This window comes from Siphateles boraxobius, unplaced genomic scaffold (assembly GCF_051911475.1).
Source record: "Siphateles boraxobius isolate OS27281-9 unplaced genomic scaffold, OSU_SipBor_1 22, whole genome shotgun sequence".
Taxonomy (NCBI): domain Eukaryota; kingdom Metazoa; phylum Chordata; class Actinopteri; order Cypriniformes; family Leuciscidae; genus Siphateles; species Siphateles boraxobius.
The window spans coordinates 12,876,227-12,948,315 of NW_027508833.1; the positions used below are offsets into that span (position 1 = coordinate 12,876,227).

Below are 72,089 nucleotides of genomic sequence, written 5' to 3' on the forward strand. Positions count from 1 at the left end.
CACGCCCATCTTGGCGGGTTCTGACGCGCGCGCGCGCGAAGCCGCTCATTGGTCGCGCATTCAGAGTCGCCCCGTCATTTGTTCGAGCAAGTTGCCGCAGCACAGCCAATGACCGAGCTTCCTTCGTTCATTGCTGTCAGCTGTGCAGCTGCAATGCGTTTTACATAAAGACTTCAATATTCTCGAGAAAAGGAGTTTTCCCATAGCGTAAGCTACTTACGCAATAGGAGAGACCTCTCGAAAGGGAACAAGGGTTACGTGACGAAACAACACAAGCACATGGCCCAAGCAAAAGGCCATGTGCTTGTACACAAAACATGGGTCTGTCATGATTCTGCACTAGAGCAGAGAAATCAAAAGACATGATGGCAGAATCATGACAAAAACAGTGGAATTTAGTTTTTTTCATTTAGCCTACCAATAATTTTTTGGGTTCAGGATTTTTTTTAAACAAACTTTGTATAAAGATGATTTTCAACTATGTTACCATATATATATAACGGAATGAAATGATATACCATTTACTTTATGCAATATGTGGGTAAAACGGCCATTAATGGGTAGTCACATTCAATACAGTGTATCTAAACACTGTATCTAATTTGCATATTAATGTTTTCTTACAGGGTACATGAAATGAAAACAGAATGGTAATAATGGAAATAATAATTGGCAACATTTTCATAATAATATCTAATATTTCTAAGGAATATTGATACATAATTTATTTCCCTATTCACTTGTGTCTCCCAAAATTTCTGTGGTTGGATAAACATGTTTTAAATCCTGGTGTCCTATAGACATACAGTATTGGGTATGAAATCAATGCCCTGTTTTGTAACAGAAGGTCATATTTCGATTAGAAACCCCATAAAATTTTCATGAGACAAACAATTTGAAGTTTAGTCAGATTTAAATGATGATTACATTTTATCATATTTCCATGAGAGTGCTAAATTTGATCACTAAATTAATGTCAGTCATTTTTAAAGACCAAGTTTGTCTTTTGCTTTTGTTGTCATGGTGAAACCTCCAAACATTTGTTATCTCTGAATGTGCTCTTTACAGGACATCCAGACTTAAAACTGTGACATGTATGGTGGTAGAGAAATGCACTAAAATATAATATCCACTACAATGATCTACTGTAGCCTAGTTATATTCACCGTAGGTTTTCATATATACATAACTGTATTTAATTTTCAGTTAATACAGGTGGAGCACGCTGTAACTACAGCAAATGCTAACAAAGTATTTGAAGGTTGAGCTCATTGGCTACTGATACAGCAAGAACCAATCAGCTGTGCCCTAAAGAGAATGATGTGATTGCCAACAGGTTGAGTAAAAGACCAAGGCCTGCGCCATCTAGAGTTTTATGACATAACCTTTTATTTTGTTTTTGGGTAACTATTCCTATAAGCTTCAAGATTGACCTAATCTTTCTAATAATACAAGAATAGCTTCTTTAACCTAAATAACCAATGGGGGTGTCATGCACCAAATTATTATTATTACTGTCCACAGGCTGTAGTCTCATTTATTGTATTGTTATGTTTTAGACAGACGCTACAATGCACTGACGTTTGCAACCATGTAGATTTTTATTTACAGTTTAATTTATAGTTTTTATTTCGGCAAGCACAAAAATAGGTCTTTGCCTTTTCATTTCACGGGTTTCTCATAGGCTGCGACTGTTTAAAAGCTTTTCTTCTTTTGTATTTGAAAGCATTTATTCAAAGGGGTCATATATATACAGATTGGTCATATATAAGATGCTATATAAATAATAGGGGTTGTAACGGTACACAAAACTGACGGTTCGGTAAGTACCTCAGTTTTGACGTGATGATGGGTGGGGGGTGGTTGTGGTGGACTAAACATTAAGTTGCTTTTTTTTTTATTAAACAGTGGTTTACTGAACAAATTGTGTCTCTGTCTTTAAAGCTGCAGTCGGCAAGATTTTTTTTATCATATTCACTGAAACCGACACTATGCTCCGACCTGGCGCGGATTAATGCACAGGCTTAAATAGGCTGCAGCCTAGGGGCCCCACGTGTTCAGGGGGCCTCGGATTGGCCAAACATTTTTTTTTTTTTTTTTTTTTACTAAAGCGCGAAACAGGCACGGCACGGCGCCGGGATTCCAGTTTGGATGGGCCAGACGCCCAGACCAGTTGTGAACGTTAAATTTAAATGTTATCTAATCACTGTTTAACCTAATAAAAATTAGACTAATATACTGTTAGATTATCTGTGACTATACATAATATAGATTTTAATAGCTTCATGCTCTTTAAATATTTTGTTGCATTGTAAAAAGGTTTCGGACAGACCTACCCGTGATCGCTCTCCGTGGACAGGAATTGGTTATCCAATCAGCTGCTGCTGGTCAAATCATGTCAATCATTTTCATTTACGTCACTGCTATTGCTGGACGGCATAGTGGCAGAATGGCTGAAAGAAAGCATGAAAGTGGAGCACAAAAACGTAAATTACTAAAGTTAAGAGAACAACGGGACCAAGATATATTGAAAAAAATTCCTAAATTGACTGGATATTTCAAAGCTGCTGAATCTTCATCCAGTCGAAGACAAGATCCACCGCAGACTGCCGGAACGAAACTAGCTAAAACGCCTGCAGCTAGCTCATCATGTATCGGTAATATTTCAGGGAATTTGGGGAGTTATTCCACAATGCAGTGTTTCCTCTATGTTTATTTTATTGTGGCGGTGCGCAATGGGAACATTTCTTCCGCCTCGCTTTTTATTTTTGTCAAAATGTTCGCTTTCTTCCGAGTCGACGGAAGAAAACGAACAACTCGCAGGTCGATTCGGGTGCTAGGCGTCTTCAGGGCTATCATCCACTCGCGAGGCAGAGGCGCTGAGTCGAGGCAGAGGCGCTGGCGCCCTCCTAGCAACAGCGATTCGGGTCCGCGCTTAAAAACGTCACTGCGTCCGGGGGAGATGGCTTTAAAAAACGCAGACACCAAAATCAAGAAATAAATAATATGGCTAACATTACAAGAAACATCAAGGCTCGAAATTAACATCAATGCTCGAAATCAAAGCCATTTTGGTCGCATATGCTCCTGAAATATAATCTGTGCGACCTAAAAATATATTTGGGTGCTGCCTACTACGCGAAATTTAAAAGGCTGATTTGACGCTTACTTGACTGACAGGACAGCTGTTTCGGTGGTTGCCTAGGAACATAAAAAACGCAGCGCACTGCTCGTTCTGTCTAATCGAACCTGAACAACGCGTTTTATCGTCTCCATATGAAGATGAAACGAACGCTGACAGATTTCTTTTGTAAGCCGTCAGCCGGTGAGATTTTTTTTTTTTTTAATACATAGCTTATTTAGTTTTATATAGCAATGATTAATATCTTCAACTGCTGGCTAAACTATCCATCATCTGCTGGAACATTTATGGATGTACAAGACCAAAACAAACCAATTATGTGGCTATTCTTTCCACTTACACCTCTGTTTTGATCATAATTAAATGGTTGATTCTAAGCAATGGGCCTTGTTTGTATTTGTGGTTTGTTTGTAATGTTCAATTTTTCATTTCAATTTTTCCAACGTGGTGTGGCGGTAGTTGTCTTACTGTTGTGGTCCACCACTTGAAGGAATGTAAAGAAAACACTGTAGTGTTAGCTGTCTCAATGTCTCAATTTTATTATGGCACTAAATAAATTTTTTTTGGGGGGGGTGGGGAGGTAGCCTAGGGGTTGAAAATACACGGTCAAGCCAGCCGCACATTTTTTTAGTATGCGCGTCTAATCGTGTACTTACGGTATGGGTGCTGAAAGAGGTCAAACTTGATTTTTAGACTCTATTTTCTGCTATTTTCCATCTTATTAGGGCACAAATAATATTCTTTTTTTACTATTTTAATGTTTGTATGCCTAAATATGATTAAAATTAATTATTACATAATTTATTCATGTTCATATTCATTTTAATTATCATACATCCTTAATATTTTTACATTTTTTATGTTTATATATATTTATATATATATATATATATATATATATACATTAATTATTATAATATATTTATTAATGCTAATGAAATGGAATATTAATGTTATTTATCATACATTTATTTTCAATTTTTATTGTTGATTTAATTATTATATATCATGTATTAATGTTTATTTACTTATTTTTCATTTGAATGTTTATATATATAGTATACATTAATTATTGTAATATATGTATTAAGGCTAATGAAATCTGTAATATTGATGTTAATTATCATACATTTATATTGTTGATTTTAATGTTTGTGTATATATAAAGTATACATTTAATTATTTTACATCATGTATAAATGTTTATTTACTTACATTTTTCATGTTAATGTAAATGACAAATATGATACAACAGGCTTTTGGTGGCTTTAATCTGTCAATTATCCATGAATTGCATATATGAACAATAAAAACCTGATCTATGAAATATGCTTGCATACCTGATGAATGAAACACAAATGATATTTAAAACACACGCACACACACACACACATACACACAATTTATATATACAAGTATGTTATATTACTGTATAGTTTTGGAGAAAAGGCAAACTCATCCCACACATCAAAGTGCATTCTATCACTTACACCATGTCCCATTTTCAAACACTCATAAAAAGTGTTCCTTCATAGTTTTGCCCATTCTAACATTTGATTAATGTTCAGAGTGACTCTGACTATTACTGTAATTATTGTCAAGTAATTTTACTGTATAGTTTTAGAGAGAAGTAAAGGCAAACTCACCCCAATCATCAAAATTGCATTCTATCACTTACACCATGTCACGTTCAAATACTCAAAAAAACTGTTCCTTCATAGGTTTGCTCATTTGTTCATTGGATTCCTGTTCAGAGTGACCCTGACTATTACTGTAATTATTTTCAAGTCATTTTACTTTATAGTTTTGGAGAAAAGTAAAGGCAAACACCCAAATCATCAAACTGCATTCTAGCACTTACACCATGTCCCATGTTTAAATACTCATAAAAAGTGTTCCTTCATAGGTTTGCTCATTTGTTCATTGGATTCCTGTTCAGAGTGACTCTGACTATTACTGTAATTATTTTCAGGTAATTTTACTGTACAGTTTTGGAGAAAAGTAAAGGCAAACACCCCAATCATCAAACTTCATTCTAGCACTTACACCATGTCCCATGTTTAAACACTCATAAAAAGAGTTCCTTCATAGTTTTGCTCATTTGTTCATTGGATTCCTGTTCAGCGTGACTCTGACTATTACTGTAATTATTTTCAGATAATTTTACAGTATAGTTTTGGAGAAAAGTAAAGGCAAACTCACCCCAATCATCAAACTGCATTCTAGCACTTACACCATTGTCCCATGTTCAAACACTCATAAAAAGTGTTCCTTCATAGGTTTGCTCATTCTTTAAATATATTCCTGTTCAGAGCGACTCTGAATATTACTGTAATTATTTTCTAGTCATTTTACTGTATAAATTGCCTTTACTTTTCTCCATTGTGTCAATCACAATGAACAAGGACAAGGACAAAGGACAGCAAACACAAGGGGCATATAAGGGAGACACTAATTACAGGAACAGGTGAAACCGACTAGACAATAATGACAGGACGAGGGTAACAAGGAGGCGGGGCGGGGTTACGTAACGAGACAACACAAGCACATGGCCAAAACAAAAGGCCATGTGATTGTACAAAAAACATGGGTCTGCCATAATCCAGCCTCAAGACTAGGGAAAATCAAGGACAAGAAGGCCGGATCATGACAGAACCCCCCACTTAAGGAGTGGCTTCCAGACGCGCCTCAAGCGGACATCAGACGCAAGACAAGACTGACTGTGACATTGACACAAACCAACAAAACATGACAAAAAACAGCAAAGGCATACATGAAAAAACAATGACAGGGTTGGGATGACACAATAAAAATAACAAATACGGGGGGGGGGGGGGGGGCGGAGGGACATGAGAGATCACGGGGGATTGTCCAGTGTGCATAGGTGGAGGAACATGAGAGTTAATGTGGGATTGTCCTGTGGGATTGTCTTGGAAACAGCGCTCTCCGCGGGAGACTTGGAAACAGCGCTCTCCGTGGGAGACTTGGAAACAGCGCTCTCCTCAGCTGTGGGTACAGGACTTGAGGACATGACAGGAATCTCAAGGATTTTGACTAGACAAGACAGATAGTCAGACAAAGTTTTGGCAGCAACGATGACAGGCATCTCTTGACGAGCAGAAACTGCTTGCAGAACCTTCCTAGCGGCTAGATCGGCTGCAAATCTCTCAGCAGGTACTGGGACAGCGCTTGCAGTAGAGGGCTCTGGGACAGCACTTGCAGTAGAGGGCTCGGGGACAGCGCCTGCAGCAGCGGGCTCGCGGACAGCGCCTGCAGCAGCGGGCTCGGGCACAGCGGGGTTCTTAGGTCCGAGCTTGGGGACAGCGCCTGCAGCAGCGGGCTCGGGGACAGCGGGTTTCTTAGGTCCGGGCTCGGGGACAGCGCTTGCAGCAGCAGGTTCTGGACCAAGCAGAAACAAAGGACGGGAGGCTCCCTTCCTCTTCTTCCTAGGTCGCGGTGCAGACGCCGTTGGCGGACTGGTGAGTGGTTGGGGAACCATGGCGGGATCTGTGTCTGGGGTTGAAAGATCAGTCTCTAGGAGGGCTGATTCCGTCACGGAGGACTCTGATGCTGACTCCCAAGAGGTCCGTCTCCCTCGCTTGCCGAGTAGACCTTCGGGTCCGGATGATGTCTCGGGAGTGGAAGTGGGACCAGCTTGATTCCCCTGGGAAACAACACCTAGGACACGACCCTCCGGAATCAGTGGCAGCTTGACTGGTGGTGATGACAAGATGGACCCCCGGGACTCTCTCCTCAATAAACAACCCACCATATCAGCAAACGAATTGCAAACCAGCCTCTCCCGTTCAGCCAGGGGTGGAGGAGAGTTGAGACCCGCAATGAGGTAGCGGTTTAGGAGGACATCAGGCAGGAAAAACCTCCTCTCGTTGGCGACCTGGGCATACTACCTCAATGATAGCTCTCCCTGGGAGGGAATCGGGAGTTTGCCCCTCTTAGAGTCAGTGATGGACCTGTGCCTCCATCCTTAGATCATCAGGGTTATGCTTGACATAAGAGGACGTAATGTCTGCTGGGTTCGGTCTTGGTCGGTTCATTCTGTTATGACGGTGGAAGGTGAACCCAGGCGCAGACAGGACGCAGTGACACAAAGTTTATTATAGACAGAAAACAAAACAAAATCCACGAGGGGCAAAACATGAACAGCAAAAGAAATGACAAGACTAGACCAGACCAGACTAAACTAGACTAGGATAGTGATGTTACGTCTGACACCGACGCTCCGAAGCTTGCTTCAAACTCGAACGGTCCTTTCAATGAACCACTGCTTCGGAGCTTGTATCACTACGTTACTAGTCACATAAAAATGATGTCTGAAGCAAACACACTGGTTCACTGCTGTAGTGAACCTCCTGACTGCTTTGACAGCCCAATCCAGTGTTGACAGGTTTGAAACCTGGTGGGTGTATTTCTTATAAAAGTGAAGCCCATCCATGGCAACACCGAGAAAATAATATTTCTGAATAAAAACCATACCATTTAATGAACACTTTGTCTAAGCCTTCTGCATGATGTAACCAAAGCACATCCTCTGCCAAATGTTTTTTTTTTGTATTATTATTAATTAGAGAACATATGAACATTGTTACATAAAGACATGCATCAAAGAGAGAAACTTCAAATACCCTCTGCTACATTATACAAGTACAACCAGTTACACAAGCACATCCTTTTCAACATACAAAAAATACCAGTCCCACCAGTTAACAAGTTATAGAGTTCGGCTTCCCACAGCTAAACAAGATAAAGCGTTCACACATGATACTGCCCTTCTAAAAAAAAACTATAGAAACCATTACAGAAATTCTATTGGATTTAATGGTTTTCATGGGAACTGTATTGGTTGTAATGGGAATTATAGTGGTCTCTGTGGGTCTCTACTGATATGTGTTGGGTTCTATTGTTATTTCCATTAAATCCTAATGGAATATGTCCCAAACACACAACAAAAAATAATTCTGTAGTGGTTTAAATGGTAAAAGCCACTGGTTCCTATTGGTATTTTAATAGAAACCATTAGAATTTCTGTGATGGTTTCCAACTTTTTTTAAGCTGGTCTGATCTCTGTCCTTGTCTAAAGAAATAATTACACACACACACACACACACACACATCGTGCTTAATGTTTTATTATCAAGGTGAACACATGAAATTTATCAGTATCTGTAAAATTCACCAACATAAATGAGTTTCACAGCACTAACACTGTTTCAGCTTTGATCGCCTCGGTAAACATGTAATAAACGGGGCATTAACATATAAGTTTATTTGCATTTTATGGTTGTCAGCTTTGTTGGATTACATTTACTTCACCAGGAGATGGTGCTGCAATTTCTATCTGAATGAAGCTTCGGGTAATGAACCATTTTCGACACAATTGTATCAGAAATCAATAATGCTTCGAAACGCTTCATTTGGCCATCACTAGACTAGGACTGACAAACTAGACCATAAACTAACTACAGAAACAGGATCAGTAATTCACCAGACAAAAACTCTCACAATAAAATCACAATGAACCGACACAGGACAGCAAACACAAGGGGCATATAAGGGAGAAACTAATTACAGGAACAGGTGAAACTGACTAGACAATAATGACAAGACAAGGGTAACAAGGGGGCGGGGTTACGTAACGAGACAACACAAGCACATGGCCAAAACAAAAGGCCATGTGCTTGTACAAAAAACATGGGTCTGTCATGATCCAGCCTCAAGACAAGGGAAAATGAAGGACAAGAAGGCCGGATCATGACATTTTGTTGTTGTTTTTTTTCTTTGTTTATGATGATTATGTCTGCCAAACTGTTTTTTTTATGTTTACCTTAATCTGCAGTCTATTGAATCTGCTCAACTGGAATTTGTCATTTCCCCTCATCCTTGACAGAATCATTACATATGGTATTGAGATGAACTTTAAAATGATCTTTCTAAATGAAAATCCATATACAGCAAGTGTCACATCATAGAGATAAGGAGAAAGAGTTGATAACACAAAGAAAAATGTAACTTATGCAGTGTCATGTCATTGTCCTTGAATATGATCACATTTGTATTAATTATTTGCTTTTCTTATTTCAGAAAACAACTATGTCCATCTTGCAACACTACTTTCGGCATGCTGTTGTACTCATGTACAACCCATCAGACTGCAAGTGTCTACTGTGGCTTTGGCACCTGCAGACATTGACTGGCTGCTGTACACTAATCCACACACCTAAAATAATATTCTCATATTAGGTTTTTGTTTTATTACTTAAAATTAAATTTGCATTTGTATCTATTGTGAAATCTCATAACACAGGATACATAATACCTATCACACCATATTTCTGTAATTCTGTTTATAAAACTCTTGTTTACATTTCATTAGGTTGTAGCTTCTGATAACCATTCAATACTGTGCTTGTTCGGTGTCATTGAGTATTAAAGGTGCCTATAAATAAAATGTATGATTATTATCATTAATATATTACAGGATAAGCTGCAGGAGAGGCTGTGGCAGACTGACACCAGAGTTCTGCCGAAGCATGAGGACCATCACTGCTTACAAGCTTTCTGGCCTAAAAGTCTAAGGTAACTTTGAACAGGAATCAAATGAAAGAATGAGCAAACCTATGAGGGAACACTGTTTTTGAAAATGGGACATGGTGTAAATGCTAGAAAGCACTTTGATGTTTGGGCTGTTTGCCATTACTTTTCTCCAAAACTATACGGTAAAATGACTTGAAAATAATTACAGTAATAGTCAGGGTCACTCTGAACAGTAATCAAATGAGAGAATGAGCAAACCTATGAGGGAACACTTTTTATGAGTGTTTGAAAATGGGACATGGTGTAAATGCTAGAAAGTGTTTGGGATGTTTGCCTTTACTTTTCTCCAAAACTATACAGTAAAATGACTTGAAAATAATTACAGTAATAGTCAGGGTCAGTCTGAACAGTAATCAATTGAACGAATGAGCAAACCTATGAAGGAACACTTTTTATGAGTGTTTGAAAATGGGACATGGTGTAAATGCTAGAAAGTGTTTGGGGTGTTTGCCTTTACTTTTCTCGAAAACTATACAGTAAAATTACTTGAAAATAATTACAGTAATAGTCAGGGTCACTCTGAACAGGAACCCAATGAACAAATGAGCAAACCTATGAAGGAACAATTTTTATGAGTGTTTGAACATGTGACATGGTGTAAAAGCTAGAATGCACTTTGATGATTGAGGTGAGTTTGCCTTTACTTTTCTCCAAAACTATACAGTAAAATGACTTGAAAATAATTACAGTAATAGTCAGGGTCACTCTGAACAGTAATCATATGAGTGTTTGAAAATGGGATTCGGTGTTAAGTGACAGAAAGCACTCTGATGTTTGGGGTGTTTGCCTTTACTTTTCTCGAAAACTATACAATAAATTTACTTGATAATAAACACAGTAATAGCCAGGGTGAGTCTGAACAGTAATCAAATGTAAGAATAAGCAAACATATGAAGGAAGAGTTTTTATGAGTGTTTGAATATAGGACATGGTGTAAATGCTAGAAAGTGTTTGGGGTGTTTGCCTTTACTTTTCTCAAAAACTGTACAGTAAAATGACTTGAAAATAATTACAGTTATAGCCAGGGTCACTCCAAACAGTAATCAAATGAGAGAATGAGCAAACCTATGGAGGAACACTTTTTATGAGTGTTTGAAAATGGGATATGGTGTTAAGTGATAGAAAGCACTTTGATGATTGGGGTGTTTGCCTTTAGTTTTCTCCAAAACTATACAGTAAAATGACTTGATAATAAATACAGTAATAGCCAGGGTCACTCTGAACGGTAATCAAATGAGAGAATGAGCAAACCTATGAAGGAACACTTTTTATGAGTGTTTGAAAATGGGACATGGTGTAAGTGATAGAAAGCACTTTGATGTTTGGGGTGTTTGCCTTTACCTTTCTCCAAAACTGTAAAGTAAAATGACGTGATAATAAATACAGTAATAGTCAGGGTCACTCTGAACAGGAATATATTGAAAGAATGAGCAAACCTATAAAGAAACACTTTTTATGAGTCTTTGAAAATTGGACATGGTGTAAAAGCTAGAATGCAGTTTGATGATTGAGGTGAGTTTGCCTTTGCTTTTCTCCAAAACTATAAAGTAAAATTACCTGAAAATAATTACAGTAATAGTCAGAGTAAATCTGAACAGGAATCAAATGAATGAATGAGCAAACGTACGAAGGAACACTTTTTATGAGTGTTTGAACATGGGACATGGTGTAAAAGCTAGAATGCAGTTTGATGATTGAGGTGAGTTTGCCTTTACTTTTCTCCAAAACTATAAAGTAAAATTACCTGAAAATAATTACAGTAATAGTCAGAGTAAATCTGAAAAGGAATCAAATGAAAGAATGAGCAAACCTATGTAGGAACACTTTTTATGAGCGTTTGAAAATGGGACATGGTGTAAATGCTAGAAAGTGTTTGGGGTGTTTGCCTTTACTTTTCTCCAAAACTATACAGTTAAATTACCTGAAAATAATTTCAGTTATAGCCAGGGTCACTCCAAACAGTAATCAAATGAGAGAATGAGCAAACCTATGGAGGAACACTTTTTATGAGTGTTTGAAAATGGGATATGGTGTTAAGTGATAGAAAACACTTTGATGTTTGGGGTGTTTGCCTTTGCTTTTCTCCAAAACTATACCGTAAAATGACTTGAAAATAAATACAGTAATAGTCAGGGTCACTATGAACAGGAATCAAATGAAAGAATGTGCAAACCTCTGAAGGAACACTTTTTATGAGTGTTGCAATATAGGACATGGTGTAAGTGCTATAATGCACTTTGATGGATGGGGTTGAGTTTGCCTTTACTTTTTACCAAAACTATACAGTAACATGACTTGATAATAATTACTGTTATAGCCAGGGTCACTCTGAACAGGAATCAAATGAAAGAATGAGCAAACCTATGAAGGAACACTTTTTATGAGTGTTTGAAAATGGGACATGATGTAAGTGCTAGAAGTTGAAGTAAAATGGCAAAACTCCCATTATATCTAAAATGTAAATGTGTGTGTTTGTGTGTGCGTGTGCGTGTGTGTATGTGTGTGTGTGTTTTGAGTATATTATTTCATACTTCAGGTTTGAATGTATATTTCATAGATTGTATAAAGGTGTTTAAAGCTTATATATATGCAATTCAATTATAATTGACAGATTAAAAGCCACCAAAAGCCTGTTGTATTTATTTGCCATTTATTTGCCATTTAAATTAACATAAAAAATGTAAGAAAATAAATAAATAAACATTAATACATTATGTATGATAATTAATGTATACTTTATGTATAAAAACATTAAAATCAACAATAAAAATGCAATATAATAACATTAATATTACATTTCATTAAAGTTAATAAATAAAGTACAATAATGTATAATACATTATGTATATATATATATAAACATTCAAATTAACAATAAAAATGTAAAATAATTATGATGTATGATAATTAACATTAATATGAACATGAATAAATTGTGTAATAATTAATGAATCACATTTAGGCCACCAAACATTAAAATAATAATAAAAAAGTAATGGTTTTTTTTATCATAAAACTGTATTCTTTGTGTCCTAATGAGATGGAAAATAGCAGAAAATAGTGTCTAAAAAACATTAAAATTAACAATAAATATGTAAAAAGTATTAATGTTAATTGACATTACTATGAACATGAATATATTATGTAATAATTAATGTAACTCATAGGCCTACACACTTTAAAATAATAATAAAACAGTCATTCTTATTTTAAAAATCATGAAAATGTATTATTTGTGTCCTAATAAAATGTAAAATAGCGGAAAATAGTCTCAAAAACAATTTTGACCGTTCCAGCACCCATACCGTAAGTACACGATTAGACGCGCATAATAAAAAAAAGTGCGGCTGTCTTGACCGTGTATTTTCAACGCACGGCCCACTTGACCGCAGTCAGGGACTAACGATGGACGTCCGTCCACTCCATCTAAACGCTCTCGCAGAAGTCAGAATAGGCTTTAATAAAGACGTTATGGCTCAGTCTCCATCTTTGACTAATTTGCCATTGAAAATAGCGAGTTGAAAAAAAATTAAGTAACAATTTGATGTGACCACTGGCATTAATTATTAATATTATTTAAAAAAATATTAGAATATTAGATATAGTTTAATTGGACATTCGTCTAACATTTTCAGAATATTCAGAGAAGATTCGAAATGAACGTTCCCATAATGCAATATTATTTTCTATTTCTTTTTCTAATAGTTGTGTTTTCAGTTGTTTTTCTTCATTTCAGAAAAACCTACAGAACGTAGGAAGAGGAAAGGAATTGTTTCTTTCCTCAACAGGGTATGGAAGGCTACGAAGAGTAATTTCCACTACTGTTGCCACAGTTGTGCAGTAGATGTTGTGGAACCTTTTCTCCCTCCACCAGATCTGGAGCCAAAGCCTGATCCTGAGCCATCATCCCCTGCACCAGATCAATCCGGCGTCAAGCCGAATAATGGTAAATGTCATCATTATTTCTCCAACATTATAACAATGTAAATAATGTTAAGAAAATTTGATTTCTGAAATTTTCCAAACTCAGGCCGCTACAGATCCTTGAGAACTGCTTCCACAGATTCTTCACCGGGCATCACGTCGTCATCATCATCTTTGTCCCTCTCTGAGGACAATGTAGAGAGGAGGTTCTGTGGAGAGTGGTTAAGCCTTAGCAGCAGAGGCTCGTACATCGTTGAATGGAGGTGGAGTGGTGATATTTCGGATAGCCGAAACGAACAGAGCAGTCGCAGCAACTGCTGTTTGTCCAGGTCCGACAGCCTCGAAGGGTTTCTGTGCCCTCCACTGCCAGGTCAAGTTCCTGTCGAGCCAACAGAGACAAATGGCCGAACTGCTCAGGGTGCCATGGAGGATTCTCCAGTGAACAAGAGCTCAACAGGTGAGATTGAAATAAGGCTGGTCAGTGTAAAGTGTACAGATAGGAGATTTAGCTATTTCATGCGTAATTGCTTCAAGTTTTTAACATGTTAATGTCCGGTCACATTTACTGTTTTAAATTTCGCTGAAATTTTCTTTCAGATTTTTGATTTTATTTATTTTTTAGAAATATTTTAATTGGACGTTCGCCTAAAATTTTCAAAACATACGGAGAGCATTCAAAGTAACATTCTCCAATTCAAAATTATGAAATAGAATGTTGCTTTAAAGAAAAAAAAATTTGTGAGACTTTGAAAAAACTGGATGTTTTGAATGTTTAGGGAACATTTAGAACGTTTTCTTAATTTGATGGGAACATTAGCTAAACGTTCTTAACAGAGGTGTCAAAAGTATTCACATTCGTTACTCAAGTAGAAGTATAGATACTAGGGTTTAAAAAGACTTCTGTAGAAGTTGAAGTATCAACTCAAGCTTTTTACTGAAGTAAAAGTGTAAAAGTAACTGATTTCAAAACTACTTAAAGTATAAAAGTAAAAGGAATGCAAAGAAAAAAAATGCCATTAAGGACAAAAGCTTAGGCCGCTCCACAGGGGCACTACCACCTCCTCAAAACAACATGTTTCTAAAGGCCATGACTATAACGTTATATTAAAATGTTAATGTTGAAAAATTTGGGATGCACTACCTGTTTCAGCCGCATATATGCCCATAGAAAATGAATTTCAGTCCAATTTCCATTTTAGTAAAATGCAAATTCATTAAAGAACCATATGTGTGTACTACTGAGCATTAACATTTGTTTCATGGAGAGGAAGATATGATGACTAGTTGCCTATAAGTATTGTAATGGTGCAAAAAGTAAAACTTCAGAGGCATGTTATCATCGAAATGGTATATGTTTATACTTCCCTTTAAGGGCGTAGGTTTGATATTGAGATTGGTGGGGAGTGGGGACATCCACAGAAGTGGAGGAATCAGGAAATGAATAGGATAATGTATTAAGGTTTTTAGTCTATATTGACCTTAACAAAATTGTTAATTCATTAATTCTGTAATGTTACAGGTAACTAATAAGACAAGGAGGCAGTTTAACAGAGACTTAACTTTACTCCGTTCATAGTGCAATGCAATAGTGCAATACTGTCTTGTTCCTTGCTTTTTAAAGAAGCCAAACACATCTGCATCTTTCATTAAAAGGATATAGTTCACCCAAAAATGAAAATCATTTAGGCTACTCACTCTCAAGTTGTTTCAAACCAGTTTCTTTCTTCTGCTGAACACAAAAGAAGATATTTTGAAGAATGTCGATAACCAAACAGTTGATTGTAGCCATTGACTTCCATTGTAGGGAAAAAAAAATACTATGGAAGTCAATGGCTATCATCAACTGTTTGGTTATCGACATTCTTCAAAATATCTTCTTTTGTGTTCAGCAGAAGAAAGAATCTGGTTTGAAACAACTTGAGAGTGAGTAAATGATGGCAGAATTTTCATTTTTAAATAAGTGAACTTATCCCTTTAACAGAAATTTACTGTTGGACTTTATGTGTTGCATCAATACTGTCAAGTTTGTCCTGTTGGACACCACACACAGCAATACTATCAAGTGTCATTGTGACCATTGCTCTGAGACATGTTTTCAGCGTCCTAAGTGCACTGAAACTTCTTTCAGTCCAGCTGATGAGACTGGGATGAAAGGGTTTCAACTTGATCAAACAGGCCTCTCATTTCAACAGACCAAGCAATGTTATTTTTTCATGTTTATAGGGACTTTCCATAGACAATGATTTTTATACGGTACAAACTGTGTATTCTACCCCCCTACACTAACCCTGTCACAGATAACTTTCTGCATTTTCAAAAAACATCACTTAGTCTGATTTAAAAGCCGTTTTCAAATAAAAATTTTAAAAAATCCCGACAAGGATTTCGGATATTGCTATCTTTATGGGGATATTTTGATCCTATAATGTAGGGTTACACACAAACACACACACACTCTCTCTCTCTCTCTCTCTCTCTCTCTCTCTCTCTCTCTCTCTCTCTCTCACACACACACACACACACACACTCTCTCTCTCTCTTTCTCTCTCACACACAAACACTCGATTATGTTTGCCACTAATCCCGCGATTGTCTTACAGTACTATTGTAAAAACGGCTGTCCCCAAATCAATATTTGACGCGATTTGCCCCGTATTCTTGAGCAGAGAACTGTTGATTTCTCCGTCACTTACGGATGTTTCCTAATTCCTTCGGATGAGTTTTGCCGCTTCACACAACCAAATGTAACAGCCTCTCACAAGTTAGAAAGAAAACACAAAGCCAATCAGGTTAGCGATGTGTGTTCAGGAGGCGGGACTCAGATCTATTAAACGTTTGTGTAATTGGCCATTTTTTGAACGATGACAACCCGGAATGAAAACAAGCCGAAATTAAATAAGAGTAACGAGGCTATTTATAAAATGTAAGGAGTAGAAAGTACAGATAATTGCGTGAAAATGTAAGGAGTAGAAGTAAAAAGTCGGCTGAAAAATAATTACTCAAGTAAAGTATAGATACCCAAAATTTCTACTTAAGTAATGTAACGAAGTATTTGTTACTTGACACCTCTGGTTCTTAATAAGGCATGAACTGGATGGTACTTGCGCTGTCTGACACACACCCGAAATACGTGCACAGAAAGCCGCTTCTCAGAAAATGTATGATCCAAATAAGAATTCTGTTTCGTAACGTATGAATGACTCTTGAATTGTCGCAAATTTGATGGCAAAAAGGTAAATCTTACCGAATTGTACAAACATTTTTCTCTGGCATGCATCAAAACATATTTGAACAATTTACAGATGGTTTAATACTTAGGGCAATGTCAGGTGCTTGAAAACTGTTACTGTTATTGAGACAGTTTTTTATTTTATTTTTTTGTAGGTTGCCATCAAGCAGATGCGCAAGATTGACAATGATCGTTATCTTGATATTGTGAGTTGGCCAAAACCTGAATATGTATTTAGTTGTTCAAGTGCAGATTACTGTAGTTAACAACCGTAGAAAGCATTAGGTGTAAATGTGATTGACAAATAAGCCTAGAGGCACCACATTACTTTGAGCTAAAAAGGCTCATTTGAACGCATCTAAAAAGATCAGAGAAAAGTACTTTTAAAAATGATATGTTTTCTTCAGATTTTTACCCAGCTTACCTTCTGTCTACTACTTTTCTCTAGCCTGGACATCCCGAACCTCTCTTTACAGAAGTGGCGCTGCTGCTAGTGATGAGGCGAGAACCCAAAAGCCCCTTCGTCATGCAACTGTAGGAGTGGTTTGGACATCCTAACACATTCATTCTCGTTATGGAATACCCGGAACCCTGCGAGAGCTTGCTGGACTTCATCACTCGTCATCCTCAACTGTATGAACCAACAGCACGGGTCATCATGCAACAGGCTGTGCTGGCAGTACAACACTGCATCGAGGATGGTGTTTTCCATAATGACATTCACGCGGAGAATTTCCTGTTGAAGAAACACACGTTACAGCTCAAGCTGATAGACTTTGGATGTGGTCAGCTATTTAGTAGTGATGGATACGAGAGCAACATATACATTGGTGAGCATTTTGGGAGTGTGGAAACCTGAATATAGTGACTTACTAATTATTTGATGCTTTAAAAAAAAGCTTAACAATGTGCAAATGTCTTGCTTACAGGATTACAGGAGCACTGCCCATTTGAAGTCTTCACAGCACCTCGATTCCACGCCGTCCCAGCAAATGTCTGGGCTTTAGGAGTGTTGCTGTACAAGATGTCGAACGCATGTCGTCCTTTTCGTAATAGAACGGAAATCACACAAGCCAAAGTTACATTTCAGAACTCCAACTCATCCAAAGGAGTGAATAATATTGACAACATTGATAAACACACACATGGAAAAGGCTTTGTACAGAAACAGTTATAGGTGAAGTATGTAAGATTTTTATATTTAGCTCAACATATAGCGAGAGTTTTGGGCGTTGATACTGTAGCAGGCGGAGCCATGGGAAAAGAAATGCAGCTTTAAAGTTACAGAAGTAAAAGGCAAAATTCGCTCCATTTATACCTTCAAAGATTAAACAACAGGTCAATAACACGTCAAAGTGAACAGAGCATTGTGATGAGACGCGCTACAAAACATGCTTCAATACTATACAGCATCATCATGTACCTGTTCAGAAAGGCACATTTTCATAAAGACAAATGCAACACAGCTAAAGGTGTTCCTAATATGTTGGACCTGAAACATGCTTTACAAGGACCAGTCAGAGCTGTGTTTGTGATGTTTAAGTTGGGGAAGACGCGATGCAAGGAAGGAGCCTTTGCAAGGTTTTTTGAAAATATGCTTTATTTTGTAATTTATTCCGCTCAGTGCCACTAGTGTTGCAGAAACTACATACTTCACTTTTAAAGTATTAAAGATAAGGAACATTTTACAGTGCTTTAATCATGTTTTAGAAGCTGTTTTCATAGTTGCCAACTAACCAATTCTCTCCTTTTTAAAATGTGTACAGAGTGCAGGGATCTGATTAGCCAGTGTCTAGCCCAGGATCCAACTTAACGCCCGACGTTAGAGCAGATGTTTCAACATAAATGGATTAATAATGATCTACTGTAGATTGAAGAAGTTCAGGAGATTCACTCGATCAGTTTCAGGTGTGAGGAAGTGTAACAGATAGAGTAGGATTATTATCTTTTGTCTTCAATTCTGGATTATTTGTAGTGAGATTTTCAAATTTTTGTTCATTGTAATGTTCTTGTTATAGTCAAATCAAGTCACCTTCATTTATATAGCACTTTATACAAAGCAGATTGTTTCAAAGTGGCTTCATAATAAACAGGAAAATAACAGAATCAGTGATGCAAACAGAATTCAATTCTGTTGTAAAAAATCATTCATGAGTTGAGTTGTTCATATCATTTTTGTATTGGATAGGAAATAACATACTTGCTTGTCCTTGGTGGAAGGCTTGAGCTCGAGACTTGACCGAAACCTGAAGTCCAACCCCAACCTGACAGGGAACTCAGAGCCAGTCCACATCTGAGCAAGAACACGAGACACTGCAAGACTGGAAAGAAGTCATCAAGTCATCACAGCCACATTTGCTTTGTTTTAAAAAGTCAATTTTGTTTCGTTTTTAAAAGTCAAGGCTAGACATGTCATCTTTATTTATTAGGGGTGTAATGAATGATATTCAAACCGAACCCAAAAACCGCGATACACCACCCACGGTACGTATCGCGATACTCTCATACTCTCATAAAATGTTGATTATTATATCTAAAAATAAATAGCAACTGAATTTAATAGTTTGGGCAATGTTGTTAACCATTAATATAATAGTAATGTCAAGTCAAGTCACCTTTATTTATATAGCGCTTTTTACAATACAGATTGTTTCAAAGCAGCTTTACAGAGATAACAAGAAAATAATGTTGTAACAATATTGTTAAATATAAAATTAAATGTTCCCAACTAAGCAAGCCAAAAGCCAATGGCAACAAAGGCGATTGTGCAAGTAAAGATTCCCTATAGTTTACAGCATTAGTAGAGATACTTTAAAAAAAAAAACTTTTTAAAGCTGCAGTTGGCAAGTCTAGCAGATTGAGTATGGAGCTAATAATATGACAAAATGATTTGAATTTGAATTGTGTAAATTTGAATTATTTTCAAGTGTAATCTAACAAAATTGAATTTTAGGTGGTAGTTTAAATAGTTCTGAATTTGATTTTTTTTTAAACGAATATTGAAGATTTGAAATTTAACAAATTTAAACGTTTTTATGGCTGAATTTTATAGACATGTATTTTCAAACAGCTAGTTTTTTTGTTCTGAATTCTTATACTGCAAATATTCAGTTTAAAAAAATTCAGATTCAAGTTTTCAAGATGAAGAAATTCGGAACTTCAAATTCAGTTTTCTAAAATTCAATCTCAAAAATTCAAACTCAAAAATTCAGATCTTACAGAAAGTAGGTCACAGGTCATCCACAGGGAAGAGTAGATGATCTCAGAAAAATCGAACAGAGCATTTTGGCCAATATATTCGCCTGCCTCTCGTCCTTACACAAGGTGTTTGTGAACAAAATCGTATCCCTAGTCAGTGGAAGCCAGAACGCAACGCCCTATATGTCAATATTCACCATTTAATGAACGCGTTTCAACTGGCTTACTGGCCAACTGGATACTAGATACTCCGACTGATGCATGATCAAATAGACATGCATTCCGCGTCATCTTGTCTTATTCGCTCTTTTTGCCCATGATGGAGCGCGTCTGGTGGCTCTTACTAAGCGTCACCAGCCACAAGATCTCTCACTGTTTTCATCTATACCAGACACTCGGATTGATACACGAAAACACATCTTATCTAATATTTTATTTGCTCTTTTTGCCCGTGACGGAACGCGTCTCATGGCTCGTCGCACCTGCCACAAGATCTCTCACTGTTTTCATTTACCAGACACTCGTATTGATACACGAAAACACACAAACAGTGCAATCCTGCCCTTATTTACCTTTATGTCATCTTATCTAATATTTTATTTGTTCTTTTTGCCCGTGATGGAGCGCGTCTCGTGGCTCTTACTAAGCGTCACCAGCCACAAGATCTCTCACTGTTTTCATCTACCAGACACTCGGATTGATACATAAAAACAAACAAACAGTGCAATCCTGCTCTTTTACCCTTTTGTCATCGTATCTTATTATTTTATTCGCTCTTTTTGCCCTTGATAGAGCGTGTCTCGTGACTCTTACTAAGCGTCACACCAGCCACAATCTCTCAATGTTTGCATCTACCAGACACTCGGATTGATACATGAGAGCACACAAACAGTGCAATCCTGCTCTTATTTACCTATTTGACATCTTATCTTATTTTTTATTAGCTCCTTTGTCCCGTAATATGGAGCGCGTCTCGTGGCGTGCCAGCCACAAGATCTCTCACGTTAGAGCGCCTGATACTCTGATTGACATATTCTGAAGGAGATAACCAATTTCCTGGATTTAATAAATATAGCAGACTGTAGCGACTGACCGAATCCTGTTTTCCTTTCACTACTGAACAAATATGAACACATATATGTTTAATTCACAAAACCTTGAATTATGTGAAATGGTGGCCCCAATGTCTGCCAGCAGGTCATTGATTAACTCCATTTATGACGCATTGCGCAATCAAGAAACAGGTCCCCGTTGTTCTCGAAACCCTCACGTGGTGCACACCACGGATGGACAATATGCCCTAAGGATACACACACACACACCACACATACCCGCACACAAACGTCCTTTGTGTGCAACTTAGGATAGGAATGTCCTTAATGTATATAACACAGAATTGTATCTAACCTTCCTGTATGCATGCATATCTAATTAGTTTTGTCTTATTCTATAGATGTAATTGGAGACTGGTCTGTAACTTCAAATCTTAAGTGTATTTCTAAAGAAAGATTACCTAACAGTATCATCTTCTGTAACTCTCCCTCTTGCTAGGTCATAAAACTTTATGACCCCCAAAAGGAATTCCAAGGGAATCACAGCTCCCACTTGAATTCTGATAAAGAAAGAGGAATAGACTCTGCAATTATATATTTTCTATAAGTATAACCACTTAAGAAATGTATAAACATGAATTTGATCTTTCCTAGGTCATGGTAGCCGGTATTATGGCTTTATAGTCGTGTGAGTGAACATTAAATGTGTGTAATTCTGCATATAAATGTAACTTTATGTTTCTTCTACTCTTTCCGGCCATTCTTGGTACCTGTTTGACCGTCTTGTTTTGACTAAACCAGTCATACATAGGATATTACAGTAAAATTTATTGTTCTGTGTGTACAATCTTTCTGGCTAGAAATGACAAAATTTTATAGCATCATCAATTATCCTGACAAGACAAAGAAGAACTTTTCCCGCTCGCGATGCTCTAAGATGATTGGTTCACATACGCGAAGCAGGCGTGAACCCCTCCTCTCTATAAGAAACTGACACAGGAGTTTCTCAAAGAAAGCACTTTCCCTGTGAGAGGTTTCCGGTCCCATGGCTCCTTAGGGAGCTTTACACCGCGTTTCTTTTCTTTTCCTTTCTTTACTAAGTTTTATTTTCATTTTCGCCTCTCCCTCCCGAGGGAGATGAACTCTGAACGATTTCCTTGGTAACTTCACGTTCGGTGAACCTTTAAAGCTTCCCGCGAGTCTGCTCGCCCCGGAAGACACGAGAGAACAAGCCTATAGCGCCGAAGGACAAACACGCATACGACTCTGCGTTCTTCAGCTCACACAAAGAGAACCATATACGCAAGTATAGGTTATTGATTTGATTTGATTGATGTGATTTCTTGTTGCCTCTCTAAGGGTTATTGTCTGTGATTTTTGCCATGCTGCGATCACCCCGGAGATCTCTCTCATCCTGACCGTTAGTTTCACTTTCTCATCTCTCTCTCTCTCTCTCTCTCTCTATATATATATATATATATATATATATATTTCACTCTCTCTCTCTCTCACTCAATCTCTCTCTCTCTCACTCCCGTTGTTATTCGTTTGTCTCGTTAGTTTTACTGTTTATTGTACATACATGTATCTCGGGTTTAAATGTAGAATTCTGTATCCGTAGTTTCTTTTTATTAAAACCATTATATTCTTGATTGCTAATTGTCTAAAGTGCTCATTTTTACAAAGTCAATGAAGTGTTCGACCCTTTAGCTACAAAGCTTTACAATTCGTTACTATTTCAGTAACCTAAATTTTATAATAACAAGAAGGTGATTTTTCATGGCCAGAAAATAGCTTTTTTGGAATTATAAGAAAGAGATAATTTTTGTTGAAAATTGATAAGTTAATCTTACGGCCGTTTGCTGGACAAACAGATTGTTCGATAACTAAATTAATTCCATTTAAGGTTATCTCATATAATCGATCTGTAATAAGACTATTGATATATTAATGACGAACCATAACCCATTATGGTGATCATTCATATATACAATCGATCTATTTTCAGCTTCGATAATTTAACTGTAATATGCAATATATTAATCATTCATGATTAATTATAAAATTCCCTATATATAATTTGAGCTAATTTAATGTAAGACTCATTGTCGCTACAGTTTGGTGGAGATCGCGAGGCATTTCAAACTATGTTTTATGAGCAAATTCAGTTTCAATCTATGAGTATATTGTGTATTAATATATATATATATTTTTTTTTATGCGCGCTCCAGTGAAAGTCGCGCAACGCAGTTCATATTATACCTGTCCCTGTAAAGACGAAGCAAACTCTTTGCAGCTGGTACATGTTAATATTATTTAAACGCCTGATTAAGACGAGAATCTCTTTCTCAGAGCAAGACGTAAATCTGATCGAGAGCGAGTTTCCTCTCTTCAGTGGTAAAAGGCCTTCCATAATGTCGTTATTGAATTCGTGGTTAACCCAGTGATATTCAACAAAAACGGTAAACTCCTGGTCAAAATTGGTTTAGCAACCCAATTAAAGATCTGATACATTTAAATATAAATCTAATACATAAAAATGTTTATGTGAGTAACAACAGACGGAAATTCCTGTTGTTTCACATCTGCGTGTTTTCACAGCGAAAAAATCCTGTTTCAAGCTCTTGTGCAGTACAGCACCGAAAGATCCACAGAGATCTGCTTGTTTGTGATTTATTGCAGGAATTCAGCGCACGACGCGAGCTGAAAGCTCTTAGTTTGAATCACATTAAAGTCGGTTGTAATTCCGCTTGCTAAACACCAGAGGGCGGCCTTTAAGTGTTTAGGAGTCTCGAATTACGCCCCGCCTTCTGACTTCAGCCTGCATGAGCGCAATTACGCCATCTTGTGGCCGTTTCAGATAATGCTCTCTTTACTGCTGAATTCATTTCCCTGTGAATTAAGGGAATTCATTTCCCTGTCTAAATTCTCAAGAATTGTTTGCATTTAGACCTTTGCTCGTGCGAATTTTATTTTGTGTTAGACAAATTTTTCTGCTTTTGACTGGTACATTTACTTTGAGTTTGGTTCAAGACAAGATTTGAATTAAAACTTAAACTAAATCCCAGCACAGCCAGAGAGAGCCCAAGTCGGCTCACTCAACTCTCCTTGTCTCTCTGTCCAAGTCTGTTTGAATTGCCTATTTCTACTTTTCTCTTTTTATAGTTATTGACGATACTTTACTGTTGTTGTTAATTATTATAAAATTTTATCCTGATTTCTCAATCTCCTTTCACGCTTATTTTAATTTGGTTTTAAACCAGTTTAAATTTACATCGTGTTTGCCTGTCAGTCACTGATATCCATGTGGAGGGAACAGCGCCACCCTGTGGCCTTTTCCCCTAAGTCGGTATCACGTTTTTCCTCCTTTCACTCTGTTTTGAATTGTGCATCTATCTCATCTTCCCCTTTTTGATTATTTTATAGTTATTAATGATACTTTACGGTGTTATTAGCTATTATAGGATATCATTCTGATTTCCCTTTTAATTCTTTCCTGTTTGTTTTAAGTTTTAAATTTAAACAAGTTTTGAATTTTGAATTTGAATCAAGTGTTCTGTTTACCCAGGCAAAGCACAGAGAAGGAATACGCCCCCTCGTGGTGAAAACCCACTACTGCGGCCTGCTTCTTCTATCTACAGTGTTTCAATCCTGTCTCTTTATATTTTGATTTTAATTATTTTTCCTCTCTTTTGGGTTAGGTTATTTTGATAATTACCAACATTATCATAATTCCCTCTTTTTATTATTATTTAGTAAAACCTTCGACTCTTATTGCTATAAATAATTACTCAATTTGGTTTAAACAAACAAGCCTTAATTCACTTTAAGCTTCCCTTGTTCATCCTTTTGTGTATCTATTGTAGTACTCCCTTGGTGATTTGAAGTCATCTCTGGTTGTGTTCCGGCCAGCAGGGTTGTCCGACCAGCGTTACCAACACCCTACTGTGCGTGAATCTCGGTTTCTTTTATCTCTGTCCGTCGTTGCGGCCCGCAGTGCTGACATCAGCAATTTGGCACTCCAAAGGTAGTCAACCAGTCCAGCCGACACAAAAAGGCAATTTCTGGGACCAGTACCTAAACCGGGGCCTAAAAAGAGGCCACTCCTCCGGGAGGGTTCTGGGGAACAGCCCAATTTTGTAGTGTTGTCTGGCGGTTGACATCTTGGCTTTGCCGAGTTGTGTTTAAATTCACAAAGGCTGTTTGGGAGGGCGCAACGCGACACAGAGTAACGGAGGGCCGAGGACACCGCGGTTGAGTGTTTGGGAAGCGCCAGGGAGGTTGACCATGCCACTGGTTCTCACCGGAGTGGATTCAATTCACCGCAGGTAAACTAAATTTAATAAAAACCCATTCCACCTACTATGAGCCACAAAATACTAGATATCTCCCGGATATTTTAAGTGTTTGGCCCATCTCTTCTCCAAGCCACACTTTCTTAGGTTGCTATCTCGACAACCCCACTCACCCGTAGGCCCTATCTTAAACCCTATCAGCGGTAGTCGGCTTAGGCCTCCTTATTCTCCCTAACACTTCCGGTGTTAGTATTTATTCCAGTTCATTTCAGACCTATTCATTTTCATTGTTTCCTTTCACTCTGATCTCTTCTATCTCTGTGTTCTGTTGTGATTTGTTTCTTTCATTTCACTTAGAGACAGTAACCTGTGAGAGCCACCAAGGAAGCTAAATAATAGAATAGAGTGACAATTACGCAGCCGGTGTCATCACGTGACCCGCTAGGCTACTGCCTGTCAAATCCCTAGTTCGGGTCCTTCGTCGACCCAAATCAATTGGCTTCGCTAACTGTTTACATCAGTTAGCCCCAAAATTCTCATGAACGGCATAGCCCGTATGAGTATAGCTTGTTAAGCTTAGAACGGACTTGCATTGGTCTCTTTGTTTGTGTATGTTGTGTTCCTCTCGCCCACAGTGAGCCAGTATGTTCCTGTCCTACAGTCATGGTCGAGAGCCATGACGACCCCCTTCCTGCCCAAGGACGCCAGTGACCTGCAGCATCTGAGCCAAACGCAGCTGGACACCGAGCTGGACAAGCTGATAGCCCTGGATCCAACCCTGAGCTACAATTACAAAGACTGGGCCAGAATCGTCGGAGGCATCGCACACAACCTCGTCCCCCAGGCAAGGCTCAGCGAACGGAGTAACATCGACCTGGAGCAACAAGCAGCAGCGCTTCTGCTTCAAGCGGAGGAGGCCCGGAAGCACCAGGCCCGAACCCAGAGTCGCCTTGATCAGCTCCTCCTCGAGACCCAGAACCAGGGCGAGAAAGAGGACGACACAGATCCAGGGCTACAGAAAGAAGCGGAAAGACTTCAAAAGGCCCTGTGTGATCTTCGTCTCGACACAGACCAAAGAAAGCAAGCGGAGAGAAACGCCAGAGAGGAACTCAACGAGAAACTCCGACAAGGTGAAGTTCTCCTTGTAAGAGCAGAGACTGAACTAAAAGAAAGAGACCAAAAGCCAAGGCCTGCAAAAACCACTTGCACGCAGCCCGAGCTGAAATCCACGAGCTTACTCAGCAGAGACACGATCTAAAAAAAACGAACTTGACATTGTTCACAGAGAGCTGAAACACTCTTATAGACTGCAGAATGACCGGGAAGGGCAAACGCACACCACAAAGTTTCCCCTAACCAGCCGGTCCGTACCTTTCAGCCACAAACTCAAAGCTGAAAGGGGGGGTTAAAAGCCCATTGCTCAAGATGACACCAGCCAGCTTCCAGACAACCCCTGCCGCTAACCACGGCATGGCCCCCAAAGAACTCGACAAGCTGGCCAGAAACATCCCTACGTTCAATCCAGACCCTGCAGGAGGTGATGACATTCACTCTTATCTACAGGACATTGACTTTCACTTGCAAACTGTCGCCAACTTGACAGCTTGGGACAATTTGTATCTGTTAAGAATCACATCCAGCGGTGATGTGCGCAGCTTCCTAGACCGTCAAACAAAGACTGTCAAAACTGACTACCAGCAGCTGCGACAAGCTTTGATCCGAGCATTCTCTGATCCAGAATCAGACCAAGCCATCGTCATGGACCTCAAGCAGACAAGACTTGAAACATCACAGACCTACTACGGCCGATTCCGACAAGCCTACTTCGGAGCACGGAACAAGCCAGGTATGGAAGAGGATTTCAACTTCAGAACTCTGTTTCTCCGAAATCTGCATCCCACAGTGAGTCATCACCTGGCCTGTTCACGGACCATGTCTGCCCATCAGCTACGAGACTTGGCCCACAAAGCTTATGTCAAGCAAAAGACTGTGTCCAACCAGACTGTAAAAAACCACACATCTATGTCTAAGCATAAGAACCGAAACCAACGCCCGGTCTGACTACCAACTGACTGAGCCAAGCACCCCGAACACTGCTCGTCAGCCAAAGACCACAGAGCTAACTGTCACATCACAAGGTGACAGCATCACCCAAGCTCCACAGCTGACAGCTGCACACCCTGAATGAGACAGCACACTTCCTCATATCAGGTACCACTATCCCAAGGTACCAGAAAATGCTGTTTTGGCTATCTGCACCCGCAGACAGCCACACAAAACCGGTCCTAACCACCCATTGATCGTCAGACCTGCCCCAATGACAACATTCCTGGGCAACCTGGTCGAAAAGGGGGTGGGCCGGTAAACTCCTCCTGAACATCACGTTGGAAAAGGAAGTGAGCAGGGAACACACAGCATCACATCTTACGGTGATCTCATCTCACCTTTTCAAAAAGACTCCAATTTCAAGCTAAGAGACAAGATCGAACTCTTACACCTCAAACTTGTGAACTGAACGTGCAATCCCACAGCCAGAACGACATCCGGCTCAAACAGGTAGCTCCCATCCACCTGACAATTGATTCTATGAGTCTGATCCACCCAGTGCACACCTAAAAAATGAACACTTACCCACTTCTAATTGGCAAAGACGTGCTAGATCGCTTTGAACCGTTACTGGACTTGAAACAGCTCAAAGTCTGGGCTCAAGTACGAGAACTTGACCCCCTCCAGACACAGCCAGACGGTCGATCACAAAGGTCACGGGAACTCCAGCAAAACCAGACTTTCAAGTCACAGAGTTCACGGAAACTCCCACAGCCAGCCATGAAGACACAGACTCAACACCAACTGTAGGTTCGAATCCGCTACCATGCACCTTACAGCTCACCAAAGACTCTGATTCCTTCTGCCCCAAGGTCACAACTGACCTGCAGTTGAATGATGTAACCACTACTGACTTTGTACTTGCACTATGGGCAGACAACTCAGCCATCAGTGTCTCACTGTTCAATGCTCTCATTAAGACACACCAGACCTTCCTTCTGCCAGCAAGCGCACCCGTTTTCCTTTAAACACGTACCCATCTACCATGATGACGGCCAAAGGTGTCTTCGCTTTGAACCTGAACTGGAACCACCGGTGTCTGACCCATTACTTCCTGGTCCTTCCGGACCCGCCCCATGATTTCTACATTGAGGTAGACATCCTGACTCACCTCAAGGCTCATGTGGACATCATTAATGAGGTAGTGTGGGCCCCATTGACTTTACAGCCCCCTGTTGTTCCAACCAACACTGAGAACCTCCTGTCAGGTCAAACCATTCCTGAGGTTGGCACCCTAATCAACGAATAGGACACTGAATACCAGCTTACACCAAAGGGGTCGCCGTCCGGCTCAACATGCGTTGTGGTCAAACCCTAAAACCACACGCTGGGCTTCTTTCAACCTTCACCCGAATGTGTTGAACTTGGACTCACGCTGGAAGCCACACCCCTTACTGAAGTGTCATCGCGTGTAGTCTACATCCTTTTCAACAACTGTGTGGCGATGGACACCACCATTCCAAAAGTCTATCGGGTGGGATGGCTAGTGAGCCACGACTTCCATGACTTTGAACTCACACTACCAATCATTGGGCCCATCCCATCTTCAATGATACCCGAAGGGGGCACAAACCACACAGTGTTCACAGCACCCTTCAAACTCATCTCCATCACTTCGGTCATGCCAATGGACAAAGACCAGGTATGCAGAACAGCACTGACAGAGGACCAATACCTTGCAGTATACAAAGTCTCCAGACAGCTTGCTTGCGAGACTGACGACACTGCTGCACCTCTGCCTGCCAACACGACAGACGACACACCAACAGAGGAGCCGTACCCAGGATTTGAGTCTCAAGTTCAGCAAATTCTAAAAGACGCTGACGCAATTAAAAATGATGCAGATCTACAAAGACTCAGACAAGTCCTTTACAAGTTCAAAGCATCCTTTGCCAAAGACTCTTTAGATTGTGGTCTCACTGAACCCCACACTGTGCGCATCCCAACGCACCCTAATGCTCCTCCCACTTTTGTCAGGCAGTCAGGCAAGATCCCCATCGCTTCACACGAACCGGTGCGAGAGATCATCGAATCCAGGCTTGAAAAAGGTGTCATCCGTCCATGCAACAGCACCCATTCTGCCCCCATCTGGCCCGTCCTCAAACCAAACGGCAAGTGGCGACCCACCATTGACTGCAGGAAACTGAATCAACAGGTGCCACTGTCCCGATGGCCCATGACCCAGCTGGAGCAAGAAATACCCAGAATCAGAAAAGCCACAATCTTCTCAACACTTGATGTGGCCTCTGGATTCTGGACCATACCTGTGCATCCAGAAGACCAGAACAAGCTAGCATTCACGTTCGGCAACAGACAATTCACTTTCACCAGGTACCCATTGGGCTATGCCAACTCACCTGCTGAGTTCAACATCTTCCTGAACAAGGCATGCCCAGATGCCAGAATGAGAGGTAACCTTATGTGCGTTGATGATGTTGTCATGAAAAGCACAACAGTGGTTGACCACCTGAAAGAGCTAGACTATGTTTTCAACCAATTATCCACTGCCGGTGCCAAGAACGCCCTCCACAAAGCACAGTGGTGTCGAACCAAAGTCAACTATGTGGCCCCACTCATCGGATCACAAGGCATCGAACCGCAGTCCAGCCGTATTCAAGCTGTTCAAAACATCAAGCCACCCACCAACATCTCAAGCTACAAGCTTTCTATGGGTGCGCAATTACTCACGGCAGTTCAGCGAAAGCTACTCAGACATTGCGAAACCTCTAACTGCCCTTCTGAAAACAGACTGCCCATTTGTATGGACAGAAGTTAAAGACAATGCCTTGAATGAGCTAAAACGACACTTATGCACAGCTCCATGTCTGGCTTACTCTGACCAACAAAAAGAGTTCTATCTAGAAGCTGGGTTCTCCAACCACTGTCTCAGTGCTGGCCTGTACCAAAGGCATGATCAAGACAAAGGAGTCGTTACATATGTCAGCAGGACACTTCTCCCACCAGAGACTAAATTCTCAGACTGTGAAAAAGCCCTGCTCTGCACTGTATGGGCCATCCAGAGATTCTCCAACTACATTGGAGCCAGTGCATCCGAGATGGCGTGGTCACCAATTCACGCATAGCCACATGGTTAATGGCCCTCCAGGGGCGCAATGTTGAGGCACTTATGCTCAAAATCACAAGTGTGCGCTAGGCCACGGCCTGGCAGCCTGCCAAAACTGCTCTGATAACACACCAGCTGCGACGGTGAATGTAGAAGAACCCCAACAACAACAACTGACCTGTCACAGGTACTTTAAAGAGAATGCGTGTCAAGGTATGCCCACACCCTACATCGATGGATATTCCTACCACCATGAGGGCACCCGTCAATCAGGTGCGGGCATGCTGTAGGTAAATGACATACCGTGCCCACCACAATACTTCAAGTTGGGCCCGCAGTCATCACAATATGCTGAGGTAGCAGCCATCCTCATAACGCTGCACATCGCGTTGACGCATAACATCAGAGAACTACTTATGGGCACAGACTTTAACTATGCCAGACTCAGTTTCCCATACCAACTTCCAGGCTGGAAACAAAATGGCTGTAAGACTTCAAACCACATGCCTGTCACACACCAACACCGGTTCCAGGCATGCGATGACATCACAAGAACAAACAACATGATTGTCTACTGGAAAAAGGTGAAAGGACACTCAAGGCAACCGGGCCTTGACAAAGACTTGAATGACCAAACCCATAACCTCACCAAGCCTGGCGCACTTAACGACTAGCTGTGGTCACTTCAAATCCGCCCACCCACCCTGAAGTTTGAAGTGATTACACACAGCATAAGAACTTTACAACCTAAACTGTCTACCTCACAGCAGTTTACGCTAGCTCCGCTGTTTACAAACACAAACATAACGAACATGCGGGCTTCTGACACAATAAAGACTTTGCTTCACCACCTCTCAGACCCCTCCAACCAACCCTTGACTGCCGTCTACACTCACTGACAACCAGTTACTCAGAACACGACATGACACCAAGCACATGCTGCATGCACAGAGCTACATTCTATGTGTGCACCGTCTGACACCACAACGCAAAGACGTGTAATGCAACGGCGCAAAGGGGGGATAAGGCCAATGTACGTCCATGACGCATCATGCGCTGCAAACCACAGCACCAGAGCCACTGACAATACACTGAAGCAAGCGACATGCCAGCAGCAAGATGTGGCAAAACATGGGCAAAGGCAAGCTAAACCTAGTTGCCACATATGAAATAAAAAGACTGCCCAGTCCAACCAAAGACAACCCTCGCTGGGTTTTTTTCCTCCCCTTTCTTTCTCTCTCTCCCTGTTGTCTGTACCAGGTTGCTGCTGTGGTTTGCATCCAGAGGACAGCTGCCACCGAGATAACGACTGAGACTCCTGATCACCGACTGCAGGACCTACACCCATCAAGTGCATGTTCGACTCATGCAGCCCCACAAGGCCTACAGAGCACACTACCCCAGCACCGTAGCCAAATACAGCTGGGGAAGTGCCCGATGGACAGAGGACTCCCTCTCTCACGCCAAGGCCTAGGTCGAACACATGTCCAACCAACTTGAGAAAGTGACTGTTACACAATCAGGACTCTAAAGCACCAACTAACACTCAAAACGGTTCCTGGGAGCGTTGCTCGGAGCCGTAGCTGCCGCCAGAACTCTGTTCGACACTGGTATGCCAAGTGTCCAGACAGCAAACATAGCCACTGTGAAACAGCATGTGGTTGAAATCCAGACTGAACTTTCACAGCTAAAAGAGCAACTCACCACGCAGAGTGCATCTTTCCAAACCATCGGCAAGACATTGAGAAGAACATGGTCATTCTCAACATTCACAGCGTCCTGCTGAATCAGACCATGAACTGCATGAAACCGCTGTTTACTGTCTTCCAGAATGACTTTGCCCAAACTCAGCTGGTTACAGCCCTGATAACAGACATGCTTGGGAGGTTAACTCCTCAAATGACAGCCCAACCACGGGTAGAATCCCACCGTACTTGAAACCCTTAAGCCTTGTGTTAACTATGCTGGTTTCCGCCATCACCAGGCCAACTGATCCTCTACAAATACACCTGGCCTACTCTCTGGGTAGCGCCATCCTACTCTACGTCGATCACGAGCAGAGGGAAGTGGATGTGCTCTTGAACCAATCCATCAGCGAGTCAAACCAAGTCTACAGACTTAAAGACATTGCCAATGTCAGGTTTTTGAAAAGCAACACCCACAACAAGGCACACATTCCAGATGTGGTGGCCTACCACGACATCTGCACCTGGCCCCAAACCTGCACATGTGTACCTCACCAAATTCATTCACTATCTCTGCCCTAGCAAACCCTTCCTCAGAGACAACACTTAAGGAACCTGCGGGTTGCAACCCCTGGTCAGCGACACACGCTGCCCAGCCAAAGCTAAGCCTCGAGCAAAAGTCACAGAGACGCAAGCAGAGATTGTAGGTGACAGGTGGCTCGTTAACACACCTGTGCGTACAGCTACTCTCACTTACGACCAGCATGACACAACCAGCCGTGTCAACATGCTCAACCACAGTACGTGGATTCAAGCCCCGAAAGGTGCCATATTCCACCTGAATGATCTGGCATTGTACCATCTTCCGAGCAAAGAGTACCAGACAGCACTGGAACTCCCATCCTTCAAGAACTACAACTTCACCTTAGATCCAGAACTGGAACTCTGTATCGAGGAAAGAGGGTCCCAATTCATTGACATTTCTCCGGTCAACACAGCCATCCAAGCACTGCCTCGACTGCCCGTTCTGAACACTTCATCTGCGGTCCTAGGCTGGACCTCAGCCGACATTGTGCTGTGCATCTCTACAGGTAATCAGCCACACTCTGACACTATGCGTGGCATTCATTCTGTACAGAAGACTCCACCAGATGCGACACAGCCGAGCTCACGAAAGCCGTGCCTGAAGGTCTCAGACGGAATCCCCGGAAAGGAGGTGCCAAGTCAGAGACCACGCCAAACCTCATCGAGCTGAATCCTCAGCTTTAAGATCCACCTGCCATCCTACCATCAGGTTCCACCTGCTACCCTACTACCATGGTCCACTTGCTACATGACCATCAGGATTCACCTGCCAGTCGGCCATTGTGATGATTGTCGTCCGATGATGTTCACACAGGGACTTCATCCGACGAAAAGGGGGAATATGTAGCGACTGACCGAATCCTGTTTTCCTTTCACTACTGAACAAATATGAACACATATATGTGACCGATCACGGAAAGTAGGGACACAAGTCGGTTTTGGGGCATTTTGAGGTATTCACAGATTCTGAAAGTGTAGTCTCAAAGCTTTCCAACGATGTTTAACACATGGAAATCTGATAATATTTGGAGATGTTGTGGCCATTTGAAGGTAGGCACACAAAAAAGCTAAAAGGGGAGAAAACAGCCTCAAAAGATTGTGCAGTTCTCACCTCTCTCTGCTGCTGGGAGTGACAATAGGGCTCATTTACATCTCATTTAGATAAGCCATACCCCCTGTAAAGCTCCCCCCTGTAAAGCTGTAAAGCACAGGGGGGAGCAAAAAGGTCAGGAAAATGTGCCATCAAAGAAAAAAAAAAGTTTGCAAACAGGTAATAAATAAATGTCTCTTAGCATCTACCGATAAAACTGTATAGGCAACTCTTATGTACACTGAATAAAAAATAAGATAAACTCTAGAGAATGTTAAAATCAGAAACAGGATGTGCTATGTGATTTTATATATATATATATATATATATATATATATATATATATATATATATATATATGCTGGGCAGTAGCTAATATTAAGAAATATGTTGTGCTTTTACTTTTAAAAATGTTGGTAACGTTACAGTTAATGCTTACAAACATTGAAGATTTTGAATACAGAAGTTACATTTGTAATGGTGTATTTTCATTTAGATGTGGTATTATTATTTGTGGAGTAGCTAAGATTAATTACTGCATAAATTAATTAAGATTATTAAGTAATAAATTCATTTTAAGACAGCATGGAATAGATTGTAGAATATGCTGTTAGCTATAATTTGGATGGTATAGTACCATGAGCCACAATTAAAGTCTTGTGACACTCATGGCAGGCGTTATTGTTGTTGTTGTCGAGTTTCTGCGCGCCGATTGCTTTGGGCCGGGCCTAGTCAAAGTCCAGGGCTGTTTTTTAGTCCCCGTCCGTCCCTACATACAGTATAGGAGTATGCATCAGAATAGATTTTATTGCCATTGTCAATGAAAGGTTTTACAGACTAGGAATTTTCTTCGGTGTACTCATGCAACATGAAACACAAACTTTTGCTAATGATAAAAAATAAGCAATAAACTGGTTGATTGATATATTCTTTTTTTATTTTCCATAAGCAAATCAATCAAACATTGTTTAGAGTGCTTTTCATACAAGAATGTAAAACTAAATTCAGGTGGTTGGTTGATAAAGTGACATTGCAGGTGTTGTAAACAAGAAAAAAGGTCTTTGTGACACAGTCCAAAGAAATTACATTCGCATCCTCTTCTGTGGACTCTTCTGTGTTGTGACCCTTGGCGCTGGGCATGTGATGTCTCTTGCCTCGTCAGCACAGAATGGCCTGATTTTTTCATATAGATAGTTCTGCCTGTCAATTTTCAGTCCAGGTGGGGCCAGGACAGGAAGACCGTCGACAGGGGGCAGATCTGCTCCGTCGCGCAGTAGCTGATATTCGACAGGTTGTGCATCACGGTGACTTTTTGCAAGCACCACACCTGGTCTCTTGGCTTCAAAGCTGTGACAGAAAAAGCACATAAGACATTTTAAACATGGCAAAGTATTTTCTTATAAAAAAACTGTCATGTGTATGTTGTTGCTATGTTATATTGTATGTACACAATGTGAAAGTTTCAATTACCTGAAGTGCTGATAACTCTTGATCTGTGGGAGTCTACGGAAGTGGCGAGTCAGATGCTGCTGCCAGTCGAAGGTCTGGACTAAAACTTTGCCCTCTGCCGTTCCAACAAGCTGTGGGATATTGAGGCGACTCACAGGAGAGCTGTTTTCCACAACCTGATGACAAAAAAGAGAAGAGAGGAAGAAAAAAAAAATCTTCAGTTAAATGTTTCATTGAAGCAGAACAGAAAACAGCACTGAAGTCATTAAAGCAAAGTAAAGTTAAAGTACCTCAGCGATGTCTGCCAAAGTGTTGACTCTTGTCTTCATGTAGGCTTGCTTGATGAGTCCAAAGCCACAGTCAGGGGAAAACTTGGTGTGGCCAGCAATAAGGAAGTGGATTTCAATTTTATCGTGAAGCTTGTGTCCAACCCGCCAGGCAAGGTACCAGAGCATGAAGTTGTTCTTGTTCTGCCCACTGCAGTTGTCACAATGAAGATCCACCTCTGTTTCTCCAACTCCAAAGTTGCAGAAGAAATGATGCATGTAGCTGATGACTTCATTGCTTCCCTTAGTAGATGACATGCCTTCATCAATCAGGTAATTCACCTGTTTCTGCAGCCCTTCACATGAAACACCAAATAGGCCACATTTCCGTGGGGTCAGGAAGTACATTGGTCCTGGCTGGAGAGGGTTTGAGGGAAAGTGTAACTGTAGGAGACAGAGGGAGAGAGGGAACTTGGATTAGATTAAATTAAATTTGCATCTATTCATAATTGTCTAATAAAGATAAACCTTACTATATTGATGCTATTCTGCATTTGCACTATTTATTCTCATGCACCAAATCGCCCTTTAAGGGACATTAATGAAGTAAAGTGAAGTAAATGTGTGTGAAATATTACCTGCTGAGCAAAATCAAAACTGTAATGCATCCTAATCTTCTTGCTTGCTGGTAGGGATGGTCCAAAAGACAGGTTAGAGCCAGAGCAAATCTTTCTGCAGGCAGCAGTCATGTCGTTGTACACAGCCCTCTCTTTCTGCACAAGGGAAAGATGATCTTGTTGCTTCTTTACTGCTTCAGACTTTCTATCATCTGGGAGGTTTGCACTTCGTATCAGCTGCTCGTTATTGCTTTGGCACTGCCAGCAGAGATCTGTGCGTGGCCGGCAACTTTTGATGTGTGGGAGAAGTCGGTTCCACAGTGCTTTGAAGCTGGTTTTACAAACTGCACGCTCACCTGAAAAACAGATATTGCTTATGGTTAATTGTATTGTAATTGCTAATAGTGCTCCGCATTATTTCACTTTATAAGCACTCAATTTTAAATCAATGTTTACACATACCAAGCTCCTTAGCAGACTTCACGTAGAGACGCCACACTGAGGCCTTGGACACATGAGTTGGCAGCAACTTCACATGCCAATCCTTATGCCCAGGCTGTCGGCCAGGCAGCATGATGGCATTGTCTTCTGCATAGTTTTTTATGAAGTCCACAACTCTGTTGATATCCTCAGGGCTGATGAACCTGGCTGGTGGACGTGGCAGTGAGTGCTTCTTCCTCAAACGTGGTCTTGCCCCATTCTCCTCATAGTGTTTGACTATATCAGCCAGGGTGTCTCTGCCAATGCTGAAAAAAGGGGGGAAAAAAGAAAAAACGTTTAACATCATGGTCTTGCTAACAGGCATCTTGTCACCTATATCAAAATGTATTGTACAAATTATAGGTACTTTTACTTTACTGAAGTAAATTTTATGATGAATACTTTTTACTTACTTTAGAGCTTGTATCTGTACTTCCTGGTTTAGTCTTGTTTTAGTCCTGGTTTAGACCTCACAGTTAGTGGTTAGACCTGGTTCGAGTCAAAGGATTAAAAAAATCCTGTACATTAAACTCTTCATAAATACTTTTACTTTTGACTTATAATGCACATTTTACGGCTACGTATACTTTATACTTTTACTTAAGTAGGAATTTAATCTGATACATTTACGATTACGTTAGTAAATCCTTGGTAAGAATATTAAGTAGTACTTCCTCCACCACTGGCTAAAATTATTAGCATCACAATCAATTCAAGAATGCTAAGAGGCAGGTTTACCTGGGATAAGTTAAGTCATTAACACCAGTCAATTCAAGCAATTGAAGCATTATTCAAATTAATAGCAGAAGCTCACATTACCATCTTAAAGCTCATTATAGTAATGGGGGTTTTGGCAAGTGATATGGTGCTAACGATTAGCAGCTAACGTTACAACTAAAACGACAGTCCTGAGCTAGCTAAAAACAATAGGTAGGTATTGGAAGGTCTAAACATGGACTAAACATGAGCTGAACTTAGAATGAACTTAAAACGACAAACTTTGATGTTTATGGAAACTCACCCCATAAGAAACAGAAAAGTATTCTTGCAGATCTCGTTGCCTCCAATGAAATAAGTCGTTCGGGCACACTTTCTCTTTGTCGGGGTCTTCTTTGTGGATGTAACCATCTCCGAAGTTTGCACTGTGCGTCTGTTTGCCTCTAAATGTCCAATAATTCGCATGTCCTGCCACTCTTTTTCCGCAGCTAAAGAATCCAGCCGTATGTTGTACATAATGTCTGGAGAAAGCTTCTGGCTACAAGACTGTCTCCCATGCAGAGAGTTCTCTTTTCTCCTCGTGTAACATTTACAGTCAAAGTTACGGATTTTACCCATTTCTCTATCTATATCCCCATCAAATGTTACTATCGATATAGCCTCTGATATCTTACGGTCCAACTCGTCTGACGCCAGTCCGATACATTCTTCCTCGTCTTCATCTTCGCTCAGTTGTAGATTAGGGATATTATTCAGTCTTATCATGCCACTTTCATCGTCGCTCAGATCGTCTTCAGAATCAGTGAACGCTTGTTCATAAGCATCCGGCTTGTCGAAGAAGTACTTCAAAACATTTTCATTGTAACGGCCACGGTTCAGCTCGTCTGCGACATTCTTTGCGGCGTCCATCTTCATTGAATTTTGATATCAGATAGAGCCGGCTAGAGCGCTGCATAATTAAGTAGCCACGCTGTTGGGGGGCGGGGGCAAAAGCGCCGGCGGCTATTCAGTATGGAAATACACACAGACAATGACACGCCCCTACTGCATGCTAGAATCTCCGAAAAACAAGCCGATTTCAACCTCAAAATGTACGCTTTTGAATATACCAATACTGTTATCTCAAACATGGAGAGGCTTCTTCATGATCTCAACTAACAGATTCTGCAAAAAAGCGGAAATCACCAATTTTGGAAAAAAACGCTTGTTTCTCATTTTGCTCGCAAGTTGTGCTGCCGACTTGTGTCACTGCTTTCCGTGACGGGTCACATATGTTTAATTCACAAAACCTTGAATCATGTGAAATGGTGCCCCAATGTCTGCCAGCAGGTCATTGATTAACTCCATTTATGACGCATTGCGCAATCAAGAAACAGGTCCCCGTTGTTCTCGAAACCCTCACGTGGTGCACACCACGGATGGACAATATGCCCTAAGGATACACACACACACACACCACACATACCCGCACACAAACGTCCTTTGTGTGCAACTTAGGATAGGAATGTCCTTAATGTATATAACACAGAATTGTATCTAACCTTCCTGTATGCATGCATATCTAATTAGTTTTGTCTTATTCTATAGATGTAATTGGAGACTGGTCTGTAACTTCAAATCTTAAGTGTATTTCTAAAGAAAGATTACCTAACAGTATCATCTTCTGTAACTCTCCCTCTTGCTAGGTCATAAAACTTTATGACCCCCAAAAGGAATTCCAAGGGAATCACAGCTCCCACTTGAATTCTGATAAAGAAAGAGGAATAGACTCTGCAATTAAATATTTTCTATAAGTATAACCACTTAAGAAATGTATAAACATGAATTTGATCTTTCCTAGGTCATGGTAGCCGGTATTATGGTATTATGGCAAGATCCAAGATGGCGCCGCGGATGGCTGCCTCGGTGTGGAGCTCTCCAGCTATTGTGTTGTTTTTGTTCGTTTGTTCTGCGTTTAGTCATTCTTTTCCTATCAGTTTCACCAAAGACGAACTACTGGACATTAGGAAACACACACCAGAAACCTTTTCTACAGTTTTTGATTATTCGGACGTTTTGCTGGACATTCTCGTCGGAGGGGCAGCGTTGTTGTTCAAACGCGCGTTCAGACGCAAACGCGGGAAGCGAGCCGGCGCGCTGGTTAAACTCCGCGAGCGCGGCCTGCGCACTGCACTCCCCAGCATTCATCTCGCGAATCTCCGATCTCTTCCTAACAAAACGGATGAACTTCTTCTCCTCACCCACACTAACAAGGATTTTTTAAACTCTGCTGCTTTGTGTTTCACTGAAACCTGGCTGAGTGAAGCCATACCGGACAACGCAATACATCTGCCGGGCTTCCAGCTGTTCCGAGCGGATCGCATCGCGGAGCTAACGGGGAAAACGAGAGGTGGTGGATTGTGTTTCTACATTAACGAAAGTTGGTGTTCAGATGTAACAACACTGAAGAAGATGTGCTCTCCTAATTTAGAGGCACATTTCATAAACTGTATACCCTTCTACTCGCCTCGGGAATTTTCCTCTTTCATTCTCGTGAATGTTTACATCCCTCCAGACGCGTGCGCGAGCGCGGCGCTACAACAGCTGGCTGAACAAATATCTGAAACGGAACAAAGGTACCCAGACTCTCTTTTAATCATTCTTGGGGATTTTAACAAAGCAAATCTTTCCCGTGAACTACCAAAATACAGACAGCACGTTACATGTCCCACCAGAGACAGTAATATACTGGACCACTGTTACACCACAATAAGAAATGCATATCACTCCGTCCCACGGGCAGCTTTGGGGCTCTCTGATCACTGTTTGGTTCATCTCATACCGACCTACAGGCAGAAACTGAAATCAGCTAAACCTGGAATAAGGACTGTGAAAAGATGGACTAATGAAGCAGAGCAGAATCTACAGGCCTGCTTTGATTGCACTGATTGGACTGTTTTTGAAGCTGCTACCAATGATCTGGATGAGCTCACAGATACTGTAACATCATATATAAGTTTCTGTGAGGATACATGCATTCCTACCAGGACATTCTTATCATTCACTAATGATAAACCATGGTTTACTGGGAAACTCAAACACCTTCGTCATGCCAAAGAGGATGCTTACAGAAGTGGGGATAAAATCTTGTATAACCAGGCCAGAAACAGATTAACAAAGGAGATCAGAGTTGCTAAAAGGAACTACTCTGATAAACTGAAAAACCAGTTTTCATCCAACGACCCATCATCAGTCTGGAATGGCCTGAGGAACATTACCAACTACAAGTCACCATCCCCTCGATCTGTGGACAATCAACACCTGGCTGACGATTTAAATTCATTTTACTGCCGGTTTGAAAAGCCCTCATTCACACCACACACCCGGTCTGATCTGCACTTCACACATTCAGCATCACCTCCTGTTCTCCAATTATCACTCCCCCCTCCTGCCATCCAACCTGAGCTTAAGGTCTGTGTGGAGGACGTGAGCCGAGTCTTCAAAAAACAGAAGACTAGGAAAGCCTCAGGCCCAGACGGCATCTCATCTGCTTGTTTAAAAGCCTGCGCTGACCAACTGGCCCCGGTCTTCACGCAGATCTTCAACAGATCATTGGAGCAGTGTGAAGTTCCCTGCTGCTTCAAACGCTCCACTATCATTCCTGTCCCCAAAAAACCCAAAATCACTGGACTTAATGACTACAGACCTGTCGCTCTCACGTCTGTGGTCATGAAGTCGTTTGAAAGACTGGTGCTGGCCCACCTGAAGGACATCACTGGACCCCTGCTGGATCCCTTTCAGTTTGCTTACAGAGCAAACAGGTCTGTGGATGATGCAGTCAACATGGGACTGCATTATATCCTGCAACATCTCGACAGACCAGGGACTTATGCAAGGATCCTCTTTGTGGACTTCAGTTCGGCCTTCAATACCATCATGCCTGGTCTTCTCACAGCCAAACTGACCCAGCTCTCCATACCATCCTCGATCTGTCAGTGGATCACCAGCTTCCTGACGGACCGGCAGCAGCGAGTGAGACTGGGGAAACACACATCCAAGACACTCACAATCAGCACTGGTGCTCCCCAAGGGTGCGTTCTCTCCCCACTGCTCTTCTCCCTGTACACTAATGACTGCACTTCTAAAGACCCCACTGTCAAGCTCCTGAAATTTGCAGACGACACCACTGTCATCGGTCTCATCCGAAACGGTGACGAGTCTGCTTACAGACTGGAGGTTGAACAGCTGGCTACCTGGTGCAGTTATAACAACCTTGAGCTGAACACGCTCAAAACAGTGGAGATGATCATGGACTTCAGGAGGAACAGCTCAGCACTCCTCCCACTCACCATCATGAACAGCACTGTGGAAGCAGTGGAGTCATTCAGGTTCCTGGGCACTATCATCTCTCAGGACCTGAAGTGGGACAATCACATTGACTCCACTGTGAAAAAGGCCCAGCAGAGACTGTACTTCCTTCGCCAGCTGAGGAAGTTCAACCTACCACAGGATCTGCTGATTCAGTTCTACTCAGCCGTCATTGAGTCTGTCTTGTGCGCTTCCATCACTGTCTGGTTTGGTTCAGCTACCAAATCAGACATCAGGAGACTACAACGGACAGTCCGGACTGCGGAGAGGATTATTGGTGCCCCCCTGCCAAACCTCCAGGACCTGTACTCTTCCAGAGTGAGGAAGAGAGCAGGTAAAATCATCACAGACTCCACTCACCCTGGACACCACCTGTTTGAACTGTTACCGTCAAGACGGAGACTCAGATCGCTGGCCACAAGAACATCTCGGCACAGGAACAGTTTCTTCCCACAGGCCATTTCCCTCCTGAACAGTTAACACTCCTCCCAAGGCATATGCCTGTAAGTGCAATACTCCCACTGTTTAGTGCAATATCCCACAACTCAGGTGATACTTATATGTAGATTTATTTATTTATAATATTCAAAACACTGTAAATAGATTCATAATCTGTAAATCTGAAAATGTCTATTCTGACTAAACCCAACTGTGATCGTTTTATTCTCATATATTTATATTTTTATTTTTTATTCTTATAATTTGTAGTATTATGTTTAATGTTGTATTTGTATATGTCCACTGGAAGCCTCAGTACCAAAACAAATTCCTTGTGTGTGCAAGCACACTTGGCAATAAAGCTCTTTCTGATTCTGATTCTGATTCTGATTCTGATTTATAGTCGTGTGAGTGAACATTAAATGTGTGTAATTCTGCATATAAATGTAACTTTATGTTTCTTCTACTCTTTCCGGCCATTCTTGGTACCTGTTTGACCGTCTTGTTTTGACTAAACCAGTCATACATAGGATATTACAGTAAAATTTATTGTTCTGTGTGTACAATCTTTCTGGCTAGAAATGACAAAATTTTATAGCATCATCAATTATCCTGACAAGACAAAGAAGAACTTTTCCCGCTCGAGATGCTCTAAGATGATTGGTTCACATACGCGAAGCAGGCGTGAACCCCTCCTCTCTATAAGAAACTGACACAGGAGTTTCTCAAAGAAAGCACTTTCCCTGTGAGAGGTTTCTGGTCCCATGGCTCCTTAGGGAGCTTTACACCGCGTTTCTTTTCTTTTCCTTTCTTTACTAAGTTTTATTTTCATTTTCGCCTCTCCCTCCCGAGGGAGATGAACTCTGAACGATTTCCTTGGTAACTTCACGTTCGGTGAACCTTTAAAGCTTCCCGCGAGTCTGCTCACCCCGGAAGACACGAGAGAACAAGCCTATAGCGCCGAAGGACAAACACGCATACGACTCTGCGTTCTTCAGCTCACACAAAGAGAACCATATACGCAAGTAAAGGTTATTGATTTGATTTGATTGATGTGATTTCTTGTTGCCTCTCTAAGGGTTATTGTCTGTGATTTTTGCCATGCTGCGATCACCCCGGAGATCTCTCTCATCCTGACCGTTAGTTTCACTTTCTCATCCTCTATCTCTCTCTCTCTCTCTCTCTCTCTCTCTATATATATATATATATATATATATTTCACTCTCTCTCTCTCTCACTCAATCTCTCTCTCTCTCACTCCCGTTGTTATTCGTTTGTCTCGTTAGTTTTACTGTTTATTGTACATACATGTATCCTGGGTTTAAATGTAGAATTCTGTATCCGTAGTTTCTTTTTATTAAAACCATTATATTCTTGATTGCTAATTGTCTAAAGTGCTCATTTTTACAAAGTCAATGAAGTGTTCGACCCTTTAGCTACAAAGCTTTACAATTCGTTACTATTTCAGTAACCGAAATTTTATAATAACAAGAAGGTGATTTTTCATGGCCAGAAAATAGCTTTTTTGGAATTATAAGAAAGAGTTAATTTTTGTTGAAAATTGATAAGTTAATCTTACGGCCGTTTGCTGGACAAACAGATTGTTCGATAACTAAATTAATTCCATTTAAGGTTATCTCATATAATCGATCTGTAATAAGACTATTGATATATTAATGACGAACCTGTCATGATTCTGCCCTCGTGTCCTTGATTTTCTCTAGTCTTGAGGCAGGATCATGACAGAATCATGTTTTGTGTGCAAGCACATGGTCTTGTGTTTTGAGCCATGTGCTTGTGTTGTCTCGTCACGTCACCCCGCCCCCTTGTTATCCTCGTCTCGTCATTATTGTCTAGTCAGTTTCACCTGTCCTTGTCTAGTCAGCTTCACCTGTCTTTGTCATTAGTGTTCCCTTTATTATCCCCTTGTGTTTGCTGTCCTGTGCTGGTTCATTGTGATTCTAATCTGCGTGTGAAACTTTGTGAGAGTCCCTGTGAGTATTTGTCAAGTGTATTGTCCAGAGAGAAATCCTGATTCTATGTTTGCTGTTTTGTTTTTCATCTAGTTATTTGTCAAGTCTCAAGCCTAGTTAAGTGATTCCTGTTCCAGTCTTGTTTTGCCCCCTCGTGGGTTTTGTTTTCCCTGTTTTTGTCAATAAATTAATGTTGAGAGTGTTACATACTGTCTGCGCTTCGGTTCACCCATTACCTTCATGACAGAATGAACCAGCCAACAAAGAACCCAGCAGACAGTATGTCCTCTTTTGTTGAGCATAACCCGGATGACCTTGCACAATGGTGGCGGAGGACTATTTCCGATGCAAGTAATGGCAAGCTGCCAATTCCTCCCCAGGGAGACCGGTCCCTGAGGGAGTACGCCCAGGTTGCAAACGAGAGGAGGCTTTTCCTACCTGATATCCTCCTCAACCGCTACCTCATTGCGGGTCTCAACGCTCCTCCACCCCTGGCTGAACGGGAGAAGCTGGTCTGCTGCCCGTTTGGTGAGATGGTGGATTGTTTGTCACGGAGGGAGTCGCGGGGTTCCACCTTTTCGTCACCATCACCCAAGCTGTCAGTGATCCCGGAGGGTCGTGTTATAGGCGTCGCGACGCTTGGGGACCAGGCTGGCTCCCTCACGACTCCTGGCACTTCATCTACCCCCTTCAGTCTTTGTGGAAAACGAGGAAGACGGCTGTCGTGGGAGTCGGCGTCAGAGTCCTCCTCCGCAGAGTCTGCTGTACCTGCGGTGTTTTCCGCTGAGCTTCCCCAACCCGTCTCAGCTCCGGCGATGGTCTCTGCTTCGCGGCCTAGGAGAAAGAGGAGGAAGAGGGGAGCCTTCCGTTCTTCGCCCGCTGCAGTCACAGAGCCCGCTGCAGCCACAGAGCCCGCTGCAGCCACAGAGCCCGCTGCAGCCACAGAGCCCGCTCCAGCCACAGAGCCCGCTCCAGCCACAGAGCCCGCTCCAGCCACAGAGCCCGCTCCAGCCACAGAGCCCGCTCCAGCCACAGAGCCCGCTCCAGCCACAGAGCCCGCTCCAGCCACAGAGCCCGCTCCAGCCACAGAGCCCGCTCCAGCCACAGAGCCCGCTCCAGCCACAGAGCCCGCTCCAGCCACAGAGCCCGCTCCAGCCACAGAGCCCGCTCCAGCCACAGAGCCCGCTCCAGCCACAGAGCCCGCTCCAGCCACAGAGCCCGCTCCAGCCACAGAGCCCGCTCCAGCCACAGAGCCCGCTCCAGCCACAGAGCCCGCTCCAGCCACAGAGCCCGCTCCAGCCACAGAGCCCGCTCCAGCCACAGAGCCCGCTCCAGCCACAGAGCCCGCTCCAGCCACAGAGCCCGCTCCAGCCACAGAGCCCGCTCCAGCCACAGAGCCCGCTCCAGCCACAGAGCCCGCTCCAGCCACAGAGCCCGCTCCAGCCACAGAGCCCGCTCCAGCCACAGAGCCCGCTCCAGCCACAGAGCCCGCTCCAGCCACAGAGCCCGCTCCAGCCACAGAGCCCGCTCCAGCCACAGAGCCCGTCCCAGTAACTGATGAAAGAGTTGTGGCCGATCTAGCTGCTAAGGAGGTTCTGCGGGCTGTTTCTGCTCGTCAGGAGATGCCGGTTTTCATTGCGGCTAAGACCCTTTCTGATTATTTGTCTAGTCTTGCAAAGATCCTAGAAGTTCCGTCCAGTCCTGTTCTGTCCCCCAGTCTTATGCCCACTGTTGAAGAGAGCGCTGTACCCCAGTCAGCTGCCGAGAGCGCCATACCAGATTCGGAGATGTGGAGCATGGGATCCCAGCCATCTTCTTTGAGCTCAGTCCCAGTGTCACCTCCACGGTCACCTATTTCCCCTGTCATGAGTCCTGTTATGCCTTCTACTGTTTCCCCCGTCCGGATTCCTGTTCTACCTCTCGGTGTACCCCCTGTCTCCACTAGTCCCCGGACTGTTTCCCCGTTCGTCCCTGTCTCCACTAGTCCCCGGACTGTTTCCCCTGTCGCCACTAAACCCCGTACTGTTTTGTCCAAGTCCCCCCCTCGTGTGTCCCCCTCCAAGCCAGCCCGGATTCCTCGTTCCCCGTCCTCATCCCGTGGACCTAAGACCCCCAGCACACCCATTCACCCTGGACCACCCCCCATAAACTCTGTGTTTCCTCCACCACCTCTTCCTTGTTTGTTATTTTTAATGTTTCATCCTAACCCGGTTGTTGTGTTTTCGTGTTTGCCATTACTGTTATTTGTCATGTTTTGTTGGTTTGTGTCGATGTCTCAGTCTGTCATGTCCCGTGTTTGATGTCCCCTTGAGGAGCGTCTGGTAGCCGCTCCTTAAGGTGGGGGTTCTGTCATGATTCTGCCCTCGTGTCCTTGATTTTCTCTAGTCTTGAGGCAGGATCATGACAGAATCATGTTTTGTGTGCAAGCACATGGTCTTGTGTTTTGAGCCATGTGCTTGTGTTGTCTCGTCACGTCACCCCGCCCCCTTGTTATCCTCGTCTCGTCATTATTGTCTAGTCAGTTTCACCTGTCCTTGTCTAGTCAGCTTCACCTGTCTTTGTCATTAGTGTTCCCTTTATTATCCCCTTGTGTTTGCTGTCCTGTGCTGGTTCATTGTGATTCTAATCTGCGTGTGAAACTTTGTGAGAGTCCCTGTGAGTATTTGTCAAGTGTATTGTCCAGAGAGAAATCCTGATTCTATGTTTGCTGTTTTGTTTTTCATCTAGTTATTTGTCAAGTCTCAAGCCTAGTTAAGTGATTCCTGTTCCAGTCTTGTTTTGCCCCCTCGTGGGTTTTGTTTTCCCTGTTTTTGTCAATAAATTAATGTTGAGAGTGTTACATACTGTCTGCGCTTCGGTTCACCCATTACCTTCATGACAGAACCATAACCCATTATGGTGATCATTCATATATACAATCGATCTATTTTCAGCTTCGATAATTTAACTGTAATATGCAATATATTAATCATTCATGATTAATTATTAAATTCCCTATATATAATTTGAGCTAATTTAATGTAAGACTCATTGTCGCTACAAGACATAGGCCTATAACAATAAAATCATGACATTTTTGCATTGCACGTTCCTCACATGCATGAGAAATATATCTAGGAAGGTAGAAATGTCTAGCCTAGTTTTAAACGAAACAATTCAAAACGAAAATAAATAGGTTACTCTCAGATTATGTAATCCGTATGAAATGAGCATTTCTAATCTCGGCGCGTTCACTACTGCGAAGATGGCGAGTCCAACTTCATCTTTGTAGCCAACACTGCCACAGAAAACACTTTATGGATGGGTGGAGGTGGTAGTTGTGTCACCCCGTGCCACCCACACGCTCCCTAAAGAACCTATCTTCTTATTAATTACACGATAGCTGAAGCTAAGAAAATGTTGAGTTACATCAGGTAGCCTAAATTGGTTGCAGAAAATTTTCATTATTTGAAATCAGCTACCCCCACTCGAGAGTGAATACATGTAGCCTAACTACTTAAAAGGGTACTTAAACAATATTTCATAAACCACAATGTGATTTTTAAATATTCAGTTTACTCACTTGACTTTGGCATGTTCTGTGACAGACAGTTTGTTCTCCTGCACCATTCCTGGATGACAGGCTGTAAAACAGTGAGAGATCTTGTGGCAGACGCTAGTGGCTAACGCGACGAGTCACGAGACGCGCTCCATCACGGGCAAAAAGAGCATATAAAATATTAGATATGATGACAAAAGGGTAAATAAGAGCAGGATTGCACTGTCTGTGTGTTTTCATGTATCAATCGGAGTGTCTGGTATATGAAAACAGTGAGAGATTGTGGCTGGTGTGACGCTTAGTAAGAGTCACGAGACGCGCTCTATCAAGGGCAAAAAGAGCGAATAAAATATAAGATAAGATGACATAAAGGTAAATAAGAGCAGGATTGCACTGTTTGTGTGTTTTCGTGTATCAATCCGAGTGTCTGGTAAATGAAAACAGTGAGAGATCTTGTGGCAGGTGCGACGCTAGTGGCTGACGCGACGAGCCATGAGACGCGTTCCGTCACGGGCAAAAAGAGCAAATAAAATAATAGATAAGATGTGTTTTCGTGTATCAATCCGAGTGTCTGGTAGATGAAAACAGTGAGACATCTTGTGGCTGGTGACGCTTAGTAAGAGCCACGAGACGCGCTCCATCACGGGCAAAAAGAGCGAATAAGACAAGTGGACGCGGAATGCATGTCTATTTGATCATGCATCAGTCGGAGTATAGTAGCTGTAAGCCAGTTGAAACGCGTTCATTAAATGGTGAATATTAACATATTGGGCGTTGCGTTCTGGCTTCCACTGACTGGGGATACGATTTTGTTAAAAAACACCTTGTGTAAGGACGAGAGGCAGGCGAATATATTGGCCAAAATGCTCTGTTCGATTTTTCTGAGATCATCTACTCTTCCCTGTGGATGACCTGTGACCTACTTTCTGTAAGATCTGAATTTTTGAGTTTGAATTTTTGAGATTGAATTTTAGAAAACTGAATTTGAAGTTCCGAATTTCATCTTGAAAACTTGAATCTGAATTTTTTTAAACTGAATATTTGCAGTATAAGGATTCAGAACAAAAAAACTAGCTGTTTGAAAATACATGTCTATAAAATTCAGCCATAAAAACATTTAAATTTGTTAAATTTCAAATCTTCAATATTCGTTTTAAAAAAATCAAATTCAGAACCATTTAAACTACCACCTAAAATTCAATTTTGTTTGATTACACTTGCAAATAATTCAAATTTACACAATTCAAATTCAAATCATTTTGTCATATTATTAGCTCCATAATTGAGGGGACTTACATGTTTACATCTCTCATGCCCCTCCCCCACTACCACCGAGCACCCTCCCATCGAGTTCATGCTCATCAGTGCGTGTATATTGTAACGTGATTGTTTTTTTCTAAAACCGGGTGATTTATGTTCTGTTGGAGCATAGTGTCGGTTTCAGTGAATATGATTTTTAAAAAATCTTGCCGACTGCAGCTTTAAAGACAGAGACACAATTTGTTCAGTAAACCACTGTTTAATTAAAAAAAAAAAGCAACTTAATGTTTAGTCCCCCACAAACACCCCCAACCCATCATCACGTCAAAACTGAGGTACTGTGACGTCCCTGAGTCCTCTGATCCTATTGGTCCAGCCGTGGGAGTTCCTGATTGGTTTTTCCTCATGCTAATTGCTAATTAGTTAGAGCATATAAAGAGTGCGGTGCCTTCTTAAGAGAGGGCACTCTTTGGAGAAACTCTCTTCAGGAGTGGCTCCTCCGGGTATTTGTCTTACACATGTAGCGTCAAAGATATTATTGTTTGTTAACCTGTTGTTTTTCTTTATCCCTAGACTTCTGTTTATTTTTGTTTCCGATTGTATGTTTAATGTAATAAAACTCTTTTGAATTGCAACGTGCTGTTTGAATCCTCTTTTGTGTTGCGGCCTGATACTAGCGGGTCGTAACATAAAATTGGAGGCTCGTCCGGGATGCTGCATGTGTAAGTAAATGCATAGTGTTTAAGGTGTTCACTCTTTTTGAATGAGTAGACTTCAGGTAGTTAGAGTGTTCTCAGCTGGGTTTAAAACTCTTCCGTCGAGGCACTGTTTGTTATTTTTTTTGTTATTTTGCCTTTCTTATTTTTGAAGGTTATTCTGGACGGGGGTTTTAAATCTCTGTTGGGGGTACGCTTCAGGCTTTTGGTTTAAAATGCCAATTGTCCTTGAGCTCAGCGTTTAAATACCGCCCCGAGTCCGGTACACCTTTGAAGACTAGGTAGGTTTAGTTAGTGTTGTCTATAGTTAGGAACTGGAGTCTCTCATTTTCATTTAGGGTGACACTTTTTGTTTTCTGCATCTGCATATTTTGTATGTCTGCTGATTATGAAGATAATTTGAGATGACTTGTGGTAAGTCTTTGTTTATCTCATAACGAAAGTGCGGATTCTAACTGGAGCATGTGTGGGTGACAATACCAGGCGAAGTGGCTGATGGGATTTGTAGTCCTAGTGCTCTAGTTTAGCGGCGTCTTACGTGTGCGGTGGTATTGTTGTGTTTCTCTGCTGCCTCTTTTAACAGAAATGTCGTCGGTGATCGAGGATTTCTTCTCATTTCCTTCGGAAATCTTACTGGAGAGATGCACGAAGGAAGAGTTGTTGCAGATTGCCGAGCGCTTTGATGTGGAGGTAACGAGTAATGATAAGAAGCTGAAAGACACGTTGGTGAAAGTTGAGAAAAATGCACTTTTTGAGTGGGGTGTTTTAGAGGTAAGAGCTCAAGATATTGATCCTGAAGAGTCTTTAACCTCTCCTCTTTATGCTGCCGATCGAAATGTGAAATTTAGTGAGATGTCTTTGCAAGAGAAACAGTTATGTGTGGATGCGGAAAAATTACGTGCTGAGCGTGACGCTTGTGCACTGAAAGAAAGTGATCTTGAAATGAGAAAACTAGAGTTACGTAAACTGGAGTTACAATCTGAAAGGGAGGAAAGAGATTTTCAGTTGAGGAAAATGGAATTAGAGTTGCATGCACAAACAGTTGAAACTCCACGTCATGCATCGTCTGTGGAAACTGTGTTAACTGCACCGGGTTTTGACGTTTACAAAAACATTAGACTTGTACCGCTGTTTTCAGAGAATGAAGTAGAGAAGTATTTTCAACATTTTGAGCGTGTTGCAGAGTCTTTAAGATGGCCAAAAGAATTTTGGACCTTACTATTGCAATGTGTTTTAGTAGGAAGAGCACAGGATGTTTATTCAGCGTTGACTATGGAACAAAGTGGTGATTATGAAATTGTTAAGTCTGCTATTTTGCATGCTTATGAACTGGCACCCGAAGCATACCGCCAGAAATTTAGAAGTCACTTTAGGGCTGAAAACTGTACATATCTTGAGTTTGCTAGAGAGAAAGAGAATTTGTTTGACCGCTGGTGTACCTCAGTAAAAGTAACCACCAAGGAACAGCTTAGAGAACTGATTCTTTTAGAGGAGTTTAAAAACTGTGTTCCAAATGCTGTTGCTATGTACCTCAATGAGCATAAAGTGAGTAAAATGTCCGATGCTGCTCTTATGGCAGATGAGTTTGTTCTTACTCATAAAATTTCTGTCAATAACTTCAATGATTTGAGCAGGCCTAAGTTGAGTGTTAATGGTAGATCTAAACAGATGGTTTCACGCCAGAATACTGTGTCAAATAGTTTTGATAACACTTCACGTTTGAAAGCTGAGATGGTTTGTTTCTACTGTAAGAAGGTAGGACATAAAATTGCAGACTGTTTCGCTCTCAAAAAGAAAGAGAAGGGTGTTAAACCTGTGGGTTTAATATCTACATCGAATGTGAATCATATTTCTGCTCGATTTAATGAACAGGTTGAACGGGTAGATATTACTGAGAAGGAGAATGGGGAAAATTGTGTTGATTTTGCACCATTTCTCACTGAAGGAACCGTGGCTTTGCCTAATTCAGAGAAGACTGTACCTGTACGCATCTTACGAGATACTGGGGCGGGGCAATCCTTTTTGTTAGAAGGACTTTTGCCGTTGTCTGAACGTACTGATACGGGAACTCAAGTACTGGTTAGAGGACTTGAGATGGGGTTCATGGAAGTTCCTCTGCACCGCATCCATCTTGATTCTAAACTTGTGTCAGGTGAGGTGGTAGTTGGAGTTCGTGCTATGCTTCCTGTCTCAGGTGTCACTTTCATACTTGGCAATGATTTAGCCGGGGGAAATGTTTGGGAAAAGTCTGACGCTGATGTTCCACCTGTAGTGATTTCTGTTGTTGAGAAATTAGATGGATCTTCTGACTGTCCTAATCTATATCCTGCATGTGCAGTAACTAGAGCGATGGCTAAGAAAAGTATGCCAGATGAAAACATTCTCTGTGATACTTTTATTGTTTCTGAAAATTCTTTTCAGCCAGAATTAAATGCTGTGTATACGGAGGTGGAAGATGTGATTCCAGTGCATGATTCACATGCTGTTGATAACAATAAGACTAATAAGTCTGATACAGTGTCTGAATGTCCATTTATCTGTGAGGAACATGTTAACACATCTTGCTCTTTATCTTCGCTTTATAGTGTGACTCGAGATGATCTTATCAAAGCACAGCAGGCGGATGATACTCTGCAAGAATTGTTTTCTTTAGTTCGTGACGGAGAAGACAAGACTTCATCTCCTTTCTATTTTCTTCGAGAAGGATTGCTTTATAGACAACAACCTATGAGCTTTGACTTTTCACTCGATCCTAGAATTCAAATTGTGGTTCCACTTAATTTCCGTCAAGACCTCTTACAATTATCACATCAGGGCATGGCTGGTCATATGGGGGTACGGAAGACCTATGATAGAGTGTTAAGAAAATTTTATTGGCCTAGGTGTAAGCGAGATGTGATTAATTATATCCGAACCTGTCATACTTGTCAGATGACAGGTAAGCCGAATCAAAAGGTTCCATTAGCTCCCTTACAGCCTATTGCAGCAGTTACAACACCTTTTGCACACTTGACTGTTGATTGTGTTGGTCCGTTACCAAGATCTAAGGCTGGACATGCATATTTATTCACCGTAATGTGTCAGACTACACGTTATCCTGCAGCTTATCCTCTGAGATCAATCACTTCCAAAGCTATTTTAAAGGCTTTAACCAGTTTTATGTCAACTTTTGGCATTCCGGAAACTATTCAATCCGATCAGGGTTCAAATTTTATGTCCCGAAACTTTTCTAAGGTCATGCGACAACTTAAAGTTAAACATAATATATCGAGTGCTTATCCTCAAAGTCAAGGATGTCTGGAAAGATTCCATCAGACTCTTAAGTCACTGTTGAGGTCTTATTGTGTCGAACTTGACTGTGACTGGGAGGAAGGACTTCCTTGGATGCTGCTCGCTATTCGTGAGGTTGTACAGGAGAGCATAGGCTTTAGCCCTAATGAGTTGGTGTTTGGACACACTGTTAGGGGTCCTATTGCTGTCTTGGCAGATGAGTGGACTAATTTGGATCCTCCTGAGAATGTTTTAGATTATGTAAGTAGTTTCCGTTATCGACTTTACGAAGCTAGAGCTATTGCTCTGCGGAAGCTGGCTAAATCTCAGAGAAAGATGCAGAGATTGTTTGATCGCAAAGTGAAGTCCAGACATTTTCAAGCAGGTGATCAAGTGCTGGCGTTGTTGCCTGTTTTGAATACTCCTTTCCAGGCTAGGTTTGCTGGACCTATACGATTGCGAAGAGTCTCCCGAATAACAACTATTTAGTAAATACACCCGATCGTCAAAAGAAAACACAGTTTTGTCATGTTAATTTACTAAAATCTTATGTGACTCCTGTTCCTTCTCTCTCTGTTGATGTTGTGACAGCTACTGGAATGGCAGATCCAAGTGTTTTGGAAACATCTGTAGAGATGGTTTACAATCCAGAAGAGATGAAAGGTCCCTCTCGAGGAGAAGTGGAAGGGCGGTTGAATAATTCAGAAGTTCTTGCTGACTTAGCTCACATTTTATCTCACTTGTCTGAGTCGGAGAAGGCTGATATTATTGAGTTAGTAAGCTTGTTTCACTCAATCTTTTCTGATGTTCCTACTCGAACTTCCGTCGTGGAGCATGATATTGATGTTGGTACAGCTCAACCAGTAAAACAACATGCTTATCGTGTCAACCCGATTAAAAGGAAGTTACTTCAGAAAGAAGTAGATTATTTACTCGATCATGACTTGGCGGAACCTAGTTTTAGTTCTTGGAGTTCCCCATGTATCTTGGTGAATAAACCTGATAATTCGTATCGTTTCTGTACTGATTACAGAAAGCTCAATTCTCTGACAAAGCCTGATTGTTATCCTCTACCAAGAATTGATGACTGTGTTGACCGTGTCGGCTCAGCGCAATTTGTTAGCAAATTTGACCTCCTGAAGGGTTATTGGCAAGTGCCATTGACATCTCATGCTAAAGAACTATCTGCTTTTGTTACACCTGATAGCTTCCTGCAGTACACAGTTATGCCTTTCGGGGTCCGAAATGCTCCCGCTACATTTCAGCGGTTAATAAATCACGTTTTGTCTGGGATGACTGGTTGTGAAGCTTACCTGGACGATGTTGTTTTGTATAGTTCTTCTTGGTCTGAACACCTTGATCAAATTAGAGAGCTCTTTGTGCGTTTAGCCAAAGCCAACTTAACTGTAAATCTTGCTAAGAGTGAGTTTGGAAAGGCCACTGTGACATACTTAGGGAAGGTGGTTGGCAGGGGTTGTGTGAAGCCGATTCACGCTAAAGTGAATGCCATCTGCAGTTTTCCCAAACCAACTACCCGTCGTGAGTTGCGACGATTTCTTGGGATGGTGGGTTACTACAGGGGTTTTTGCCATAATTTTGCAAGTGTAGTTGCCCCTCTGACTGATTTGCTAAGCCCTAAGAGACCTTTTCAATGGTCAGAGCAATGTCAGTGTTCCTTTGAGAATGCCAAATCTTTATTAGCAAATGCTCCAGTGTTGTCTGCTCCTAATTTTGACAAGCATTTTCTACTTGCAGTTGATGCAAGCGCTTACGGTGCTGGTGCTGTTCTTCTACAAGAAGATTCTAACGGAATTGAACATCCAGTCAGTTATTTTTCAAAGAAATTCAATCGTCATCAGCAAGTCTATTCTACCGTGGAAAAAGAAGCATTAGCTCTTATTTTAGCCGTTCAACATTTCGAGGTTTATTTGAGCTCGGTATGTGGTCCGATTACGGTATACACTGATCATAATCCGTTGACTTTCCTAGATCAAATGCGCGGTAAGAATCAGAGAATAATGCGATGGAGCCTTATTCTTCAACCTTTCCACTTGCAGATTAAACACATACGTGGCAAGGATAACATAATTGCTGATGCTCTCTCCCGTATGTAAACTGTCCCAGTAGTGTCTGGTATCTTTTCTTCTCTCTCTTTCTCCTTTATTTTTTCTCTGATGTCCTAGGGCCCAGGATTTCAGGATCAAAATGGAGTGAGATTTTATGGAGATGAGTATTAAAGTTATTATACATTTACATTTTGGAATGATGGTTTTGCATTCGTACTATTTTTTTTTTTTTTTTCTCTTTTGTCGGTTCTTCAGAGAACCTCCTTTTGGATTGGGAGGTGTGACGTCCCTGAGTCCTCTGATCCTATTGGTCCAGCCGTGGGAGTTCCTGATTGGTTTTTCCTCATGCTAATTGCTAATTAGTTAGAGCATATAAAGAGTGCGGTGCCTTCTTAAGAGAGGGCACTCTTTGGAGAAACTCTCCTCAGGAGTGGCTCCTCCGGGTATTTGTCTTACACATGTAGCGTCAAAGATATTATTGTTTGTTAACCTGTTGTTTTTCTTTATCCCTAGACTTCTGTTAATTTTTGTTTCCGATTGTATGTTTAATGTAATAAAACTCTTTTGAATTGCAACGTGCTGTTTGAATCCTCTTTTGTGTTGCGGCCTGATACTAGCGGGACGTAACAGTACTTATGGCTCGTTTCCACTGAGCGGTACGGTACGGTACGCAATTATTTGCGTTTCCACTGTCAAAAGTTGTGAATGGTACCAAAAAGCCGAACCGTACAACTTTTTGGGTACCCTTCCGTTGGGGTACCTAGCACAGTGGTACGGTACTAAAGGGTGGAGCTAGACTCACTGCAGAACGCTGATTGGTTGACAGAGTAAAACAATTCAGTCAAATTTGTATATTTGACTGAATTGTTTGCTTTATTTCTTATTGTATAGCTTCTTGTAACGTTACCTTTTACTTATACTTTTAAAATGGCTATTACTGAAATTTAACAAAAAGAGATAGGGTTGAGTTTTGTCATTTTTTATTACAAGATTATCACTGTAATGTTGTTTTATTGCAACATTTGTACAAATGCACATATTGCCTGGAATATGTTTCATATTTTTTTTAATTTAAACGAAATGCAGGGTTGTGTTTTATATTTCGTTTTGTTATAAATAGGCTACCGTTAAACATGCTGTGAATAATATAATCAGGTCTATACATTGCCTGAACCACATTTGTGTGCCTATAATGTTTAAAATTTATTTAAATGAAAACGAAAAGAGGCAGAGTGGTGTTTTATAACATATTTCGTTTTATTGTTGCCTAAAATGTACATGCAGAGCGAGCTGAGTGACGCTTTCACGAATGCGTTGTTCCATTTGGAGAATTACCGGACTTGCGTCCTCAGGAGTCCTTCTGCTGAGTACTTTACATACTTGGTATTGAGAAATGCCTAATGTCGGCGCTTGTCTTCTTGTGACAAACATACGGTGGCCGAGAGGTGCAAAACAAATCACAATTATAAAAACAAAATAACAATTCAGAAAACACAACGACATTTCAGAAAACACAATAACAATTCCGAAAACACAATAACAATTCAGAAAACACAATAACAATTCAGAAAACACAACGACATTTCAGAAAACACAACGACATTTCATAGAAAACGGAAAAGGTAGGTACATTTTGAGAATGGCAAACTTGTCGCTGATTGGACGAGACACCTGTCAATCAAGCTTTACAGGAAGTAAGAAATTTAAATATTACTTTGAAAAAGGACATTCATATGCCGTGATTGTGGACATGCTGGCGACATACCACGACATTAAAATGAGCTTGTGCTCAAATGGCTTAAGTTTATCGCACCCATCAACATGCCAAAGATAGTTCGGTCCCATGGAGTGATATGCAGACATCCCAAGTCTCCCGGAAGTTCCCCGCATATTGATAGTGGCTCCCTGATGCCCGCAAATTAGTTAAAAACTCGGAGCTCTAGAGAATCTAGAGCTCGCGAGCTCCAAACCGTGTAGCACACGGCAGAGAGGTAGAGACAGAGAGCGAGAGACCTTGCGTGTGTGTGCGCCTCACGAAGCGCATGTAAATATTTTTTAGTAATCTTGTAAATATTTTTTAGTAATTTTGTAAATAGTTTTAATATCGGGGTATATCGCCAGCATGTCCACAATCACGGCACATGAATGTCCTTCTTCAAAGTAATGGTTAATGTGTTCCAATTTCGCATTTAGCAAAACAAAGTTGATCACAAATTTCTTACTTCCTGTAAAGCTTGATTGACAGGTGTCTCGTCCAATCAGCGACAAGTTTGCCATTCTCAAAATGTACCTACCTTTTCCGTTTTCTTTGAAATGTTGTGTTTTCTGAATTGTTATTGTGTTTTCTGAATTGTTATTGTGTTTTCTGAATTGTTATTTTTTTTTCTGAATTGTCGTTGTGTTTTCTGAATTGTTATTTTGTTCTTATAATTGTGATTTGTTTTGCACCTCTCGGCCACCGTACAAACATGCCGAGAAGCAAGGACAAGATCTGCTGTATGCCATCCATTGGTGTTTACTTTGTCGCTTTCTTCTTCGCGCGAAAATGACGTTGATGGCTTCTTTCCGGCAAACACCACGCCTATCAAGTAGGGTACTGTTGGCGGTGGATCATGGTTTACTGACCCGAACCGTACTGCTCAGTGGAAACGAGCCATTACCGAACCGTCATTTTTGTGTACCATTACAATCCCTATTATTTATATAGTCTTATATATGACCAATCTGTATATATGACCCCTTTGAATAAATGCTTTCAAATACAAAAGAAGAAAAGCTTTTAAACAGTCGCAGCCCATGAGAAACCTGTGAAATGAAAAGGCAAAGACCTATTTTTGTGCTTGCCGAAATAAAACTATAAATTAAACTAAATAAAAATCGACATGGTTGCAAACGTCAGTGCATAGCGTCTGTCTAAAACATAACAATACAATAAATGAGACTAGAGCCTGTGGACAGTAATAATAATAATTTGGTTCATGACACCCCCATTGCTTAATTAGGTTAAAGAAGCTATTCTTGTATTATTAGAAAGATTTAGGTCAATCTTGAAGCTTATACCAACAAACAAAAAAAAGGTTATGTCATAAATCTCTAGATGGCGCAGGCCTTGGGCCCGTTCTTCTTACGTTGCTTAAAACATCCAAGATCAAACGAGACATCCAGGATAATATCATCGTGCTCATCATGATTAGGCTAATTAGGTAAAAACGTAGCAGACAAATTAAGTTTGTAGTTAATGTTTTTTTCACTTATTAATTAAAGTATATATTTTGATATTTTAATAATTTCTAAATAATTAATAACTTTGTTCATTGTAAAGTCAGTCACCACCCACTACTAGAACATGGGAACAAGTAAAAGTGAAGTACTAGAATATTCTACATAATAGTAATCTGTACTAACTAATCTCTTTTAAAAAGGCACTGTTAATAAATGTTCGCCTTTTTATAAAAGCAACCAAGAAAAATGCTGAGAAAAGAAAAGAAAAACAAACAGGTGGTGGTCCTGCACCCCCACATTATACCCAGGCAGAAGAGCTGACCCTTGGGTTGAGTGTTAACCTTGTGGAGGGCATCCCTGTTCAGCTCTTCCTCAGACCCACAGCCAGAGGCCAGGAGCAGAACACCTTCACCGCTGGTAAATGAACTTTAAAATTATCCTAGTACACTGTAAAATAATTTGTTGCTGCATTAAATTAAGTAGGCCTATAATCCAAATGGCTGTCCAGTCATATCAGCTGTTAAACCTTGAGTAGCAGTGAATTGCTTTGACTTGTGAAAGTCTACATGTGTGACTGTGAAACTACATAATGTAAAAAAAAAAATGTTGCCATGAGTTATTGATCACATTTCCCCCCCAGTGTACTTCATTGTAATGAAATTGTGTTTTCCTCTTTTGTGCAGTATTAAACAATACACCAACACTTTTGTGTTCCCAAGCAAGTGGCTGAAGCATGTGCAGTAAGTGGACTTTTTCTAATGTTACATCAAAAGGGAAGAAAGTAGCTACAACACTTTGTAATGCCCCATTTGCAGGCAAAAGATGACTTGATCACTGGCTTTTCTTTGCAAAGAACAATTAAAATAAAAATCAAGGAACTAAGCATTTTTGTCTTGTCTTTTATTAAACATTAATGAAATGTTTTATATTTTTTTCTGATGGTGCAATGTTGTGTAATATGGCCCATGCAATGTCACAGGCCCTGTCAGGTGCAACCCTCAGACTTTTCAGATACTTTAGTTGGCTAAAGTTCACTTCATTGTGTGCCCTTGTCCAGGCTAGAGCTGCATTGTAACTGGTCTGGGGTTTGGGTCAGGGAATGGGGTCATAAAACACCTGTCTCCAAGCAGGATACTGTTGTAATCACCTGTTTAATGGAAAAATTCCGTTCTGTTAGGATAAGCATACGTGTATGTAATACAGTGAGCTTGTCGAAGAACCAAACAATCCAAGATCATGCCAAATCGCCAACAATCAAATCCAGCTAACTGAGTTAGCGACGTACGAAGAAAAAGCCCCTGTAGTGAACCACCTGACTGCTTTGACAGCCCAATCCAGTGAACACCGAGAAAATAATATTTCAGGCATATTTTCAGGAACAGGAACACAGAGGTTAGTAATTCACAGGTGAGTATACGTTACTTGGCTGGTACTGGAAGTATCAGCGACAACAGGAAATGGTCTGCTCCTGTTGGAGGCTTGACAAAGACTGAGGTCGTGGTGAGTGTTTTTATGCAGAGGTTGATGGGGCTTACTGATTGTGAACAGGTGCAGGTGATTAGTATTCTGGGGAGAGTGATCGTTGTGTGGTGAAGGATGTTGAGTCTGATTGGTTCCTGAGACTTATAGGCTATGTAGGAAGAATTATCTACAGATATTTTAATCCGTAGTGCAGATCATTACACATTATCTTATATATTAATGTTTATATAAAAATTCAACACAAGTTGTGTAAGTTTCGAGGGTCGATTTAAAGATGTTATTTTGCCGTATATCTGGACGCATCAGGAACAACAGGGCCGTATATCTGCCTGTTCCAGGTCTGCAGCCTCCCCCATATAGGAATTTCCCGCTTGACACTTCACATTTGATGTATATTTGTTGAAATAACCATGTTTCATTTTAGTTTTAACTTAGTTTTGGTCCTGCATAACACACGAGAATGAACCTTGAATTTCTTTTTTTATAATTATTGCTTGAAGAAACATAAAGGAGACCAAACCTAAATAAATAAATAAATAAATAAATAGCTGAAACAACATAAACCTAAAGAAACGTAAAACAAAAAAGAAAGAAAAGAAATTAAACATAAATAACATTACACAAGGGGCTTATCATCAAAAAATACCTTCAGAAGATTACATAAGGGATTTTTTGTTACGCATTATTCTTAAAGATTTGAAGAACATCATTAAATATTTATGGAAAAGTGAGAATTTGGGAGAGAATCTTCATTTATGTAAGTAATTGTCCAACATCACAATATTGTTAACCAAAAATTCAGCATCATAATTGAAAGAAAAAGACAAATATTTTATAGTTTTAAAATCAAAGGTCATTCCAGAATCTTTTCGTTGAGAATTTGCATAAATAAAATAAATGTTCCAACGACTGTTTCACAAAAGGTGCATTCATCACAATCCAGATTAAATCTGTCTGAGAAACTCATTACAAGGATAAATATCATTAATTATTTTAAACTGAACCTCTTTTACCTTCGGTAGAAGAGGGAAAGTGAGAAATCTTGTTCTAATTTGAACCAATTTATCTTTAGGAAAATCAAAAACAAGAGGTCTCTTTCTTACTTTAAAAGGGAATGTCTCTGTATTTACAAATGTTCCTAAAACTTTAATCTTAAAAGCTCTCCTCGATAAAATTAAGACGAGAAATGATTAAATGGTTACACTTTATTTCAATAGTCACTTTAGACATTTTACTAACTATAAGTAACTTTTCAACTATATGTCAACTAACTGTCATTAGAGTATTAGTAGGCTGTAGTAGACTGTCAGTAGGCTGTTAGGGTTCGGGTTAGGAGAACAAGTTGACTTGTAGTTGATAAGTTACTTATAGTTAGTAGAATATCTGTTGGGGGACCAACAAAATAAAGTGTTAGCAGATATTAGGCAGACAGTCTACTAATACTCTAATGACAGTTAGTTGACATGTAGCTGCAAAGTTACTTATAGTTAGTTGAATGTCTAAAGTGGACTATCGGAAAAAAGTGTTACCGATTAAATTAATCGGTCTTGGAATCACCGGTGAATAACACAAGGCACCTTTAACCAGCTGAACCAAACCATCTGTCACAGTGTTGGGTTTGTGTTCCCCTGATGTCCACTAGATGTCCTCCTTTCCCACAGGTGTCCTTCACTTATTAACTACATTTCCCACGATCCTTTGTCTCATCATTGCACTCAGCTGTTCCTTATCACTGATCATTGCACCCAGCCAATTCCCCATTATCATTGTCGATTCCCTGTGTATATAACCCTGTCTGTTTCAGTATGTGTCACGGAGTCCTTGTTGTTTATCACGCCACTTCTGATACCCGATGTTGCCTGTGTGTTCTTGTATTTGGATTGTCTTATGGATTACGACCAATTGCCTGGACTGGACGTATGAGTACTGAGTTGCCCAATATATATATACCGCTATTGGATCTACCTCACTGAAAAAAATGTTATGTTGATTTTACTTAATTTTATTATGTCAAGGGGTTGCACGAAATAAAATTATCTAAATCCAGATATATTTTTAAAGTTAAGTGTACTTATATTTTGTAAATTGGTTTTACTTATATTTTATAAGTAATTTCAAATTAATTATATTCATACATTTAGCTAAATTATTATGAGTTGAATTTACTAATTTTTTTCAAGAATCAGCCTGTGAATCTCCATAATGGTGACAATTATAAAGCATGCTACAGTTATAATAAAATTCAGTGATTCAAGTTAACTGATTGTGAATTAATGGTTGTTAAATAACAACCAACGGCATCAGATTATCTTTTCTATTTGTTCATCTGGCTGTTATGACTCAGTCAGGTACAGCAGTCAATCAAAAATCTAAAGTTGAATAGTTAAGGGTCAAGTGCCAACTAAAACAAACACTAATCTCCATAATGGTGACACAAATCCTTCAGAGATTCTGCTTGTTAACATCAGGTATCTTCAATGTTGGCAATAAAAATAAAGACTTATTACTTCTTCTTTGACGTCTGTCTGTTATTTTTGTTTAAAATTCATAGGGATTTTGTATTGAACATAGCTCTGGATCACAGTGTCAAGGGGGCGGGGTCATTTTATTCAGACGACCAATCAGTCTCTCTGTTTACTCATTTGAAAATGGTTAACTTTTAAGGAATTATTTTGATTAATTATTACTCAATTCTAATGTGTTAAATTTAAATAATAATATTGCTTGTAATCTTTTGCCACAATTTTAAATTAAACATATTTTTTTCTAATTACTTTTAATTTAATAAAATTAACTTGTTTTAAACAAGGGCAGTGAATTTGGAAATTACTAATAAAAAATAAGTAGGATTAAATAACACATTAAAATCAGTGAAATTAACCAGATAAAAACATGTAACATTTACAAGGGGTCAGAATCATTTTTTTCAGTGCTGTTTCATTTGTGTGTGGATCGTGACACCATCTGGCACAGCTTTTAACAAAGACGCATTTAATGTCCGAGAACAAATAATATTGTATTTTTCACAAGAGTTGTCATAACTAAGAAACTGTGTCTGTGGTGTTCTTTTGGCGCACCTAAGTAATCTATTTGGACATCTCCAATAGACCAGATTTTTCATTAAAATCGGACAGGAGGTGCTCTAGGAAAGGAATCAATCCAATCCGCACGCCAAAGATTTGTTCGGAGGCTCTAGGACTGACTCCAGTCCGCACCTTAAAGAACAGATTTGGTCCCCGACCTCGAGTTTCACATTAAACCCACTACTCTACCACAAATTCAGGTCATCAACATGGTTTCATCTCTCAATTTCCAAATTAACATTTCAGTTAATTTTTGTTTGTCTTACCCAATTATCAGTGCCACTTGAGTTCAGTTTAGAATTAAAAAGGAGGATGCAAAAATAAAATACAGTGTAATCAGTCGGACGTACAGCAGGACAGTGCTCATTTAGTAAATGCACAGCTAAACAGATGTGTTTTGAGCCTGGATTTGAATGTAGCTACTGTAGGAGCACATCCAATCTCTTCTGGATTGGTGTGATATGTTCATATTTTCTGGTTTCTGTATGAGCTGCAATGAACCATTTATTTTTTATTTTTTTTTAATCTTTTTATTAAACATTTTAGTTATTTCAAACAAAACATACTAAAACAAAAACACAGCACAGACAACGATATAAATAACCATATCTATGGGCATGTGGGCAATTTCCATTTTACATCCAGAATCTCGTCATATGGTTGTACATACATTATATCCATTTTGTGTTTACGACCTTTTAATCTTCAGACACTTTAAAATATTCTCCCATTTTTTAAACAGGTGCAATTTACCATTGAGACAATACCTCAATCTTTCTAGAGTTACAACTTCAGATATCAGAGACTTCCACATCTGAGTAGAGGGGGCGTCGCTACCAACCCATTTGTTCATTATAACCTTTCGAGCCAGCATCAGGAGAAACTGAACAGTCTCTTTGTGAGCTCTCAGATGGTCAGGTATAAGCCCCAGTAGGCACATGAGTGGGCTGAGTGGGGCTGTCTGTCCTATCACCAAACTGATTTCACTGCATTCTGCCTGCCAAAATACCTTGATGTTCTTGCACTCCCAAAGACAGTGATATCTAGTGCCTTTAGCTAAGTTACATTTAGGACAATTCGGAGAAACACCTGGAGTGTACTTACTGTATATATAAGGTGATATGTAAACATTATGTAGAATATTGAACTGCATTTCTTTGTATCTATTACAGATTGATATTCTAGAGGGCAGTATTACTATTTCCTCCCACGACTCAGAGTCAATTGACACTTTAAGCAGCATATTCCAAGTTGTTCGTAAGTGTTTCAGTTTGTCTACCGTTAGATTCTGTAACTCAGAATAGAATCTAGACACAAAACGTCCACGTTTCCGACAGTCCAGTAGAGTTTTTTCAAGCAAGTAACAGTTCGTTGGTAGCTCCAGAGATCCAGTCTTTGATTTTACATAATGCCTGATCTGGAGATACTTGTAGAAATCGTTGGCAGGTATATTATATTGAGATCTTATATCTTCAAATTAGAGGCTGACATTTTTTCGGGAATCCCACGGGTCACGGGATTCCCGTGGGATTCCTGCAGGATGGGAGTCATCTTTGCTATCAATCACGGGATTTGGAAGGTACAGGATAAATGGTTAACGGGAGCAGACGGGAGCGGGAATCAACCAATAGCAAAGACGACAAAAAAAGAAAAAAGTAAATGCATCATTTTGTAGTTTCCTTTTAATACGCCTACAATGTAACGCAATTAAAAAATAACTACACGACCCAGCCGTCCCAGAAGCCATCAGTGCTTTTTGTCACGGCTTACCGCCGAAATTCAAAGAGCAGTGATGGAGGGAGCTAACAGCCGCGGAGAAGTCGATGTGGCAAAAAATGATTTACAGCGCAAAGTCAGAAGTAATGACATGTCTATTAAGTTCACAGAACTGGTCGGAAAGTCTGAAATATTAATTAAGTTTATGAGAGTAGAATGTGACGGTGATAGCACAATGTACGCTGCTTGTAAGACATGCTTAGTCTTAGTCAAGTACGCAAGTGATTCAGGGACGAGCGGTCTGAAGAAGCACACTTGCAAGGCAAATTCGGGAAAGAATCAGGCAAGCATCGCTTCGTTCATCAAGCGAAAATTGCCATATATGGGAGCGGTACAGGAGCGGGAGTCAGTTTAAACAGGAGCGGGATGGGATTGGGAGTCAATTTACCAGGAGCGGGATGGGATGGGATTATTTTTTAAACTTTGGTCTGGGAGTGGGACGGGACAAGATTTCTTTCTATGGGAGTGGGACGGGACAGGAGTGAAAATCCACTCCCGTGTCATCCTCTACTTCAAATGTCTTGAATTTACCTTTGTCCCACAAATCATACATTCTCCTTATACCAGCTTCTTGCCATGACTTGAGATTGAGACCAGCGCCCCCTTCTGATAAATCTGGGGTATCTACCAGAATTGCAAGAAAGTTAAGAGCCTTGGACTTCCCAAATATTTTCTTCAAAATACTCCATGTCTTGATAACATTATTAATTAGGTAATTGTCTTTAACAGCAGGAGGCAGTTCTCTTACACGTTTATCTAATAAGTTTATAAGACAGAAGGGTTGACTAATTACTTTTTCAATCTCAAGCCAAGGTGTCTCATCATGTTCAGCTGCCCACACTGAAACAATTCTAGCATGAATAGACAGTACATAGTTCTCAATCTTTGGTAAGCCCCACCCACCCTGTTGTTTTGGAAGTTGTAAAGTATCTATTTTAAGCTTAGGTTTTCTGCCTGCCCAGATAAAGTCTGATATCAATTTATTAATGTCCTTAAGATCATTTGGATTCAAAAACACAAAAAGCATTGACACTGGATAAGAAATTTTTGGAAGTAGTACCATTTTAGTAAGGTTAATCCTACAAAGCAATGATAAAGGAATCTTTTTCCAACTTGTAACTTTTTCTTTTATGTGACTAATTAAAGGTTTGATGTTTTCCGCATAAAGCTGACCAATTATGGGTGTGATTTTTATTCCTAGATACTTAAATCCTTTAGGTGCCCAGCGGAAAGGTTTAACATAAGCAGGCTCGACCTGACCACTGTTTGTTAAGGGCATTATTTCTGACTTTTCAAAATTTACCTTATACCCTGATATTTGTCCAAATTCTTTAATACAATCAACCAGTGCTGGAATTGATTTATCGGGATCTGTTAAAGTTAAAAGAATATCATCGGCATATAATAAAATTTTGTGCTGGTTTGTTCCTATTAAAATTCCTCCTATATTTATATTCTGTCTGACGGCTATCGCAAGCGGCTCTATAGCCAGGGAGAACAGCAAAGGTGATAAAGGACTGCCCTGAGCAGTACCACGTCTAAGTTTAAATGATACGGACAAAAGACCATTTGTCAAGACAGAGGCTGCAGGCATCTTGTACAAGATCTTCACCCAGTCTATAAAAGTGGGTTTAAATTTAAAACCAAATCTTCTTAGCACTTCGAACATGTAATCCCATTCGACACGGTCGAAAGCTTTTTCGGCGTCCATTGAAACAATGGCGCCGGGTATTTGATGGTAATTAAGATGATAATATTAATCAAGCATCTTGTATTATTTGAGGACAGACGACCCTTAATAAATCCAGTCTGGTCTGTGCTTACTATGTCTGATACAACCCGCTCTAATCTATTGGCCAACACCTTTGACAATATTTTCATGTCTACTCCTAACAAGCTTATCGGCCGATAGGAAGAAGGCAGTTCTGGGTCCTTATCTTTTTTTGGTATTACTGTAATATTGGCAATATACATAGTTCCCGGGAGACTTGAGTGTTCAAAGGATGCATTAAATACTCTCTGTAATAATTTATTAATCTTGCCTTTCATAACCTTAAAAAACTCAACGGGATATCCGTCAGCTCCAGGGCATTTGCCCGATTGGAGTGATGAAATGGCTGTATCAATTTCTAATAATGTAATGGGACCTTCCAGTAAGTTAGCCTGGTCTTCGGTAAGTCGTGGTATATTCAAGCTGTTTAGAAAGTGGCAATCTTTTAATTTGTCACAGTCAGTCTCAGAACTGTATAGTTCCTCATAAAATTGTCTAAAACATTCATTAATGTGCTTATTATCCATATGAAGCTGACCATTCTCATCCCTAACTGCCGTAATAAAGAATTTAGGGGGAGCATTGTTTGCCAGCCTTGCCAAGAATTTGTTTGGTTTATTGCCAAATTCAAAAAGTCTTTGTTGTGCAAATAACATATCCTTCTCAGCTTTCTTTGTCACTAAGTCACTTAACATGTCCCTGGATGTCTTTAATTCCTTAAGGACTTCGTCTGATTTTGATGCATAATATTCTTTTTCCAGTCTTTTAATTTTGATTTCAAGGTTATTTTGTATTATTATTCGTTCCTTCTTTTTACAGCTTGTATATGAGATTATAACCCCTCTCATATAGGCTTTATAAGCATCCCATACAATTCTAGGGTCAGCGTCGTCTTTGTCATTGACGTTTAGATACAAATCGGTCTGTTCTTCTAATAGTTTAATAAAATTGTCATCAAAAAGTAATAGCCTGTTTAACTTCCAATAAATAGTTCGCTTTAGTGGTCTGGGCGGTTGCATCTCTAAACTAACAGGAGCATGATCAGAAATGGCAATAACTCCTATATCTGATTTCTCCACTAGATGAGCCAAATGCCTCGAAATAAATATATAGTCAATGCGGGACATTGATGAATGAGGTAAGGAGTGAAATGTAAAGCCTTGTGTTGAAGGGTTTAGATGCCTCCAAATATCTAACAGGCCGATCTCCTCTAGTGCGTTTTTAAGCGATCTTGCACTTTTAGACTGACTGCTCCTAGCTGGACTCCTGTCCAAAAAAGGACAAAGAGAGCAATTAAAATCACCTCCTATCAAAATGTTTGAGGAGTCCATCTAAACCAGCCGGTCAAAAAGTAAGGCAGAAAAATCATCATCATTTACGTTAGGACTATAGATGCTACCCAGCAAAATAATTTCCCCATAAAGCATTCCTTTGGTTAAAACGATTCTCCCCTCTGTATCCTTATTATGTGTCTGTAACAACAAACGGCAAGTTTTTATGTATCAGTATTATTACCCCCCTCCTACTTGTTGAAAAGGATGAGTAATAAACCTGACCGACCCACTCCCGGAGATATTTCTTATGTTCATTGTCGCTGAGGTGTGTTTCCTGTAAAAAGGCTATTTGGATTTGATCCTTTTTTAGACTGTTTAGGATAGCTTTCCTTTTCACTGGATTATTAGATCCCTTAACATTCCAAGTACAAATTCTAATACTCATTACTTTCTATTATATGCTTTATGTACTTAATGCTGTATTCAAAAAAGTAGAAATTAGTACTATATTTAGTCCCATCCCATCCCAACCTTTAACTCTGTCTGTGCTGATAAAGAAAACATAAAAAAAAATAAAAAAAAATCCCAAGCAAAAACAAAACACACAGCTTGGAGTAACAAACGATAACCTAAGTATCCACAAACCTGTTAAAAGGTGGAATATACAAAAACCAAAAACAAACTTCGTCATACTCTTATTAAGGAGTATCCAGCTGGGGTCCTTGCGAGCCAGAAAAACGTTGCAAAGAAAAAAGAAAACAAAAAACCTTCCCAGCTGAGTCGTTGGTCAGTGTAACAAGCCGTATGATAACAAATTAAAACGTACATTTAGACAACTTGAGTGTCTTAACCCACAACCTAAAATAACAGAAAATGAGGCCCAATATTATTTGTCAAAGCGCTCATTTCAACGCTTTTTAGGTTCTGTCATTTGTCATCGGGGCTTATTAATAGCCAAACGTTGCTATTAGCGGAACACAGTCTGAGTTATTTACCTGTGTCTAATCTCTCAGTCAGTTCTTTAATGTAGTTGTTGACGTCTTTCATGTTGGAAAGTGCTTTCGTAGTCCCATCCTGCTGAAAGATCCGTATTACGGCCGGGTACACAAAAGCGTATCTGATGCCCGCTTCCCGTAACCTCCGCCGCGCGTTTGCCGATTCTTGCCTCTTCTTGATCACTTCAGCTGAAAAATCTTGGTAGAAGGACACCTCCTGACCGCCCACTGTCAACCTGCCTTTGTTTCTCGCTGCATTAAGGATCTTCTGTTTATCGGCGTAATTGTGCAATCTCACTAGGACCGCTCGAGAGCCGCTTTTCTCTCCCCCTCCAAGCGCGGGTCCCATGCGATGGGCTCTCTCAATCTTGACCCTGTCCTGCTGCATATCCAAAACTTCAGGAATCCATTTCTCAAAGAGCATAACTGGATCTTCACCCTCAAAGCCAGCCTTAAGCCCTGTGATCTTAATATTTTGGCGACGACTTTGATTCTCATAATTATCAAGGCGTTCCAGTGCTTTTTTGAGAGCGTTTTCCAAAGATTCCAGTCTCGGCTCAGTCACCGTTGACACGTCCTCAAGATCAGATACGCGCTTTTCTATATCTGTCACTCTTTCCAAAATGCCGTCCAACTTCTGAGACAGTTCCGTAACTGGTTTAACAACAGCAGCAAGTTTGGTGTCTAGCATCTCAGCGATGTTGGTGGTCACTCTCTCAACTAATATATCATCTCTTTGGATGATAACGTCCTCCGGCTCCGCTTCACATTCTGTAGCCGCCTGCTCCGTATCACACTCAGCCTCTTCGTATTCAGTGTCGATTTGTTTAGCAGCAGCAGATGCTACGTTAGCAGTGCTATTAGCATTAGTCTTGCTAGCAGTTTTCTTTCGCCCATCTCTCTTCTTACTCGATGCGGGCGGTGCAAAAAAGTTGTCCAGGGACATTTTGACACTTATTACAGCAGTTGCGGTGAATCACACGGCAAAATTGTTACTTCAAATAGTTATTTTACGTCGACCCAGTGGGGAAGCGAAAAAAGTGCGCCTATCTAGTTGCAAGCATCACGTGATCCCCCTGCAATGAACCATTTTAGGACTATCCCAGAAAGCCCGACCCAGTTTTCCAGCCTGTCAAGATGTATGTTTTTGATCAACAGTGTCAAATGCAGCACTGAGGTCGAGTAGTACCAGATTGATGTTTTGCCTGTATCAGAATTTAAGCAAATATCATTTATTATCTTTATGAGCTCAGTGCTGTGATACGGTCGGAAACCAGTTTGAAAATTGTCAAAGTATCCATTTGACCTTAAGAATTTATTCAGTTGATTGAAGATAACTTTTTCAATGATCTTGCCTATGAAAGATTTGAGATTGGTCTGTAGTTGCTCAATATGTATCTATCCAGATTGCTCTTTTTCAGAGGGGCTTAACAACTGCAGTTTTAAGTGAGGAATTTACCTCTTCTAGGAGATCTGCCTCTAAACAGTTTTGAAAAAGGAAGTGGGGAGTGTGTCAGGGGCACAGGTTGATGTTTTAAGGTGCTGTACTGTTTCTTCCAAAACTTTACCATTCATTTCTTCGAAATCTGACATAGTAACTTTCTGAGGATGTGGTCTGTGATCTGTCTGACCTCAGTGCAACACGAGGATATGCTAATCGCCTTTCTGATTTTATTGATTTTCTCAGAGAAGAAGGAAACAAACTGCATTTGCTGTCTGGAAGCATTTAACTGGGAATGTGGCTGGGGGGTTTGTTAGTCTCTCTACAGTAGAAAATAGACTGCATGTGTTGTTTATGTTTATGTTTCTGTTTATAATATTTGAGAAGAAAGTCTGTCTAACTTTGCCTAGTTCCACATTGAAAGCATGAAGGCTGTCTTTATAGATGTTAAAATGGACAACAAGTTTTGTCTCACGCCACATGCCCTCAGCTTTTCTGCATTGTCTTTTCATACTTTGCACTGTTGTTGAGTTTCTCCAAGGTGCTTTTTGTCTGCCACTCTTCCTCACCTTCACAGGAGCTATATCATCAATTACACTCTGAACTTTTGAGTTAAAGGAGTCAAGGAGAAAATCAACAGAGTCTGCAGATATGCTCGGTGTTAAAGATATAGCCTTCATAAATAGCACACTGGTGCTCTCATTTAAGCATCTCTTCTTGAAAGACACAGATCTAGCTTCAATAGTAGTGTGATGTTAGTTGAATGTGTATTTTTAATAATTCACAGAGACTCCCGATTAATGTGACTAACTGCTTTTACTGAACTCTCTTATTTTCCTCTCCACAGGTTATATCCACAACATCTTTAGACAGAGAGCGCCATCAACAGGTAAGGAGTAATAACACAATTACCATACATCACATCTCACCTCTTAAGAAATAGATTCCATTACAGAATAGTTTAAACAACGCAACTAACATTGTTTTTTCAATGACAAACCATAACTCAAATCAGTGTTGTTCCCACAACCTACTAACTATAAACAACTCTTTACACTTTACACATCCGCAATGCTTTCATGGAGTATATAGAGTCTTGGTGGTCTAATCAGTTTGACCACATCGTGACCTTTTAACCTGCTCTTCCTTGTCCACAGTCGGTGCTACAGGTTTTTTTACTTGTGACAGTGCAGGTGATTGCACTGGAGTACCACTCTCTGCAGGCTGACTGTTTACTGAAGAACATTCATCCAACTCTAGAGAGCGTGGTTGAGGAATAGTAATTTCTCTGGTTTTCAGCAGGTGTGGCGGTTTCTTCTGAAGGCGTTTCTGTCAGGCATTTAAATCACATATGATCTAAGTTTTTCATGACTCCTCAACACAATTGTTGGTTGCCAGTTGTTTCTGACTTTTACTCTCACGTTTTCTCCGTCTGCTATAGGTGGTAACTGTAACACAATCAAAGTAACGTTTTAGTTTCAGCTGCCTGCCCTTGATGCTCTTATGCCCATTTCTGTAAAGCAGTGGTCTCAACAGCTGTGCTGATGTACGCAGTTTTGTTTTCAGTCTTAGACGCACGAGCAGCTGTGCAGGAGATACAGGTATAAGGATCTCTTTGGCTCTCCTGTGCTTTTTTATAACAAGTTCTTGACTGTCTGGATTGTTCGTTCACTTTATCCATTTGCCTGTGGAAATCCAGGACTGGAGGTGATATGTCCAAACTCCCAGCTTTTTGCAAATGCTCCGAATTCTGCACTCGAGAATTGTGGACCATTGTTCGACCCTACTTCATCCGGGATCCCATGTCTCGCAAAAATGGATTTGAGAGCTGTCACAACATGTTTGTTTGTTGTCTGTGTGAGTTTGGCAATCTCCGGAAACTTCGAAAAGTAATCTACACACAGTACATATTCACCTCTGTCGAAG

At 40.6% G+C, this 72,089-nt stretch overlaps 1 protein-coding gene and 2 long non-coding RNA genes across 4 annotated transcripts; 2 read left to right on the forward strand and 1 right to left on the reverse strand.

The window, feature by feature from the left end:
* The first annotated feature begins 13,159 nt into the window (after positions 1–13,159).
* Positions 13,160–14,071, forward strand: LOC143746347 (uncharacterized). The gene is made up of 3 exons (XR_013206504.1): positions 13,160–13,198; positions 13,491–13,700; positions 13,785–14,071. It is a non-coding gene; the product is annotated as an uncharacterized LOC143746347 (long non-coding RNA).
* A 2,989-nt stretch (positions 14,072–17,060) lies between these two features.
* On the forward strand, positions 17,061–18,018 carry LOC143746348 (uncharacterized). Its single transcript, XR_013206505.1, has 3 exons — positions 17,061–17,113; positions 17,356–17,737; positions 17,837–18,018. It is a non-coding gene; the product is annotated as an uncharacterized LOC143746348 (long non-coding RNA).
* A 16,876-nt stretch (positions 18,019–34,894) lies between these two features.
* LOC143746349 (uncharacterized) lies at positions 34,895–38,075 on the reverse strand. 2 transcript variants are annotated; one of them, XM_077238175.1, is made up of 6 exons: positions 37,816–38,075; positions 36,777–37,060; positions 36,336–36,670; positions 35,722–36,141; positions 35,453–35,607; positions 34,895–35,329 (listed from the first exon to the last, which is right to left on the reverse strand). In XM_077238175.1, exons 1-6 carry the CDS (start codon positions 38,025–38,027, stop codon positions 35,065–35,067), a joined length of 1,671 nt encoding a protein of 556 aa, XP_077094290.1. In that variant the 5' UTR covers positions 38,028–38,075; the 3' UTR covers positions 34,895–35,064. The 2 variants fall into 2 exon arrangements, with proteins under 2 accessions (XP_077094290.1, XP_077094291.1); XM_077238176.1 differs by lacking the exon at positions 37,816–38,075 and adding an exon at positions 37,208–37,284.
* Between the last annotated feature and the right edge of the window lie 34,014 nt (positions 38,076–72,089).

Coding starts and splice junctions, on each gene's coding strand:
- LOC143746349 (XM_077238175.1), bottom strand. CDS start 38,027: ATGTACAACATACGGCTGGATTCTTTAGCTGCGGAAAAAGAGTGGCAG. Junction 37,061..37,815: donor ACTTTTCTGTTTCTTATGGG/GTGAGTTTCCAT, acceptor CCCTTTTTTCAG/CATTGGCAGAGACACCCTGG. Junction 35,330..35,452: donor AAGAGTTATCAGCACTTCAG/GTAATTGAAACT, acceptor TTTCTGTCACAG/CTTTGAAGCCAAGAGACCAG.